Source organism: Amphiprion ocellaris, chromosome 10 (genome assembly GCF_022539595.1).
Source record: "Amphiprion ocellaris isolate individual 3 ecotype Okinawa chromosome 10, ASM2253959v1, whole genome shotgun sequence".
NCBI lineage: Eukaryota > Metazoa > Chordata > Actinopteri > Pomacentridae > Amphiprion > Amphiprion ocellaris.
This window is the reverse complement of record NC_072775.1, coordinates 19,644,645-19,708,427: the sequence shown is the minus strand read 5'-3', so window position 1 is coordinate 19,708,427 and position 63,783 is coordinate 19,644,645. Positions and strand designations below refer to the sequence as shown.

The following is a 63,783-nucleotide window of genomic DNA, read 5'->3' as shown; positions in this document are numbered from 1 at the left end:
AAGTAAGGATTTCCTACTTCCATTCAAATGAGATTCTCAAAAAAAGTGTAGTCATCACGAGAAAAGGTTCAGAGAAGTCTACTCTGGAAATACATGTGGTGAATAAAGGTATAAGCCTGTGTAACCTGAGGATGTCTTCTGTATACGGGGATGAGTGAGCTGCTGAGTGAACTGGCTGAAGCACAAGCCACTTCTGATTTCATATTCGTGACTTCCAAAGGGAGTGGAGAAAAACAAACAAAACAACAGGCAAGGAGAGTATAGCTGATGGAAGCCAGGCCCATATAGCAACTGTCACATCCAGAAAGTCAAATCTCATCTTGCAGACTGAAGAAGAGCGAGGTCATCCTCCGCAGCAAACACTGACTCATCTCACACCCACGTGCACACACGCAAATCAAAATTAGAAATTTTGCTTGCATTCAGAGACATAATGGCTTTATAGTAAAAATGCCAGTTATCTACCAACGTGCTCAACCTCAATAGTCCTATGAGGACACAGAGACACCAGCTAAGAGTGTCTGCACAGCAGCCTACAAACAGCTGGGCTGTAGCTCCCTACAGCAAGCTGCAAAACACATCACTTTTCTAAAGAATAATGACAGCATGCACAAATGGAGCCTGGAAGCGCCACAGTGGCGCTGCCTTTTCAGACCAGTCATGTCCTCTAAACAGAAGCCCCTTCACAAGGCCCTGCCAAGCACATACACGAGTGTGGAGCGCCCTCTAGGGGACACAGCTCTGAGTTGATGGGAAGCAGACAAGTGACAACAGTGTTACCAAATACACATCAAAGCTCACTTTATGCAAAATATATCTAGAAAACAGAAACAATGACAATATAGAATGAAAAACTGCTGCTTCTGATAGGCAAATGCTGCTGATAAATAGCATATGTGACATGTTCTCATGCAAATGTATAGGCTATTTATGTAGACAATAAAGAATACCGAGATAAAATGCCTTTGTGATTCAATCTTAATGCAAGTCACCTGTCTTGGGACTGTGTGACCCAAGTAAAAAGGTTGTTTTTCAAGGAACATTTCTGAATCCTCCTCAGCTGCCAAGCATTTCTCAAGCTGCAGAGCGTGTTACAGGGCAGGTCAACGTGGCCGACATCCGTGTGCTCACCCCAGGCTCAAGACAAGCTGCCCCGAGTCAGGATGCAGCAGAGGAGATACACGGCCAGGAGGTCATGCAGGTCGAGCAAGTAAGCCTCGACTCTTCTTCATTTTTAGATGTCAGGCACACTGTCTTAGACCCTGATTTATCAAGATCTGTACTTGATTTAAAAAAGGGCATTGTCATTTTCAAAATGTGACATCCATTACTAAGATATTTATAGCATTAGGTCTATGTCTCCAGCTCTGCACATAAATAGTTATGCCAAAATGAAATATCAATTGAATGATTTCACTGATGGATTATTTTGTTGAATGGACCATCAAATTATAATCCCTTCAAAATAAACTGAGCCTTGTGCTTGTGGATTATGCCAATGTAAATCAGCAGAAATCCTCCAAATCTTACTATTAACCCACTCACTGCTACTAAATACTCATAGGCCAGCATTGGAACATTGACTGTAGTGTTCCCCAATTTTCCAGGTAAATAGAATTTTAAAAAATTGAATTACAAAGTTAGAATTTAAAAAAAATATGCATCATCTCTACACGATTAATTAACAAATAAACAAGAGACTACTAAATGTAGAAGGTTACATTATATGAAGTGAACTCCCCTTAAATGCCCATTTGGTTAATTAAACTTTATGAATAATCAAACAGCTGAAAGGCAACAAAAGGTCACATTCTCACAGGGAACAGTACTCTGGCTTCTCACTGCCACACTGGATATCTGCCACCAGACACTGCAAAGGTTTCACAGACTAAAACAAGAATTATTCTATATATAACTGTGACTAAGTAAGAGATGCTATATATATACATATATGAGAAATGGTATTTTTAATACATTCATATATACAGATATCAAGTATCTGCTGTGTCTCCCAGCAGATTCATTAACCTGGCTTCCATTACATGGCCCAATATGGACAGTGAGAGCTTACAACATAATGCATGAACTGTGTGTAAAGTTGCCAAGAGGAGTCAACTAGTCAGCTAAGGGCCTCTTGTGAGTAATCTGGCAACTGTAGGTGAAAACTGGGGAGTCAGACAAACTTCAACCTTGACATTTTTTGCTTTTTTCGCAGTGATTTTAATTTCAGAAAATCACAAGTTCATACACCTGCCATTTTCACTAGAAGTTAAATGCAAGGGTTTCAGAACAGGCTTCAACGTCTGTTACATGTCAAAGAGCTGCAGAACAGAAACATATTGGTATCGTGTCAAATACATATATATATATATATATATATATTTATTTAAAAAATCTTTCTTACCTTGTGACACTACTTTTAGACTACAGCCACAGTTCAAAATTCAGCAATCTGCATGATATTTCAATGAACCTGCTACGTTTTACTAACAACTCAAAAATGTGGCTTCTCTTTGACTAGGTATTAGTTACAGAACATGCCTTCATACACCCATCTTGCCATTTACTTCAGTGATCAGTCATTTGAACACAAAACTATTGGGACTCTGGTACAGCCTCTGTGTGGCATCATGCTTCCCTCTTCAAGCCTACTCAAGCTGGAACAGGTCGAACACAAAAGTCATTGTCAAAGTAAAGGCAGATAACTGTGGTCTTGTAGTCTTATGCTATCTATTCAGTGCTTAACCGCAGGGACATTATTTTTTTTTTTTGAATGAGCTATGTAGTAAGAAAGTCCAATCTTGCTCTTGCAGACGATATTGTTGATGTGCGAAGTGAGCCTCTTGATGATTTTACACAATATTTCTAAGAGAGTAAGGTTTAAGACAGAGGGTCAAAACAATCCATTACGATTAAGTGCTGTAGGTTTGTCCTTCTGGTGGTTGTGGAAGCTTCATATTTTCTTTGGACATCATTAGACGCCTTAACTCTTGAAGAACAATTTTAATGCTATAAGAATTCTGCCATTTTGCTAATATTGGTATGCTACGTGAATCCACCTGCGAGACAAAATAGCAAACAAAAAAAACACTGCATCAGTCATTGTGACAAGATTGCTGACGGTGAGTTACTGCATTCAAGCATCGCAAATGGCAAAACTAATTCTGAACCCCACAAATGATAGAACACTGAGCAAGACTCATACATAACCCTGTCAGATTTGTGATGACACTTACCGTCCCGTTGGAATTATTTATTCCATTCATGCTAATTTTTGTTACAAATCTAACAGTCGGTGCTGTCTCTGGGTATCTAGGTCCACATTCCACTTTCAGACTGTATATCCTGTTCTCGTAATTGGTCTGAAAGACAAGAAACAAACTCATATCAGCTGTACTTTCTACATTCGTGTTGGAACAACAGTGCGCATACTGGGTGTGCACTGCCTACTCTTGCTGGTCCAATGATCATGCCTGTCCACCGTGTGAGACTCATGTCTTCGTCATCCTCGAGGCCCCAGCTGACTGTGCCATCACCTTCGCCTTTCTGTCCCTCTTCAAGCTCTTCCAACAAGCGAAAATTGCGTGGAACTTTAACTCCTGGAGCAGTACAAAGTAAAAGAATGCAAATTTAAAGGACCTGTTTGACACTCTACATTTTTCCTACTGCTGACAAGTTCCATAGCAAGACAACAATGCACTGAGTCAGTTAAAAAGTATTTTCTATGTATCCTAAGCCTGATATAGCTTGTTTCTCTGCACCAGAGTTCCATTGCTGTCCAAAATCTATTAAAAATTGGGAGGCATGTTATTTCTGTATGAAAATTGACAGTGTAATATATTTTGAGTCACTCACACACACACCATCCTGCTGTGGTAAAATCTTAGGAGGACACGAAATGCGTTTTAATCTCCGGCTGCAAATAGCACCCAGCAAATGCACAATTTCCTCCTCTTTGTGGAACTTTCGCGAAAATCAACAGCTCCTGGCATTTTTATAAAAGAGATGAGACTTCAATAAAAGGGAAAGCACTTATTTGTGAATTGTTTTTTAAAGATTTATATCCTCAGTTGGAGTCAGTGGCTTTGAGGTTGAGTAGTAAAAACAGTGGAGGGAAGTCTGTGAGAACTGAGACACAAACACTTTGTTTTCGGTTGTTTTGGTTTTCTTGAGGTTTGTAACAATGAAAAATAGAACATTTAGAAGCATGAACAAAGGAGGTCATAATAAACCCACTTTAAAAAAATAAACTGGATTAGAGCTGATATGATCCTTCAATTATTGATAAGTTGATCAAAAAAAATAAATAACACAGGAAACATTTTTGTAACTGACTCATTCATTTCTCAAGTAAAAATGTTGAACATTTGACAGTTCCAGTTCAAATTGTCTGTGGGTTTTTGCAACTTCTTGACATAAACTGTAATTAGGTGTACAATTTCAAAATGTCACTGTAGAAAAAATGAAGGGCACTTTTTGGCTTTTTTGAGGCATTCTAGAGATCACTGACTGATAAAATACAGTTTCTACTCACAGACTATTCCACTTAACATAAAAGGACAACTCCTTATTCAGGTGTTGTGTCATTATTCTAACAGGGCATGATCTCATGATGCAGACACACATTCATTTTTTTAATCACAGAAATTCAATGCGAGTAACAGCATGAAATGTGTGCAAGACAAGACTGGTTGATACAAGAAATGACTTAATAGATTGATGCGCTATATACACAAAACCACAGCATACAGCACATTTTATCTACCTACTGTGGAAGGAACTGCATCTAATTTGATACCTTGTTCACGAGACATTGACTAAAGATATCTGATGCTGGCTAACAGTGAAGCTCGACAAAAATCTGCACTCTCGACAGCTGTTTGGAAACAGTCATGAGATTTGAAGCACATGGGTCTATACTGCTGATTTTTAACAAATGATTCAGAGTAACATCCAGTCATCTTATGACCAGTGTCATAACAGCCAAGCTGATAACATCATTCTAAGCTATTCAATCAAGTGTTCAGCTACTGGGAAAAGGTTCTCAGAGGACGCTTGATAAGTCAGCATTAAACACACAGCCTGACAGGCACTCACAGCAGTGTAAATGACGAACCATTTACAGCTTATGACTGAATAAGTGGTGGAGGTTGATGGGACAGCACTTCAGTAAAACTACCACTATTCATAAGTAAGATCCTGAAGTCAAATTCACAGACAGGGAAGTGAAAAGGCCGTTTTAAAAAAGGTCCACGTGACTGAGGTAGAAGGCACAGAAAAAAACATTCAAATTTGTCCCTGTCACCTCGTCCGATCTAAGATGTCATTTGTCACAGTCAGAACATAACAAATCACTTTTTCAAAATCACTATTTCACATCTGCTTAACACAGGCCATAATGAAGTACGGACCCATAATTTATACCATTTTCTTAAAAGTTACTTACTCACAAGAAACTGTTTAAGATTTCAGTTTTCTGTTAACACCAGTATTAACAGCTAATTTAGTCAGAATACACCAGCTGCAAAGTAACAAGACAACTGCAGTAAAGAAAAGCATAAGATAGCAGGGCTGCAACCAACAATGATTAAAGCTGTCAAGGAATGTGCCAGTTATTTTTTCCATTTACTGGTTTATCATTTGGCCTAGTAAAAGCTCAGACAACAGCAAAGGATTTCCTTGAGCCCAAGCAAACAGCTTTCTTGTCAGTCAACGGTCTGAAATCAAAGGTAAACAGGTTAATATAATGTAGAGCAAAATCTTACATTTGAGAAACTGAATACAATTTGTAAATAACAAGCTAATTAATATTTGTGTTTTAAATCTAAAATATATTATAATTAAAGTTCCAGTAAAATCCTTACATTTACCATTAGTGCTATGTTTTTAAACTGTAAAGCCACTAAGTGCACTGCCTTGGTATTCACGATTCAATAGCTAAATTTAAGTGGAATGAACCTGCTAGAAATAAGTTACTGATCTGGTGTGTATCAGATAATAATAGTGCAAAGACCACTACTATTCCTCATGATCACAAACAGAATAAAGCAGTATAGGGAGGATTGGTCTCAGTTTGTTTCTCTCATTTCTGGAAGAGATATGTCTGTTGAGTTCCATTTTTATTTTTCCCTTTGGATTGTGGTTATTCCAACCTCGCCTGTTGTGTTTGGGTTCTCAGTGTTGCCACTGATAGGAAAGCAATGCTGTCGGCAGAACAAAAATTTGAAGTATGTGTTGAATTAGATTACTGCTGTATAAAGCATTATCATTACACTCAAGTTTGTGATGAACTTTACTCTAAAATCTAAACAGCGTTCCTTTCATCATATTTTCAGGGTTTTAACTGTAGTAGAACTCCTGCCAGGTTAAAAACCAATCAGCAAGCCGCGCCAACTTACCCCATGGTAGTTTTCCTAGTTCCTCAACTCTGCATGTCGTTAAAACACCCTTGTGGTGTGTGCTTAAACTTACGCATAAGAAAATAACTTAAACGTCGTGAGAGAAACATATTCACGGTAATTTATTCAGTAATTTATACAGTTTATTTTGCAAGTTTGAGAACCGCAACCACGCTTCCTGCTAAACGCTAAAGCAGACTCGGGCTCCGACTATTTGCTGAAACAAAGCGTGCCACCAACAGCAGCTTTCAGCATGTAATCAATCTGCTGCAATTCCACACACCACGCCCTACAATTAAAAACATCCACCTCACGGAAAGACGCTGATGTTTTTAAAAAATATTTCCCGAGAGTAAAAAACTTAAAATCCTATAAAAACAAACAATGGCGCTAGTAAGCGGAGTGCTAATGAAAGCAGTGGCGGGTATGGTCCCTACAATAAAATATTTCCGTCAATGCTATTTTTGTTGCTCTGCGTAATGTGTTGCAGAGAAGCTACTGGGACTCTTGCAATATATCCGTCACTGCTCAACTTGCACAGTTTAATGGCTACAAAAAATACGAAATACTCATGTCTTGGCCGTCAGAACTGACTACATTATTGGGATCAAGTGACCAGCTAGCCGGACACAACGGGATCGACCCTAACTGCCTCGCGGTGCTGGAATATTCTAGTCGCTAAGTTAGCTTCGCTAGCTAGTACCATCAGCAGTTGTTTACAATCCACATTAACGACAACTTATACACTCGATTGAAAATTTACAGCGCCTTGTACTGGTTTTGAAATTTTCTTCCAGACACACAAACCCGGTATTAGCAATAAAGACGCTATTTTCTAACACCTTGAGGTGTTTTAGCTAACTCACGGGGCAAGCTATTCACTCGCCTCGCTTTAGCTAGGTTAGCCAACACGGTGGCTCCACGACATAGATGGCTCCCGAAAAGATCATTGCTTTGCCGTGGGGGGATATTTACGAGAAAAATTACAAGTCAATACAATTTTGTAAACGTTTCAAGTGAGTAAGTAGCCACGTTTGCTGACGGACGTAACAGCACGGCCGCGGTTTGCCCCACACTTTGTGTCGCTGTAGATGTTAGTTTGAAGGCACACAAACCTGAGGAGGCCGCCATCTTCTTCAGCCGAGTCCAGAAGCACACACAAGTGTGACGTCACAGCGGTTCAACCCGACCGAGCAGCATCACACCGGCAGATCACCGCACTGCAAGCCGTGGATTTCACACACGTTACTGCTCACTGACACTCACAGTCACGCTGAACATTTATGCTAACCTTCAACTTTAGACTAGCTTTAAATTTATTCAATTCAGCTATCACTGGGGTTTTAACGCATGATTATTTTCATTACTGATAGTTCTGTTAATTATTTTCTCATTTTATCAATTGTTGTTGGACCTGTAAAATATCAGATAATGGTGAAAAATGTTGATCAGTGTTTTCCAAAGCCCAAAATGACATCCTAAAAGTTTTTTTTTTTTTTTTTTTTTTTTTTTTGGGGGGGGGGGGGGGGGGGGGACCCTAAGATATTCAGTTTGCTGTCATGGGAGAGTAAATAAAGCACAAAATATTCACATTTTGGACTTTGGAAACCAAGGATTTTGACCGATAAATGACTCAGACCAATATATTGATCATCAAAATAGTTGACATTTAAATAAATGATATCATTGTTAATTGTTACAGCTTTATTGTTATCACAACTTTATTAATATCAATAAGAATCTTCATCATAGCCTACACTTCTCAGAATTACTAAAAATGCGATTTGGGCCATTTCATCCCACTAGTTTTCCATCATACTTTAAACTGTACGACTGTAATACATTACAACCACAAAACAGCTCTACTTATTTAAAGATAATGTCCAACAGGAGCATTTGGAAAGGAGATAAAAGGTTATTTTTAATATTTTCTTGGTCACAGATTAGACAAGATGGCACATGAAGTGGTTGTAACTGCTATGGACCTGTGGCAGCACAGGTTACTATAGCAACAGGACTTCCTGACATCAGCTGATGGAGAGCAGAAACACTGGAGTGTCCACTGTAAACTGAGATAAAGTCAAACTAGAAAACCACTTAGAGAGCAGTATTCCACTAAGGCTGTTCATTCCCACATATAGCATTATCAGAAATACAGCATTTTTATTTTTTATAAATGCAGCATTTATTAGTTAACATAGAATGTGGCCATGTAATATAGATATACCCACAAACAAAATGACCTTGCGCTGAGCACAGATGTGTTATGCATGTGTACATTGTGTATGGATACCGAATCCCGTGACCGAAGTATGTCGTGGGCGGCAGGAAATGCTGGGACTCTGAAACACCCCCACAATTTAATCTATTGGTCCTTGTATCATTTCCGATGGATAAGTCCAGATAAGTCTGCAGCAATTGATTTGTAGCAGGATCGCAATCGTGATAGTCAGCAGGCAGCTGATGTAGTGTTCACTTGTTAGTGACGCCATGCCACTATCTCACAGTGATACAGAAATCTTTGCCAAATCTGTGGATCCAGACTATAAGCCGCATCACTGCTAAAATCTAATCACTCGGCCTTTGTGTCATTTCTGACCTTCCCTGAAAATTTCATCCAAATCTGTTAGTCTGTTTTTGAGTAATGTTGCGAACAGATGGACAAACCAACGCCGATCATCACATAACTCCGCTGCGTTCCTTGGCGGAGTAATAAAAGATGCACTCTTTGTTCATTAAACATGACGTGGTAACTCATCAGGCTCTAAGGATGCAAACAAACATGAGCCTCTTACTTTTATCATTAACCATAGCAACCTCACTGACCAACAGCTGTTTTTTTTTTTTTTGTTCCTTTACCCTGAACCCTGCTACAGGGCATCATAAACTGACTGCTGGAGCGAAACAACTTAAGATACGCACAGGAAAATATGAAAGTGGAATTCGTTAACTTAGAAATAGTGGAAAAATATACTTTGCAAGCCTTTTCAGTGAGCAACATTTTATTTATTTTTTCTATTAAACAGTCTATGCAAGCTACTCTTTAAGACAAATAATCTTGAGATTAGCAAGTACTCCAAAATATTCCAAAAAAGAAACTTTTTAACCACGAAAAGCACAAAACAGCCAAAATAGTACTGGAAAACAAGTAACAAATGAAACATATGTACTCTTAAATATCAACTGCCACCGTATGAGTTTGTTTTCATGTTTTTTTAACTTTCTTCTTTCATTTGCAACACGACACCAACAGCTGAATGAGTCATGTGGCAACTCTGAATCATGTTTCTAAATATGAGGATATTTAAACATCTAATACGCCAGAAAACATATGTTTGTTTAATTATACAGACATTTTTTTTTTTTTTTTTTACAGCATGAGAAAATAGGTCGACACAGGATAGGATTTAAAATTAAGGACTGTACATAATTGCAGGGTGTGCCTTAAGCAAGGAGACGAACAGTTTTTCCAGTGACCGTCAAGTAATCCTCGTCAGCCAGGGCTCGGAGCGCCTCGTCAAACAGCTCCTTAGTGATCGCCTGCAAACAGGATGTGCAACAAGGTCATTAATACACAAGATAGAAACAGACAACGCATAGTTAAGTGCTAAATCCTACACATGAATCCACAATGGTTGACTTGAATATGCTCTATCAATCACTGAATCGCAGTATCTTGAAATCTGAGTAGATTTTTTTGGCACTGGTTTCACTCTAGCTTTAAAATAAGGTAATGACAACGTACGGTTTCAGACTGTCCTCTGAGGTCATCAAGCAGCTGCTGGTATTTCATGGCAGGTGTTTTTCCCTTGGCCTGGATCAGCTTCTTCAGGGCCTGGGCGACCTCCTCCTTACGCTTGCGGGCTGTGGCACTCATACCTATAAGAAAAACAGGAAAAACACACTGAAATGCGCTGTGGGGGCTACAACAAATGACCGTTTCCATAGTTGGTTCTGTCACAACTCTAATAAATGCATTGTTTAAGCTCTGACATGCTGGTTCTATTTGTAGCTTGCTTGGTCAGCAGCTTCTGGTGGTCACTTTATGACATAAGCAATATATGGAAGGATGAAACTACCAACACGGCAGTTTTTAGTATTCCATAAAAGCAGAACTGTGGAAGGAGCGTCACTCAGTTTATACCTGTTGTCAGGATGGAAATGTCAACAAATCCAGTCCTGGGGTCAGTGGCCGACTGTTTGAGGGCCTCTCTGTGCAGCCGCTTGGCCTCCTCCACGTCGATGGACTCCACCTTCTCAGAGAAGCGGACTTTGGCGTGAGCTTCTGCCAGGCGGATCAGGGACTCCAGCTGTCTGGGATACGCAGACACCATCCCACGACCGCTGCCTATCTTCCTCATGTCAACATAGGCCTGGGGACAAACGTAGACAACATCAGCTGTGTTCAGATAGGTGATACCTTATTAATCCACTGAAGTGTTTAACACATAAAAGGACGAAAAGGTCTGGTTGGAAATTTTCACGAATGAATCCGAGGAGCAAACAAACCTCGATGAGGGCCTGGCTGGCCTCCTCACTCAGCCTCGGACTGATGTATGTTCGTGCGTACGCGATGTAGTCCTTCAGCACAGCCATGTCAAGGAACTCTTCCTCCATCTGCTCCTCGCTCTGGTAGTACAGCGACACCAAGTGGTGGGCCAGCCGACGGTCGTAAGCCTCGTCCTGGGGATCCAGCATCAGGAAGATGAGGTCGAATCTGCAGGAAGGAGCAATAATCACAGCGTTAAAAGTGGCACTAACAGGACAGCTTGGAAACACAGATGGGGACTAAGTCTTAAAGATCTCATGAAAAAGGACAAAGTTTGGATATTTGTTGGAGACACTATCCCTGTTGTGTCACTGGGTTTGATAAATCTCCAAAATGGTTTTATTGAGCAGCTTGCTGTACACGTGAGCAGATGACAATGATGTAGTTGTTGGCAAGTTTATCATTATGAAGCTAAGAGAGGCCTTCTACAAAACCCCCTTTGACATTTAATGAGCATGCCAATAAAAGCACGCCAATAAAAAAGAAAACCGAAGAGGCAAAAGGGTAACAATTTCATTAAATTTAGCATTTTTTTGTAAACCAAATTTAATTATCTCTCAATGTAGAGATATTTTAATCATTCTGCCACATATAGTTTGAACTGTAGTTGTAATCCAATATGTTAGAAGGAAACAAAGAGAGCTCACTGCTGCCTCAGCCTGCATCTGGTTAAAAACTACAGAATTAAGATGCAGACTTTTCAAAAATGTTTTCTGAATAAATTAGAAAAGAGGAACAGTCTCAAATTTGTCACGTTGCTTTTTTCTGTGTGACTGCTGCTCTTCACCTGGACAGCAGTGTGTGAGGCAGCTGGATGTTCTCAATCGTAGTCTTCTTGGGGTTCCACTGAGATTCAACAGGGTTTGCTGCTGCCAACACGGCGGTGCGGGCGTTCAGCTGGCAAATGATTCCAGCCTGCAGACGGAAAAAAGAAACTCAGTGAGCGACAGCAGCTCGTTTCATTCTGAAAGACATCGAGTTGTGTTTTTGATGCTCCTAAATGTACCTACACGTGACAGAAATCTGTCACACATACCTTGGCAATGGAGAGGGTCTGCTGCTCCATGACCTCGTGCAGCACAGAGCGCGTGTTGTCGCTCATCTTGTCAAACTCGTCAATGCAGCAGATGCCGTTGTCACTGAGAACCAGAGCTCCAGTCTGCAGGACCAGCTGCCTGGTCTCTGGGTCCTTCATGACGTAGGCGGTGAGACCCACAGCGCTGGAGCCCTTTCCTGATGTGTACTGGCCACGGGGCACCAGGTTGTAGACGTACTGCAGCAGCTGGGACTTGCTGGTGCCGGGATCTCCACAGAGCAGGATGTTCACCTCTGCACGGAAGTTACCCCGACCGGTCTGACTGAAGTCCTTACGAGTGCCTCCAAAGAGCTGCAGCAAGATGCCCTGCAACAAAGACAGAGGGATAGAGAAAGTTCAGAAAAAGTTTTGTCCAGGCTACAGAACAGTTACTGAACTTATTTACTCATTACATCCAAATAAGATGAACTTTTTCAGACATTTTGACCTGACAAATATCCAAGTGATGCCAAGTGACACTAGAACACAGTCAATAGAAGTTAAACTAATAATAATACATACAATGCTGAGATTAAAACGTGTTTTCTGTGACTATAACAATCATTACATTTGATTTTGTCAAGACCTCAGCTCTGATTCAACCAGTACATAATTGGACTTGCATTCCCAACTCAAGCTCCATTTTAAAACATTTTGATTTGCACCCCCATTATAAAGATTTCAACTCAACCCAAACTCATAGGTGGACTAAAAATATTAAAGATGGCTGTAGTGATTTTAAATTAACCCAACAAGCTGATCTGCACAAAACAAGGGCAATAAAACCAGCACAGCTACAGAAATATAGTCATTAATATACACTACCGCTCAAAAATTTGGGGTCACCAGACAATTTCATGTTTTCCATGAAAACTCACACTTTTATTCATGTGCTAACATAACTGCACAAGGGTTTTCTAATCATCAATTAGCCTTTCAACACCATTAGCTAACACAATGTAGCATTAGAACACAGGAGTGATGGTTGCTGGAAATGTTCCTCTGTACCTCTATGTAGATATTCCTTTAAAAATCAGCTGTTTCCAGCTAGAATAGTCATTTGTCACAATAATAATGTCTAGACTGTATTTATGATTCATTTAATTTTTATCTTCATTAGAAAAAAAAACAGTTTTTCCTTTCAAAAATAAGGACATTTCTAAGTGACCCCAAAATTTGAACGGTAGTGCATGTAATTGCACTGTGTTTTTAATCCTAAAATATATCCCAATATCTGCTTTTCTAACTGCAGCACATAACTGCTAGAATTCCGCTCAGTACTCCTTAAATCCAAGCCCTAACCAGACTGTTATTCATCATGTAAATCAGCATGACTGAGGGTTCATGTGCTTACTCCTGCTATCGAGTGCGTGTGCAGGTTAACACTCTTGGCCTTGGCTCGCATCCACTCGCACGCTCACCTTTTTGATGTCCTCATGTTCGTAGATGCTCGGTGCGAGGGCAGAGGAGAGGCGTTCGTACACGTCTGGTTTGGCTGCCAGCTCCTTCAGGGTCTGCACACGGTCCTCAGTGAAGAGCTTCTGTTCAGCCTCCTCGTCCAAACCGTGCAGGCGTTTCTCATCCGTCTTACGGAAGTGGATGGCATCTATGTGAGTTTTGTACACCGACTTCACGTTGTTCTGCCGTGGGTTAACACGCATGGGGACTGCTCTGTAGATACCTACACAGACGGTGGAGAGGCTGTTAGGATGTGTTCCAAGAACCAATTTAACTATCTGATGGAAGTTCCCTCGAAAAGAGGGCGATGCTGAAATGATTAGTCTGTTCACAAAAAAAAGGACTGCAAACAACTTTAATAATCAAATATTGCTCAACTAGAAAAAAAGGAACATTTGTGTGTTCATGCCGTTCAAATGTCAAGAATTGCCACATTTTTTTGTGTTTAATATTAATGCTGTAAAATGTTGGATATACACCAGAAATATAAAGATTTCAACTTGGGCTCTTGAAAACTCTGATGGATGGTTTTATACTATATTTATATAGAGACTGTGTTAAAGCTAAGACCAGTAGTCAATCAACACGGAAGTATTCAGCACTTACTACTGATCCATCATATAAATCCCTTGTCAAGCAAAAATGTAAAATATTCCACAATTCTAGCTTCTGAACTAGAAGGAATTCTACTTTTATTTTCACATTCACTGCATATTGAATATCTTTGAGCTCCTGAGATTCTGAAGATGTAACCTCAATTCCAGGAAACTGTGATGGTCAACTTTTATCATTTTTAAAACATGAACACTTTGATGAAACAGCTCAATCAATAATGAAATCATAATCAGGTCGCCTGAAGAGCAGCAGAGATTCAGGATTTCTTACCGGTGATGTTCACTCTGTCTCCTGGCTGCACTTTATCGACCAGATCATTGTGAGCGTACACAACAGTTGTGTGAGGTGTCTGACCGGCCGGCATGTCCTCAGGAGACTCTTGAACTTTAATCTGTTGCACAGGAAGATCGATAAATGAACGGATGTCGTGACCTCGACGGCAACACCTCACTAATTACCACCTAACATATTCTGAGATTTGGTGTTGACTGTAAGCAATCTGCCCCATTCCCAACCCCTTCAAACTCTCACCATCTGCTTGTCTGAAAAGACTGAGCGATTGTGAACGAGCGCCAGACTGTGAGTGTTGTTGCAGTTGCGACACACGGCCGGCTCAGCGATGCGCCCGCGATCCACCTCCACGCGGGTGCTGTAGGCGCACACCTGGCACTGGAAGAAACCCTCCTGCATCTCGGGGATGAGCTGCGAGGTGCGGATCACCATGCCGCTGATAGTGATCAGCTGGTCGATGTCTGTGGACATAAGGCATGCAGAAGCATTAACCTCCAGCTGATACCTCAATGTTCGCAATAAATCCCACACTAAATATGAGACGGAACATCTTGACAATATTAGCCCCAATTAGTGTGATTTCACTCGGTAGGCATTGGGTGATATAGTCTGTATTAATGAGAACACACACCTTCTGGGTTGAGGCTCCTCATGTTTCTGGTTTTCAGGGCGTTGTAGGGGCGGACTTGGATCTGGTACTCAAGGATTGAGTCAGGGAACCGTTCAAAGAAAAGCTCATTGACTGCCATGTCGAAAGTTGGGATGACTTCCTGTGAAGAAAGCCAAACTCTTAGGATTTCAAAATTTAACAAAAAGCAGAAGCAAAGCAAATGCTAACATATACACTGCAGGAGAAGTGTGACTTATTCTAACAGCCTCCTGTATTCAGGACTGAGCAGTTTGTTTAGGAACTCTCTGATTTATCTAACAGGAGGCTAATAAGCTTTAGCTTCACTCTATGTGTTTTTAGCCAAGACTACACCAGTCAAAAGTTTGGACACTCTTTCTCATTCAATGGTTTTTATTTAATTACTTTCTACATTGTAGATTAATACTGAAGACGTCAAAATTATACATATGAAGAATACATATGAAATTATGTTGTAAAGAAAAAAGTGTCATTTTTCACTATTAACCTACAATGTAGAAAATAATACAAATAAATAGAAAGCATTAAATGAGAAGGTGTGTCCAAACTTTTGACTGGTAGTGTATATCGTTTATATAATAGATTTATTAGCTTGGGGTTTTTATATTATTATCAAGGTTGATCAATTAAAGAAGGCCTTAAAAATGTACAACAAAAATCTTGCACCAAAAATATCCAAATGTACTGGATACGGTACATTTAATGAGAAGATGAAAAGTTAGAGACCGAGGGGCTTTACCTGTGGGTAGCAGATGAGCTGCCTGTAAAGTTCTGCATCAAAGGACTGCACATGCCGACAATTCACATTCAGCACGGGGTCACCGACAACACTGATCTGTTAGACAGACAACGATGGTCAAGATTAAATCAAACACCCTGCAATATTAAGACTTCAAATACCATGTACAGCATCTCTTTTTCAAAAATACAGAGAAATAAAACAAACATCCTGTAGTGCGAGTCTGACTTAATGCTGTGTTCAGGTTCAGAGCAACAAAACACAATGAAATATATCTAATAATATATATAAATAAGTCACCTCCTCCAGCTTCTGCATGTATAAAGGCTCGTTCAGGTCCAGACCGGCGTTTTCATCCTCAGTGGAGTTCGGGTCAGTGAACCTCTGCAGAAACCTCTGGAAGGAAAGGAATGTAAAGCACAGCAACATTAGGCCCCGGACTAATAATAAAAGCAATTCTAAGAAACTTGACCTTTGTTACTAGTTTCATACCTGAAATTTCTCCTTGCAGGTCCCTACATTGACATCAGTTCCCCAGATCACCAGTCTCTGGCCTGCGTTTGGCTCACTGGCTACTGCTCCATCTGTGCTTGGCTGAGAGGTTACAGTGAACAGTTAACATCTGCAGTGTTAGGTTTCATACCGGTACAGTAAACAAACAGGATTTGTACTCTTCTACCAACCGGCTCAGAGTGAAGGTCAACTTGGGGAGCCTTCCTGACTGATCCCAGGTCAGGACGCTGTCTGGCTGGTGTCCCTCTCACTCCGCTGCGTGGAGTCCCCTCAACCCTGGAGCTGGGGGTCCCGTACATCAGAGGGGAGCTCATGTCCACCTCATTTGGTTGGACTGTTAAAGGAGACGCGTTTACACATCAACAAGACTAATAGATCAGACAAGTTGGGTCATTCTAACCTGAAAAAGTTCCTATCTGATTCCCAGATTCAGCCGACACTAATTTTAGTATATTTATTGAAACCGTGCAAAATCTTCCATTCCTACTATAAGTATTTTCTTAGTTAGAGGCCCTTGAAGCACATATGGATGGGTCAAGAATGTGTGCTTTTTATTTCAGGCCGTTTTCTTGCGTTTTAGAGCCGTCATATCTTTTCAAGTACAAGAGACAGACGTGAAATTTTCAGGGTTGAAATTTCACGTTGAAAATTGGAACCACATTAATTTTACATTCACTCACACCGTCAACAAAAGAGGGCCAAAATACTGCATATGTTGATTTTTCCTACAACTAATTTCAAAGATTAAACTTGAAAAAGTTCATTTTAGGTGAAATTTCTCATATCACCATGCAGGATAGGTGGTTGATCAAAACAACTCATTGCAAATCCAGAGTCTCATTATTACCCACAATCTGATACCAGACTCATCTCCTATCCATGAGTACTACCGTGTTCTTACAGTCATATTTTAAACACATATATGGCTACATATAGTTCTGAAACAGAGAAACAACATTGATGTTCATGAGTTTTATGTAATACCTTAGACAAACCACACTGTTGAAACAAGTTTGGAACATGCAGTGGTTGCTTCAAAGTCTTTCCATTTCTACTCTGACAGTGTTCAATTCTAGTTCTGTCAATTTGTAACGTCTGCCTGTTTCAGTAAACTATATTGGCATTGATGGAATTAAGCTACAAGATGAGCCTGGTATCAAAATGTAGATAGAAATGAGACCTTTCATTTGATAGAACTTGTTCTGACCAACCACCTATCCCAAATGGTAATATAACCCTTGAAAAGTTCACCCAAAGTGCACTTTTTCAAGTTTTCTCCAGTTAATTATCAGAAAGCAGATCACATATTCAGGAAACCAGCATTCGTTTCAGTTTTGTTATGTCACAGACATTACGCTTGTGCAGTGTCTTTCTGTGAAACTATAATAAAGGCCATGATATTGATGCTCAAAGTTTGTTATAGTCACAATTGTGCTGAACAAAAACAAAATCTGGGGATTAGATTATGACACCTGGAGTTGGTCACAGTTTTTCCACAGAGTTTAAATGTGTTTTTCAGCCAGAGAAATGTTGTATGTCTATTGCTTTTACATACGAAATATGACTCAAAAATGTTGGAAAAATTCATGTGAATTTGAAAAGTTTCACCCCATTGCTTTGTATGTCAAGTGCCTGTAACCAAGTAAGTGTTTATAGTATGAAGGCAAATTTTTCAGTTTTTAAAAAAAAAAAAAAACAAAAACAAAAAACAACCTGCATATTCTGAAGAGTTTGATGAGGGGCAGTGACTCTCACACTTCAGTACCTGATGGCCGGGGGCTGGAGAACAGAGAAGTGTCCTGTGGTGCTGCAGGACTGAGCATGTCAGTAGCTGGGGAGGTGGGCATCGGCATCAGGTCCCCGGTGGAGGAGTCCTGACCTCTGCGCCGCTGAGAGGGAGGTGAGGTAGGGTCCTCACTACTGGCTGAGGGTACCCAAGACAAGCAGAAAAGTTAATCCCCACGTAATTCATAGGCAATCAAAAGACAGTAAAGTGCAGTGAACTGACGTGTGGGTGGGTTGGTGTTCCTCCCACGCTTGCGGCCACCAGGAGTCGAGGTTGGGGAAGACATTGTTGCTGGGATATCTAAAAATAAAACGGATTTAGGCGACTTAATTGCTTCCTAAAAGAAAATGCACAGATGAGAGAAGCAAAACTTTATTTACGTACTACCCTTAAGGATGTTAAACCCTCACAAATGACCCTCTGCCTTGTCTGAGAGGGCATGCAGGGTGACAGACCCAGAACTGGAGCTTGATGTGTTTGCAGTCACAACATGGCAGAAGGGGCTCACAGCTGGAACTGTTCTGGGTTCAGGATGCCCAGTTTACTTTGTTTATAAGGCGTTTGTTTGGTCAGTCTCATGCCAAGCCTTGTAGTACACAAAAGGAGCTGGATGGGCCTGCTTTGTTTCCCCTCATCACTTCCCCACCTTGCTAAATTTATGTGTATGTCAAATATATACTTATCATTGATTACTACCCTTTATATTATCAACAGTGTAAAAAGAACATTTCTAATATGGCTTGGCCAACCGTAAACGTTGAAATAACGGTTACCAACATACGTTCACACGACAATAAAATCAACCCAACTTAATCTGAATAGAATTAACTTAAACATTTCATACTTCACACACATACCGCACAGACATATTTAAATTGTTTATATGTATTTCGCAACGTCTTTCATGTAGCCTTTCAGCATATTAGTCAAACTTCTGCCACCATTTGACATGTGGCTGCAGAGGAGACAATAAGCTGACACTCAGTGTCCGTATTAGACCCGATTTAACACATAAAGCGAGACCAAAGACAATAAAATTATTTCGTGCACATTCGGGTTAACTTGCTTAATAACCCTCGCTGTGACAAAACCATGACAACTAATATTTTAACATCGAACATCTGCATTAAATAAGTTTGTTCTTACCTCTTCTTGTATGTCCGTCCGAATGCTGCTGAACTGGCGCGAAACTGCGGGTGACGTGATTTTCGCGGGGAACTTTGGGCCAATGAGACGCCAGGATCGCGTTTCTGTGTCCGGCTGAGTCTTTCACTGAATAGGGGGACGTTTATTGAGTTTCTGCTGATGCGATTTAAATTAACATGAAAAGTTGCCTTAAAGAAGAAGAAAAATGATCTGAATATGATATAAAATACTCTTATTTTCATATTTGCATCTAAAATACGATCTGCGTTTCCTGAGTGTGGTCCTGTTGCTAAAAGATCCCCTGAGCTGATTTGGTTTCGTCCGACAAAAATTGATTTTTTTTTCTGCCTCTATCTTTATTGTAACAGCTAACGACACCAAAATACAAAACACAGCAGAGGCAAAACACGCACTAAATAGAGAAATAGATTCAAAATGACAACAGATCATAGATATAACAGAGTAGATATAAACAGAATGAAACAGAATTTAATAAAAAAGAGAAACGATTCACTCTGTAGCCACCTAGCTGTCACTGAGGTGGTATTTAAAAAAAAAAAATTTTAGCATTATTTAGTCGGGTGTTTCTAATAATCTGCCACCTTCATGTTCGTCAATATAGGAAGCATTGAATTAACTCTCGCTCGTATCTAAGTCTAATATCCCACGTTTCATGTGGTCACAGGTTTTACTTTAACATTCATGCAGCACATTATAAAGGGAATCTGATATTTTGAGCCACTAACACTTCATGTTCTGCTTTCTAATGGTTTCTAACACACTAGTGTGTGCTTCGTCTGCATCAGTTTATGCTGGAAATGTCTTTATTTATATAAAAGGCAAACTAGGTGGCAATTTAAAATATACCCTAACATAATAAAGTAAAACTCTCACACATTCTGCGAAGCTTTCAAAAGTTGAATCGCCTGTAGATTAACTTTTACTGTTTAATATTATGCTCCTGATGATATTTAATATATAGATATGATTTTGTCTTCTTTTGTTTTGGGAAGTGACCTCTTTAAATGTGCGTGTGCCTTCTATTTACATTATGATCAAAAAATTCATTTGAATGAATTTATAAATACCTGAATTTTACTAAGGCTGCGCAGTGGTTCAGTGGTTAGTACTGTCACCTTGCAGCTAGAAGATCTCTAGTTCATGTCCTGGCCTGCCTGGGATCTTTCTGCATAGAGTTTGCATGTTCTACCCTGTGCATACGTGGGTTTTCTCTGCTACTCCGGCTTCCTCCCACAGTCCAAACACATGATGAGGTTAATTTGGTAACTCTAAATTGTCCATAGGTGTGAATGTGAGAGTGATTGTTTGTCTCCCTGTGATAGACTGGTGACCTGTCCAGGGTGTCCCCTGCCTTCACCCTAAGTCACCTGGGATAGACTCCAGCCCCCCTGTGACCCTAATGAGGATTAAGTGGTGTGTAGATGATGGATGTCTCTTGCACTCCAAAAAGTATTGCAGAGTATATATATTCTCATTACTTAATATAATGCATGGATATAAGAACAATAATCAGATTTTTTTTACTTAGGTAAACCTTTAAGTTGCTGACATTATTTTTAAATGAATTTTAATGTTTCTAATTGTATTAACTTAATATTGTGTGTAATTTAAACTACATAATCTATATTAATGGGTTAAAACGACATTCAAATTGGTCCTAGAGTTGATAAATTTAAAACGTTTGGACCAATTCAGGCTGGGCTAGGCTCCAGCCCCTCCACGACCCTAATGAGGATTAAGAAGTGTATAGATAATAGATGGATTAATTTTACCAGCTCATGTCCAAAACTTTGTAGTCATTCACAACATATCACACATATCTGCATTTTAAGAATCATGTCTATCTCGTCCATCTTACTGAAGTTGACTGAAAAAAAAAATCCAACTTGTTTTTGCCATAACCAATTAAAACATTAATCAAATATTTTTGGGACCGTCCCTGGTGGTGGCATTGAGTCTAAAAGCAATGTTACTGTAGTTTTTCAAAAAGAAAGTCCTCTTCTTCCATGTTCTAATAATAGAGGGGGATGTATCCCTTGCACCCCCCCACAAAATCTATGCCTAAGCATCCAGCATACAATAGAATTTAAACCTTTGCCAACAAAAGTTAAACGTTATAAGCTTTGAAATGTTAAAAAAAAGAATGGTTGAGCTGCTCTAAACAGCTTTGTATGGTCTATTGGCACGATCTGCTACTGTATCACTTTTGCAATGTTCTTTTGTTTTATGCTGCCACTTGCACATTTTTTGTCCATTTTTTGTAAAGATTACTATTTACATCTTTAACTCCACTATTAAGTTATTTTTTATTCTTATTTTATTTTCCTCACTTATTTGTCTTGTATGTTTAAAAGCGAGAAAGTCATCTGAAATTTCATTGGACACTGTGTATAATGACAATAATGCTTTCTCATCTTATCTCATTATAGAGTTATTAAGGCTTTATCAAATGCTGTCCCACAGTTGGTCTTAGGATTAATTGTTTATCATGTATTGATTTCTCAATGTGGTACATTTCATTAAGGCACGTAATATCTAAAAGAGTCAATAGTAATCTATTCTGAACAAAAATAAAAATGCTGCATGTATTATTGTACTGACGTCTATCAATTCTTATTAACGTATAAGTGTATGTTGTTCCAGCACACAGCATCTCTACAACAAAAACAACAGAATGGACGTCTTGAAACAACAAAGCACACATCGTATTGGTAGTGATAATGTGAAGATGGAGACTGGGATCACACATCTGTGACTTCATGACGTTGTGTAGAATGTTGTCCCGCTGTTCCTGAAGGGTTTGGTGAAGTTAGCAGACATTTTGAGCGACAGGATCATGTATTGTTACAATAATACACACGTCCATCCAGAGCATAATGTGGCAGATTGTGAAGTGATTTCATCCAGCAGCTTGCTCTCCTCTTTCTCTTCTTGTCTGTTTAAGGTGCATTTTCATGTGACGTTTAATTACCACCAGTCAGAGGAGTGTCTGCATAAAAGTCACAATCTCTGATCCTTGTCTTTAAAAGCCACACCTGTCTGGGTTGTGGATCAACTCAAAGTTCAGTCATTTGTCACCAGTTGAACGACTCATAAACTTTTGGTGCACAACTGGCTAAGTTTAACCCTTTACTAACCGCAAAAAAGAGAGATGAGATGTTGAACCTGTTCTCTTTGTCAGAAAGGGAGACTATTCGCTTGCTGTGTTTATATTTTCGAAAGCAGTCAACATCCGTCCAGGGAGAACATGCAAACTCCATGCAAAAAGATCCCAGGAAGGCCGGGACGCAAGCTGGGGATCTTCTAGCTGCAAGGTGAAAGTTCTAACCACCAAGCCACTGTACATCCCAGCAGTGAACATATATCACTCAAAAAGAATGAGTAAGCTGACCAAACTATTATCATTATTATTAGAAATAATAATTATTACTATGTTCTGGATTCTTTATTATTACTGTTATGGTTACTACTAATAATAACAACAATAATAATAATTTGTGCAAATGTCAGTTTTATACAGATTTTATTGTGGGTTGCAAGAATGATGGATGTGTATGACATTGACAAATATTTAATACTGACACTTCCGTGCAGGTACGCACACTAGCCACTATGTGGCGCAGTTTTCATTTCAGAAAAGACCGTGACAGAGGAAAAGTACTGCAAACTTCCTAAACGGAAACATGGGAACATTTCCGAGAAGTGGCAGCACATGTGCTATTTAAGAGGGGGTCATATAGACACTGTTTGAAAGAAAATATGATCAGGTGCGTTTTATTTGTTTCTTTTAAAAGTGTCAACCACCTCTCAAAGTCTATTAATGTACTATAACTAGAACTAAATAAAACGTAAGATATTTACTCAAAATGATTAATCATGTCTCTGTTTAAGTGTTTGTTATTCAGCACATTTACTGCAAGAGGGGTTATTCAACTGCTATTTTGAGGTACATATTATTTCTGGCAGTTATATTATTATACTTTTACTCTGCTACATTTACTAACAGGTTAAGTGTTTTGATAGTGAAAAAACAAATGTTGAGTTTGTAAAATATGGTGAATCGTAAAAAAAAAAAAAAAAAAAAAAAAACAACCCACAAAAAATGAGTCAGACGTTTCTACTCCTTGTGACAAATAAAACTTAATCCCAAACAGCCAGAGCACAGGCTGCACTATGTAAACAACTCGGAACCATTCATACGGTGATAGTAGGAGGGGGGCGGCAGCAGCAACACGCCCCTCGGTCCTCAAATGGGAAGTTAACCGACACCACGTGACCCCCGTTACGACTTGACTGGCTCGTGAGAGGGCGGCATGTGTGACGTCAGCGGGGCGACGATACAAAATACTCCGCGAAAGTAGCGTCTCCTCAGAGAAGTGACAGGAGGTGTCCGAGAGTCGAAGTGACAGGACCCTGACAGACAATACGCAGGGATCAAAGACAGACAAGTTTGCATAAAGGACAGAACAGCGCCTGCGCAGACAGAGGAGCCAGCAGAGCTGTCACACCTGAGGGTTACTTTTAAGAAAAAGTTTATTTCCTTCCTAAACCACGTGGACAAGTCACCCGGGTTCATGTGCGACATATACAGCCTGGACTCTCACTGCGTGTCTCCACAATGCAACATGAGTTGGGCTATGGAGCCTGCTAACTTCTACGAGAGCACCAAGCTGGGCGGTCCGCAGCAGGGGGTCTGCAAGCCGGGCAGCAGGGGCGACGGTGCGGCGGAGGACAGCACCATGGTGGAGCTGAGCACCACTCCTGCCATGTACGACGACGAGAGTGCCATCGACTTCAGCCAGTACATCGAGTCCATGACAGCAGTGCCCAACCTGGAGCTGTGCAACGACGAGCTCTTCCTCGACCTGTTCAACACTGTGAAGCAGGAGAAGGCGGATTTCTACAACCTGCAGAGCTCCTTGCTGCCCGGCGGCATGCAGCAGCAGCTGCTGTCCGCCTACACCGCAGAGAGGAGGGCGGACAGCGGGCTGAACAAGGGGCCGTTCAACGCTCCCATCAAGCAGGAGTCCGACTGGAGTGACAGCGACGTGTCTTCATCCCTGCCGTCCCAGATCGAGACCTGCGCCCAGACCTCCGTCAGCCTCCCCACGGGGCAGCCCACCCCTCCGACCACCCCGGAGCCCGTCTCCGCGGTGTGCACAGCCAAGTCCTCACCGAGGAAGATCGGCAGGGAGAAGGGCAAGAAGGCGGTGGACCGGCTGAGCGTGGAGTACCGACAGAGGCGAGAGAGGAATAACATTGCAGTGAGGAAAAGCAGGGACAAAGCCAAGAGGCGCAACTTGGACATGCAGCAGAAGCTGATTGAACTGAGCGCAGAAAACGACAGACTTCACAAAACCATCGAGCAGCTAACCAGAGAGCTCACCGGGCTCAGAGAGTTCTTCAAGCAGATGCCCAGCTCCTCTTTCCCGGGCTCCACGAGTGTAGAGAGCCGGTGACAAATTAATTCTTCTATGGACTGAGCTTTTAGAAGACATACCTCAAACAGACACTTTACCATCTGTACCAGATGTATTTTAAGCTTACCATAATGGCACTGGAAAATATGATGTTGCTGCCATATTTTTGTGGGATTCTCTCTGTATTAAATTATTTTACCACTGCATTTACATGATGTTATACCTGATATGGTACATGTTTTATAATTCCAAACTTTGTATAAGAGCCAGAGCATGATCTTTTATATAGTTTGTATGAAACCTTGAAAACATTTGTTTATGGAATCTATAATAAAATTGCTGAAAAGTTGCAGAACTGTCTGTGAGTAGTCATTGCATGGTTTAAGTTGAGGAAACAGGCTCTCTAAAGAAGTGCAACAGGAAGTTGAAAGCATAAAGTCAGCAAAAAAAAAATAAACCTTTTATTGACACAGTCAGTAATCTTTTAATACAGAGGTAGATGAGTTGGAAAAAAGGGGTTTTGAAAATGCCAAAAGTCCTGTTCTCAAAGTCACATCCCAGGTAATGAACCACGTGGGCTGCTTTGACAGACTGCATGCCACTGGTCTACCCTTGGGCTGTCAACTGCTGGTCCACAGGATCGTATATCATTAACACAAACAGGACCTTGTCTTCTTGCAGCCCGTTCTCTTCAGCGCAGCCTCAAGCTGTCAGGGAGGCCTTCAGAGGGGGGAGATGAGGATAAACTGGCTCAGACCAAGGCCCACTGTGCAGATCCTTGGAGCCAGCTGAAGCCTGAGGATTGATATCATTAGCTACTTGACGGAGTCAGAGGCAGATTTCTTCCAGGCCGATCCAGAGGGCAGGCTTCCTGGTGACCACTCGGACGTAAACGGGGATGGGGCCCACCTCTTTTCCCAGGACATTCTCCACATCGTAACCTGGGAACTGAAGCAGGCGGTTCAACAAAAAATTCACCTGGGACACTGAGGATATGCACAACTTCACACCTTATTTACTACATGTTAATATCACATTAGGTTGACAAGTTGTCCTTTTACAAACCACCTCAATTTAAAATCATTTGCTTCTCTACATGAAAAAACTCTTTAAAGTACTTCAATTCGATGACGCTGCAGCACTATTTGAATGCACATAAGACTCTGACCTTTGCACTCGTCACATTGGTCAGAAGTAATTCTAGAGATCTAAGATTTATAAGTGCTAACGCCTGCACCAAAGCTACAGTATATCTACTTGATTAACAACAGCTCCAGCACCTGTGTGTTAAAAAGAAAATTAATATCAATATCTCAGTGCAAAATCTGCATGCAAACTAATGAAAAACACAATCAGTGAATACAGGAGGGGCTGTAAGATTACGTCAGTATTCTGGCAGCAGATTCCTTCAACTGTATCAATGACCGACATGAGTTTTTGTTCCGACACAGAGCAGACTTTATCACACAGACACGAACAGATGACTGTGCTTTAAGGACATATTGACAAAAGATCAATGCACTGTGCAGCTGAGCCCACTGTTATGCAACAGTTTGTACAGTAAACCTACCTCGTTGCTCTCCAGCGCTGTGGTGTTCAGGACGGACATGATGGTCTTCTGCTGCAGCTGTCGGGGAGATAAAAAGACGTGGAGCCAGTAATGTCTTTCTAATTATCGCCTTAGAGTTGTAAATTGAACCCAAATGCTGCATTAACACACTGTGCTCTCTGGAGGATAAAGGCTCGAAGGGGTTAAATCATCAGCTGGCTGATAAGAAGAACTCTGATAAGTTTATCAGTTTGGCTCACTTCGATTTCTGATTACAAAGTCACACCAGGTTCTCTGTAATAAAATACTCTCATGCAGATGTTCAAGCGGTATTTTTTAACTTTTTAATGTGCACTACTTAAACTTTATCTTTACGAGTCCCATTATAGGTTTAACATCTCACTCACTGAGCCTTTATCAGGACAAATGTCGATAAGTTTGAGGTCATTAACTCAGAAATAACACACACTATTCTCACTACCTTGCTTTTTTTGACTGAAAGCATTATTTTAGGATAGACAAGTGTGAGCTTCTGGCCCAGGAGACGGTTAGCTTAGCACAGCAGCAGAAAATGGATGGAGACAGCAATCCAGCTCTGTTCAAAGTAACAGAATTTGCAGTCAGAGTCTTTTAAATTCACAAATTAACACTCTATATATCTGCTTGTTTAATCAAATGACAACTTGATATACTTGTGTCATGCATCAGTCTGTTTCTTTGCTGGAAAGGTTCCACATTAAAGTTCACTTTAAATTTTAGAAACCTACAATTTAACACCTGCTTATGCTGTTGAAAACAGTTGAAACTACTCAAAGTAAAACTGCTGAAAAAAAATTTACATCAACATTTATGTGTTTTCCTTATGCTTCCTGGCTAACAGTGTTTAATAAAAAAATATTAGAAATTAATTGACAGGGGCGCTCGTATAGCTCAATGCGTTGAGCGGGCGACCCATGTACAGGGGCTGGTCCCCGACGCAGCTGGCCCGGGTTCGATCCCCGCTCGCGGCCCTTTACTGCATGTCTTCCCCTGACTCTTCTCCCATTTCCTCTCTCTCTCTCACTGCACCTATCCAATAAAGCCGATAAAAGGCCAAAAAAAATAACTTTAAAAAAAAAAAAAGAAATTAATTGACATGAAATGGACTCAAATAAATGGCAGCAAACTGACGGAAGGAATACCCAATTTAAAAAATGGCTTTTGAAATCAATGCTGCAAGAAATGCACACAAATATCTCAGATTTAATGTGTGACATTATAGTCTGAAAGTGCAGCACTATCAGTGTCTTCAAGTAACCGTATACAAAAAGTTAACAGTTACTTTCCTACAAATATTCAAGAGATTTCATCCCTTTTTTCAGGAGGAATTGAACTGGAAGACTGTAGATACAGATACAATGGGTTCAGATCATTTGGCAGACAGCCAGCAAAGAGTCCAGGAAGTTACTGGTCCTGGCCGAGAAACAGTCTGACACATAAACCAGGTATAACACTGAGTCATTTTCACATTTCAGGTTTGTATGGACTAAGCAGACTAGATATAATGTGTTAATTATTGAGCTGGTAGGTGGATTCAGTTACAGTCAGGCTACCTCTAACCTGACTTTGGCTGATGGCTCTGGCTTCATATCTCCTAAACAGACATGAGTGCTATTCATCTTCTCATCTAAAACAAGAATATTCCCAAAATGTTAAACTATTCCTGTAGTGTTAAACTTAATGAACCCAAAACCTTTTGATTTTTGAAGCTTGTAGCTTCCATCACCTGTAATGTTGTTCTCACCTTAACCTTTATGGTGCAGCTAGTTAATGAAGAAGAACTGAGGAACACCTCCAGCTGGATCTTTGTGTCTGGCTTGTCCACCGCCGTCTTACAAGAAGCACAGTGGAAGTTTTGACTGTGGAAAGATAGTAACATTATGATTCAGACAGATGAGAAACATAAAGCTTATTTCATAATTAGAAAAACTTACAGTCCTTCAGTCAACATCTCTAGGTTGTCACTTCCACAGTGATTGCAGGCAGGCCAAGAAAACGCTGTGTTCTCATCCACGCCAACTATGACCCCTGCACACACAAACGAAACGATTAAAACCAGTATTAACATTTAAAATCCCCTTTCAGAAACATTCATGCACACTCCACTCTTCTACAAGAGTGGGCTCTGCTTTAGTTAATACACAGCTTATTTCTACTCTTCATTTTATTCACAACTCTTGTTATTTTCAACCTCTTAACAAGAAAGAACACTGATAAATGCTCTACGCATAAGTTTCAAAGTGTGTGTGTGTGTTAGTGACGGGGTGTAAGAGATAAACACATCCCTTTCATTTTTATCTGAGATTGCAGAGATTAATGCAGCAAAGACGCACTCCCAGCTTAACACCATCTCACTTGACAACCAGAGTTGCTGCCCCACAAACACGGGTCTCTCAAAAAAGACACTGAATTTAAACCTGATAATGACTTCTTGTACTTTCCATTTTCCGCCTGTTTCCACTGGTAATTTCCAGAAGGTACGACTCGTGCTCGAGTGCAAAAGACAATAATTTTGTTTTATTATTATTCAGCCACCTGACCAAACATGTACAGCCACAGAGGCCAGAACCAAGAGGGCTCACAGTTTGATCTTTGCCCTCAACTGTGACATCAAGGCAGCAGATGCAGATTATTATCTGCTTTATGGTGTTCTTTTCTACACCACATTTGCATAATTCAAAAGACTTGAAAAAAGATTCTCTGAAAGGACTTTTAACTGATACATGAGCAAATGAGTTTATTTGTATTTTAATCAAGACTGAAAGCAGTAAAGTTCAGTCATCTTTGAGTTGTGACAGCTGTTGGAAAACATAGCTGATGTCAGCAAACATTAAAAGGCCTTAAAATGTCAAGAAACAACATTGCTTGTAAGCAAGAAAAAATGATTGAGGGTAATATAATAATGTGCCCACTAACTGCAACTCATTGTCACAATGTTATTCCACCCTCCACTGAAATTTAAAGCCTCATGGGGAGCAGGCATGTTAATTTGACTGAAAAATGACGTGGGAATTCACATGAATCCAACAATATTTCAAGTGTTTTTATTTCATAAAGTCCCTAACAATGGCAGCCCGAGGACACTGAATAACAAACAGCAGAATGCATTGCCTTAAAGCCACATCAAAGCCTCTGCTTTGCTTGAAACTTATTTTTTTTATATATATATATATATATATATATATATATATATATATATATATATATATATATATATATATATATATATATATATATATATATATATATAAAAACAAGTGGTTTTCTTTCCCCGAGGAGAGGACACATTGGTCATGTTCTGCAGAAATGGCTTCAGATGAGGCGAGCTACAAGGAAAACCACAGCATTGAGTGAAAGGCAGAAACCGACCTGTGAGAGTGCACAGGGAGTTGGGTGTGGTCTCTGCACTCAGGGGATCCAGTCTCACAAGCTGGGGCAGGGGCTTCGCCTGGGGCTCCGTCAGCAACTCTGGCTTGGTTGGGTACTCGAGACCGGCCTCAGGCTCATCAGGGAAAACCTTCACAACGGACTGCTCCACACAGAGGAGGACACCTATGTAGGTAAATGTTGAAATTGAAATGTTATCATGAAGGAAAATACACGAGTGCTCATCCCCAAACAGCAGCCTTGATAAGATGCAGTCATGGAACAAACAGTCATATCCTTTATAGTACAACAATGACATCACTTGTAAAAGACTTAAAGAAAAATAGTAGTTCTCTCCAAAACCTGTAAACACATATTATTGTGTTTATAACTGGTAACAACTCAGAGACATCTGAAACACATTTTTTGTAAAAGCCCACAAGATGAAAATATTATAAAATCACTAGTTTATACCTCACTATATTAGCTGTCTTTAATGCAACTGTGAACCTACCAAGTAACCAGTGATGGAAAGTAACTAAACCATTTCCTTATTGTATAGTGCTTAGAAGACAATTTTGGTTTGTTTCACTTTGGTGTCTTTTCTATTGTTGTGGTTATTGTGGCTCTATGGGCCATGCTAACTTTGCACTCTCCACCTTTGTACAAATTTAGGGAAACAAGAAAAACCTATTGTATATCTGAGAACTAGCACAAGCTCACTGAAGCTTTGCTCAACAAAAAATTGCTGTGTGGAAAAGGTATTTTGATAACGTCTTTATGGATTTCCATCCAGGTCAACTTACCAGTGGAGCTAATCACAGCATATTCATTTTTGCACTGGTTTGTTCACGTGGGAGGCTGTGGACAGCTTTTCATTTAGCACATTAACGGCTGAGTTTGCAGAATGTCAACCTCACATGATACAAAAAAAAAAACAAACTGCAGGGAAGTTTGAATGACTGATGGAGCCACAATAATGGGGAATTTAACTTTAAGTTGCAACTTTAAGTACAATTTGGGGGCATTTACACTTTATTTTTCTAGTTGAAGCTTGAGATACCTAGGAGCTTTTTATCGGTTTTATCAAAGAGACACCTTCCCTCTGAACCTTCACATACTTAAAATGCAACAACTGTTCAAATATAGAGTATTTTAAGCAAAAAATTCAAGGAATAAAGAAAACTTTTAAATATTAAACAAATCTTGCACACTGTCCTTTACTTGAGCTCACTTAAATAACCATGTTTCAGTTGTCACACCTTCATCAGTCAAAGTTCACACAGACGAGACAGATTTGTTTGAGGAGCTAAACATTGTGTTAGTGAAGTGACCTCAGTTGACCAACAGTGTGGGACTGACTTTGCTTTTATTCTAGCTGGGAATTTTTGATCGTGTGCATCTGTCAACATGAAACATGGTGTACAAGAATTTTTCTTGATATTTAGAAAAAAGATCATCATTGTGTATGAAAATTAAGATTTACCCCTCAGTTGTGATGTTATTTACGTTAAAATAATAGCAACAGGGTACATGTTAATGTGCAACCACTACTTCTACTGCTGATACTTAAAGTATATCAGGCTGATAATACTAGAATTTTCTTCCCTCACTTGTCGGGGTGACTTCTGCACACAGTCCTGTAAAATAATCACGTGGTAACGCTTGAATGGGCACTATGAAGCTTCACCGTGTTCTTTGATGGCATCTCTGAATGACATGCGACAGACAGCGGGGGAATTCAGTGCTTTGAGAACGGAGGAAGTGAGCACACAGGAAGCGTTGACACACAGAGCCACTGTTCGCCTGCATGGCCTCTCGGGCTGCTCCTCCTGAAGACTGGGGTCTGTCAGCACCAACCAAACCTCACCCTGGCCTACATCAGTGCTCTGACGTTCAAACATAGCGGCAGACAAAGACAGAGAAGAGCACAGACTGAGAGTTACTTAGAAACAGAATGACCTAGAAAGACACCATTTTAAGGAAACAAAGCTTACAAAGCAGCAATCGAAAGGAAATAATCATCTCTGTCTAAAAATAATTTGAAAATAGCCTTGACGAGATTATTCACTTAACAAGCTACACACAATGCTGGATCTCTAGAGCTTCAATATTAAAAAGTATATCTGTGTTTTAGTGGTGTGAGTGCGTGGCAAAGTCTACTACTTTGATCTGAGCTGCTATCTCATCTTGGTCAAAGTTTAAAGGTCTCACCAATCAATGGTAAAGAACGCCAGGGCCTCACACAGATTGTCATACTCAGAGCGATATGAACGCTGCTCTCTACGTCAGAGCTCAGTCTTATCAGTTTGTTAGTTTAAATGATCTCAACAGGACGAGTGAGGCGCTCCAGAAGGCACAATGTTTGCTCTGTACTTTAAGTAAAAGAAATCAGTCATTTTGAGAACGAACACTGAAATTACCTGCATTCTCCTGTATAAAACAGTGGCAATGAAACTGCAGCGGCAGGTTTTCGTCTCACTCTGAAAAAGAAGAGAGTTGAAAATCCACTTGCTGAAGATAAGTTATCTCGGTCTGCAGCAAATTCCTGTGTGAGAAGCTGCTCACCTGCAGTATGTCTTGTAAGGTTCGTGTTGAGGGGTGACGGTAGAGCAGGGAGTCAGTCTGGCCCTCGGTGGGCTCAACTGAGCTCTGCTGACTCGACAGCAGGTAGCAGAAACTGGGAGCTGGGCCTGCTGGTCTGCTTTCCTGTAGACACAAGATACTTCTGAGTTCTGTATGTTAAGCTCAGTATGTGTCATCAAATAACTGAATGTGCTCGTGTTTTGCAGCGTATTTGTTCCAAATTCTGCACATGCATTGTCAAATTACAGATGTTTTCTGCATTTGCTTGTGTTTTTTCTGTTTGCACATGCTTTGTTAAGTTGCACTGTGTGGACTTCTGAGGGTCAGCTAATTATTCAGCCTTGTATAAGAAGTAGCTTATGCTTCAGCAAAGGTCCAGTCATGTTTTGTATTGCAAAAAGGCAATACACAGGAAATTACACAGCAAACTTGCTCAGCAACTTTGAGTTATTTTTAACTAAACACAAGGAACATGTCAATCTACAGGCTTCTTTTGTATTAACTAGGATGAACTATTTTGCTTTTTGAGCTTATTTCAAGATTTTATGTGCTACAGCAACAGCCTGACTATTTCTAATATTATAATGCAATATTCTATGAGTGCACTGGCAACCACATTTGCTGCCTTTAAGGTCAAGCACCTAGAAAGTTTGGCCCTAAATTTTAAGGGGGCATCATAGCAGTGTAGGGCAACTGCAGACTAAGACAATGTTGGCCTGGTTCTAACCTTCTGAATCACAAACAACATTTCTGATTTGATTAGTGATTCAAGCAGGTCTGGTGTTGGGCTCCTAAATGGCTATTTCTGCCAAGTGGAGAAATACTCCAAACAGAGTTTAGTAGAGTGATTAAAAGAGGAGATTTCATCTTCTTAGATTTTTCTACAAACAGCTAAAAGTGTGGATGAGACAAACAGTGAAACATGTTGAGGTTGATTTATGGAAATAAACAACTCAGACTCTGAGATGTCTTTGATTTTTCTGAAAAACATTAACTTCTCCTAGCAACAACTATCACAGCTGCCATGTTAGCTGAAAATAACATCAGCAGCATGAATATGTCAGTTGTTGTGACTGTTAATTAAACAACCCCTTAAATCTAGGAATCCGCTAGTAGGAAGACCGCTGAATGGAGTGAAACAAAATGGCATTCCAGTTAGTCTATCAGGATAAAACAATATTCCGCTTTCAAATTAATGCTCCTCCACTGCCGTTGACTGGATTTGTCTTTAATCAGCCCTGACTTTGAGGACGGATTAACTGTTAAAATGATTTTGGGGGAAAGAATGCTGAACAATCTCTAGCCTCTGTTTCTCTGGTGTGATGGTTTTCTGCTTTTCTGTGTTTTACAACACTATAAAATGATAAAATTCATGTTTTTATTAAGGCTGTAAGAGTGGATTAGCTCCTCGATTTATTGTTTGATCGACAAATAATCTGAAAATAGCAATAGAAATATCTGGCAGAATTTCCGAAAGTCAAAGTGAACACCTTCAGAATACTGGCTTTGTTTGGCCACCAGCATAAACCTAATCAGTTTGCAATTACATCAAACACAAAAAGGCATAAAACCTCACAATTTAGACACTAGAACCAATACATGTATGCATTTATTACATTTTGCTGTGTGAAATTCTGATTAATGCTGGAAATTCTGACTCCATTTTGCACAAAAACATACTAGTAGTCACAAGACTGATCAATCAGTCAAGAAAGTTGGTTAGCTGCTAATGAAAACCATAGGTAGCTGCGGATCCATGTCCTGCTACATAGCTTCAGCTAAGGAAGAAGCCTTTTGTCTTCTACTATTGTGAGAACTTACATTCGGCATACTAAGTGTGTTTCCATGATCTTTAAGAGGCATCGCTGGGGGCCACAGACTGTCTATCAAGCTGAAAAGCCTGGAGCTCCTGAGAGTAAGACACAAAAAAGGGAAAAAAAACCAGAGAGAGTTAGGATGGGGCCACTGAAGAGGGGGAAAGGAGGAGAAACTACTGAAGAAGGGACTTTAGTGAGGAGATTGAAAGCTTTCACAGCCAGTTTCACTTCCACTGAAACGTGAATCTGTTAGGACAGAGCTTGTTTTTTACGTCACCTAGAATTAACAGTGAGCGTGCTTGGGCTGGCAGAGCAGAGACACACACCAACAGTTTTTACAAGAACAGATTAAAGGGTGGGAAAGCAGTTCGCACCCTATGCAAATGACATTATTATTGTGGTGCAAAAATAACAAGGTTTAGAGAACCAATTACAGGTGATTTTAAATGTCTGCAGCTTTAATGCCTGATCAGCAGCGTTTGTCTTCTCTCACCATGTTCTTAATCGCAGTAATGACAGTTGATGAGCTTTGATGATCTTTCATTGACGTCAAACTGATTTTGGAAGTACAGGCTAAAAATCAAAAGGGGAATTACATTAAGCATAGGACTCCAACAGGACATGTCAATCTCTTGATTCTTTGTCTCATTGTCTAAGGTGTTTTGCTCAGGTCCAGTGTTACTTATTCATACATGCGGGTGCTGTCGTATCAGCTAGTGGGTGACAACCTGTTAGTCAGCCTCTAATCACAGAGTTTCTTTGTGTGGAACTGGTTCTGCAGCCCGGTCAAGTCCAGCGAGGGCTGCTCAAGGATGAGTAACGACAAGCTAACAGGGCTCATTCAACAAGTTGAGATTCTGATACAGAGTTTGAATACTTGTTTACCAAACGAAGTATTTCTCTCTTACTGCTCTGTGGTAGTTTCTGCCTGGCAATCTTCAAATCTTAATGTTTTTGTTAAGCGGTGTGAAGTGTGGTTTAATCCTTAAAACTGTCATTTTGAATTTTATATTTAGTTGGCACACATCCAAAAATATGCAACGTATTTCCTGTGAACATCAGTCCTTCCCATCGAGCTAATCCAAGGCACATTACTCGCACAGGTGGCAGGCTGATCATTTCACAAAGCCCACATTGTAACGGAGTATTTCAACATTTGGGGAATTGCTCCTATTTACTGTCATGCTGGGAAAGAGATCTAAAGATTGACAGAAGCACCTGCCTGTTAAATATGCAGGCAGTTTAGGGAATTGACTGGCTGTGTGAAGGTAAAAATAAAAAAACAAACAAAACAAAAACAGCTCTGAAGCTCATTTATATACCAAGTATACATTGATTGTCGTAAAAAAAACAAACAAACCACAGCATACGTTGGGGTTTGGATGCTGTTAGACGGACTTCTGACAAAACCCGACTGTTTACACACCCGGTTTCCTTTATTTTAAGCTAACTAGCTGTAGCTTGATATTTTACCCTCTGAAATCCAAGCCGTTTATTCTCACATTCTGACTCACTGTGGGCTCATTTTTCACTGCAATATGAAGTTCTGCAGCACAACCATAGCTAGAAGGAGGGAACTAGAAAAGGCTCCTGTGCAGTGTAAAAAAAAAAAAAAAAAAAAAAGTGATGAATCACAAATCATAAAAAGAATAACAATCTAAAGTTTAATTTCTTTAAATATATATTTTACAAAAATGTAAGAAAAAAATTGAATAAATACATACATAATTTTCCAAGTGACAGAAAAAAAAGACTTACATACTTTAAATATTTTACTAATTAATTTTTTGTTGTCGTTTCCATCCTGCAGTTCAGCATAAGAGTCCCTGAAGATGTGTCTCATAACTGTTGGTCACAGCTGAGTCACTAATGGCTTCACGGTTGCCCTGAAGCAGAATTTTAGTTTTTCATAAAATCTGGTCAGAGCAAACAATATATTTTTGGCAAATCTTTAAATCAGGACAAAAAGAATAAAGTGATTTTGACAAAATATCTGAATTTATTGCTAAGACTTGGTCAAGAATGTTAAAAATCTGGTTATTCTCCCAGTTTTTACAGTTTCTGTTTATGATGAATTCTGTCATTTTGGCCATTTTCCTACAAGAGAACATTCAGAGGCTTCATGTAGAGACATGAGAGAGATAATCAGTCCATAAGAGCTGGATCAAACTATTTAACTAGTTGAATATTCATTACACAAGTATTTGTAATTTTTGTTTTCAGATATTTGTTTTTTATAGGTTTTTTTTTGGCTAAATATAGGCTTACAAAAAAGGCATTTTTCTGCACATTCTTGTCCTTTATTTATACTTTTTTTGCACAGCTGCTGAACTCACACTTCAGTTCATCTGAGCAGTTAATGGGAAGATAAAATGCCACAGACCTCAGTCATGTGGGAACACTTAAGCTAAATGATGACAAGACAAAGGCAGAGTGCCAAATATTCAATATGAAACTGGAATACAGTGCCCCAACATGTATGAAAATTCACTTGAAAGCTGCAAGTAGGAGCCTATTGATCGCTGGTGTAAAAACTATACAAGCTTACAAACTTCACGTCGCTAAATGCCTGGTGTACAGCTGCTATGATGAAGCTGCTTTTCTCCACCGTTCAGACAGTAACATCACACATTCTAAAAACCTGCACTGATTTTGCTTGGAAAATAGTTAGCAACTGATCTGAATATATAACTTAAATCATATATTTGGGGCAACAGCAGTTACTGACAAAAAACCCCAAAGAGGCCCAGTATAACAATAACTCTTTTTCAACAGACTATCGGCACATTGTTACTCCGCCAAGGAACGCGGCGTAGTTATGTGACAATCGGCGTTTGGTTTGTTTGTCTCTTAGCAACATTCCTCAAAAACGGACAAACGGATTTGGATGAAATTTTCAGGGAAGTTCAGAAATGACACAAGGACCAACTGATTAGATTTTGGCAGTGATGTGGATTATAGTCTGGATCCATGGATTTGTTGAAGATTTCTGTATCATTGCGAGATAGCGTCACTGTAACTATGACAACAAGTGAACGCTACGTCAGCTGCCTGCTGACGATCACATGATTGCGATCCTACTACAAATCCACCACTGCGGACTTATCGGGACTTCGCCGTCCGAAATGGTACAAGGAATTGATTCAATTATGGGATGTTTCCAAGTCCCATCAATTCCTGCCGACCGCTACATATTTAGGTGATGTGATTCGGTATCCGCACATAACGTACACATGCATAAAACATGACTGTGCTCAGCTCAAGGTCATTTTGTTTGTGGGTTCATCTATATTAAATGGCCACATTCTACGGTGCCGTGATTTTTGATCATCATTAACTAATAAACAAATGCTGCATTTCTGACAATGCCATATGGGGGAATGAACAGCCTTGGCGGAGTACTGTACTCTCCAAGTGCTTTTCTTGTTTGATTATTTGCTGCTCAGCCCTACAATCTTCTCATCCAACTCGCTGCATTAAAGAAAATGCATATTTTCCAAAATATCGAAAACTATACCTTTATACTAACTAAAATGCAATATGATATTGAATCAATTTGTAGTCAGTACAGTTTTGTTTTTTTGTTAAGGGACTGCTGCAAATTAATAAAATACTGGAGTCCAAATTTGAAAAATAAACTAAAGCCCGACTCTTTGGCTACCATATTTGGGATCTCAGAAACAGCCATATAACTGGAATAAATAAATTATAAACCTATAGTCAATGTCCTGTTTGCTGAGCTTAGAGAAAAGATGGTAAAAAAAATAGCTTGCCTCGGTCAAAAGGTGAGACAATCTGAAAGCACCTCCAAAGCTTACTGTTTAGCAGGTTATAGCTTGTTTGTTCAATCCATACAAAAGGTGAACTGTAAAATGACACACTGCAGCATTACAGGGTGCTTATGCTGGACTAGTTCTTGGCTGGTAAAGTGTTGTTGTTGTCATAGTGAGGTTAGTCAGTGTGGTTAAGGTTGGATTTATGGTCCGTCTGAAGTGAATGTCGAACTGATTTGTCTGAACTGCATCTATTCAGTTTACATTTCAGACAGAGACTGTAAACCAGCCTTTAGAGGTACTCGAAGCTGTGTTTCGTTCTTAACTTTGGATAGCCAGGCTTTCGTCTTTGCTTGTAGTCTTTATGCTAACAAGCTGCTGGCTAGAGCTATCTAACAGACAGATATTGAGCAGTATCAATCTTCTCATCTAACTCTCAAAAAGAGAGCAAACAAGCAAGTTTTCCAAAGCGTCAAACTATTCCTTTAAGATATGCACAGTGTCTGTGAAAGGTGGAGAATTTCAAGGAACCTGGGAAAAAAAAGAATGCCTGATTTAACTCAACCAACCCCACATGTTTTTCTGCTCAAGCTAATAAGATAGCCCATGTGCAAACACGAAAGATAGCCCATCCATCACAGTCTGACCACAGACAACCTCTAGAGAAATTATAGGCTGCGGTGGCATTGAAAATACCAGGGATGTAAACATACCCCCAGCCAGTCTCTAAATGTTCCCATGTCAGTTCTTCTAACTGCTTCTAATCTGGGCTCTTGACTATGGAAACTCACAAGGGACACAGAGCATCCACCTCAGTATCACTTTACATGTAAACACGGTTGCACTGCTGGCAGAACAGCATAATCAGGTTCATAGGAGGTGCAAACATTAAGTTCTCATTGTATTGTAAACGCGTGTGCCAAGTTTAAAAAGGGCATTTGAGGTTACATGTTGTGGAGGAACACAGGAGATTTAAAAGCCAAAATATGTGTCCTGATTTAGCATGAGGCTCAGAGGATCTATAGCACAAGGCCCCGAGGCTACTCAATTGGCACTTCATATCAAGACCTGTCAATCACAGGCATTTATCCTGGGCTATTGTCTCAGACGGTTATGGAGTGAGAGAGGATAACTTTACATGCAGCAGAAATCCCCATCACACACTGATATTTCACACAGGTTGAACTCTACTCAGTGGCTATGAAGTGATGTTCAGGTGAAAAGCCAACCTGGCTGTGTGTGATGGGTACAGAGGAGAAAGTGGGTTTCACCTTTCTCGAGTGACCCGCTGCACCACTTTAATGCCTCTCAGCACGCAATTCTTCCCCTGCCACATCTGGCAGTACTGGCTGAGGTCGTCCTTGCAGGGCAGGAGGTGGAGCTGGACCACGCTGAACATCCCGTAGCTGTCCTGGACAAGCACACACAACCTGAGCAAACACAAAAACAAAACACCAAAGAGACAGCATATTACTATGCATTCATCTTGTTCGACGAGGTGCATGTTGGCATAAAATGTTCCTCTGCAAAACACACGATGTGCATCCTCAAGGCCGTGAATTTAACAAATATGTTGAATGCATTTCCTTAAAAGCATTTTTTTTTTTGACTACTTTGATGTATGATGTCAAAACGTCAAAACAAAACTAGTGGCCAGAAATTCCACACAATACCTTTAAGTTTAGGCTGAGAATTGCCATTAAATTTACTCCCACCATACATACATACCTATATTTTTCAGTAGAAGAAAAATTGAAAGAATTTTCATCCAAATATGTTGCCAAAGTTAAAAGTTGTAATAGATTACATTGGTGCAAAGAAAGAAAAGTGGTATTTTGTACACAGCAATGTTGTGAAAAATCAAGACCTTCAATGCCAAAAAGCTGTCCCTTTAAACTTAAGCACAAACATGGATAAAAGTCCTGCAAGCTTTCAGAATAATGGAAAGTTTAAACACGGCAACTGTGCAAACTTAACAGCAACTACTGGCTTGTTACAGTTACAGTCTAAATGTGCACAAAAGACAACTATGAAATAGGCACTTGAACAAGTAAATTAATTTACCAATATGTAACTAACATAGATGTGGTTTAACTACATGTACTTGTGTTTAGAATGTTATTATGACAATTAGATTTTCATTTACACAGTTTTATTACTGGTTTACAGAATCAGAAAAGGTGATCCTGTAGTATTTTTATTTGGAGGAAAGTAACAGTACGCAGTTAAGGCTTCGTTCTGACATTTGTAAGTGTTAATGCCGGTGGCTGGTTTGACAGGCTGCTGTTGACAGAACAGACCTTTGGCCTACAAAGTTGTGAGTCAGTATTCCTGCACAAGAGCCTGAACAGCTATAGGCTCCAGTATCTCAGTAAGTCAAGCCCAGACACAGCCCTGAGAGTAAACAGTGGAGTTCATATCCCCTGGTTAGACGAGCAACGGCCAGGGAAGAAGAGGAGGAAGAAAAATCAGGAAAGAGGGAGGAGGACTGTCAGCATGTCCATCATGCATGTGCATGCATGTGCACATCCCAGACATTGGGAAAATTTTGAGACTGCTTTAAACCACCTGATTGGGTCTATGAATGTTTTCTGTTGCTAAACGTGGGGTCTGTCTCTGTTTGTTTTGAGAGACCTGGAAATAGTTCTCTAAATAACATTCCTGACATGACTTTTGGTGGCGTAAGCCAAAGTTTTAACCAAGATTATTCTCAGTTGTTTAATTCACAATCCAAAATCAGACATATACAGCATTTTGTTCAAGCCACAAGTTGTGCTTGACATAAAAAACTGAGACAAATAATGCTCTCTGAATGTTTCTTTTTTCTGCTTATCAAGCTGTAAACATGAGCGCAGAAGTTCAAAGTTTAAAGCAAAGTAAATGAACCCTTCATGTGGTTGCTATTCATCACTGGAGGGACCAGTCGCTCCGTAACATGTTGGGCACTTTGTCAAATCAAACAAGAAAATGCCTCCAGAAAACTGTAATTCTTGAAAGACAATTATTTTCCCATTCTTTCAAAACACAAAAACAATACTTACTGCAGCTGGAGTATTAGGCTACTGTTCCATCATGAACCCTGTCATAAACAACTGGAAGTAGCAGGTCACTGACAAACAGGGACATCATTGATAAATCTGTCAGTTTGGCTTTCTAGTTTATTGCTTAGACTACAAAACCTTTACAGATTTGTTGTTTTGATTCACAACAGCTGAAATCCAAAGACACTCAATTTAGAGTGATAAGAAATACAATGGAGTAACAGAAACCAGTTCAGTATTTTAGCTTGATGGATAACTTCTAATTGTTTTTTAAATCATGAATGCAAATGTTTACCTAAAAGCTAATCATTTCTGCAGGAGTCGGTTAGGAATTTTTACACTAATAATAGATGGGTTTTTTTATTGCCCTTGACATTATATCTACATATACTGTTTCATAGCCAGGCTCCTTGAAAGCAGGTTGGCTCGTTGGTCTAGAGATATGATTCTCACTTAGGGTGCTAGAGGTACTGGGTTCAAATTCCAGAGGAGTCCCCACTTACAGGAAGGTATTAAGGGTGTCTACTGATCATAAGGTCGGCAGTTTGATCTCAAGCTCCTATAGTGTCCTGAAGGCAAAGTTGTAGGGGATTTTGCTTTGGATATGGAAAAAAAAAAAAATGAAATATCACTAAGGCAAAGAAAGAGCTGCACAGTGGCGTGGTGGTTAGCACTTTGACCTTGCAGCTAGAAGATCCCTGGTTCACGTCCCGGCTTTCCCGGGATCTTTCTGCATGGAGTTTGCATGTTCTCCCTGTGCATGTGTGGGTTTTCTCCGGGTCCTCCGGCTTCCTCCCACAGTCCAAAAACATGATGAGGTTAACTGATTACTCTAAATTATCCGTAGGTGTGAATGTGAGTGTGATTGTTTGTTTGTATATGTGGCCCAGTGATAGACTGGTGACCTGTCCAGGGTGTCTCCTGCCTTCACCCTGAGTCAGCTGGGATAGACTTCAGCCCCTCCGCGACACTATTGAGGTTAAACGGTGTATAGATAATGGTTGTATGGATGGACTAAGGCAAAACGGCAATATCCAAGTGCAGAACATTTACTATTCACAGAATGGTCTGGCTGCACCTCATTATCATGATATTGGGGAAAACAAATGCTGCGGCTTATTTGTATTAGGTACAGCAAAGCGACGGATGCAGCTGTGGTGTTTCCTTAAAATAGTGAAGGTGTGATGGTTTTGCACGCATGGAGGCCCGTACTTTTATAAAAATGAATAATTCACAGAAAAAAAAAGCAAATAGGACTACCTTCCTGCATGAACCAAATCTTGTGCAAAACTTAAAACTTTAGGTGTGGTATATTGCTGTATGGAAGTTGTTGTTTCTTGTAATGAAGTGGATTTTTAAAACAGGAACACACAGATAGGAGAAAGCTGTGCGAAAAGCGTGGCCAGTGGCAGACTTATTATTGCAATCAACATCTGGTGAATGAGATGAATACTACATCATTAGTAGTGAAACTGTTCACACTATAAACAACCAAAAAATTAGACTGGTGACATTGTTTGTCATTTCGCAACTAGTCCCATGGAAGACCAACTAACAATGTATTTCCGTCTTTCAATACTTTCCAACATTTCCAGCTGCTGAATAATGCTCATTTCTTGCTGTAATGAGTATTTATTGCTTCATATGTGTCAGCGTCCCAAAATAAACTACAGAGCCCATGCTTATCGTAAGGGAGGAACCTGTCACCCAGTGCAATGTTGTGATTCACAGATGTTTTTAATAGTTTTTGGGTGACAGTGGAGGTCTCTGGTACAAAGGGATGACCCGTATCAGGCACTGAATATAGACAAGACTTGTACATGTTTGTTTTGGTCTCTTACTGACAATAAGAAAAACAGAGAAAGGTCAAGATGTATCTTTCAGTAAATACGCAATAAATATTTTATTATATTTACACTACCAGTCAAAAGTTTGGACACATCTTCTCATTCGATGGCTTTTATTTAATTATTTTATACATTGTAGATTAATGCTGAACACATCAAAACTATAAAAGAACACAAATGGAATTATGTTGAAAACAAAAAAGTGTTAATTTTGAGTATTAATCTACAATGTAGAAAATAATAAAAATAAATAAAAAACATTGAATGAGAAGGTGTGTCCAAACTTTTGACTGGTAGTGTATATAATATTATATATTATAAAAAAGAAACTAAAACTAGAGTCATCTAAAGGGAACCAAGAGTTTACAAAAAACAAAAAGATATCTGACTAAATCCATAAATCAATATCTGACCTTTCCTCAAATATGAATACAGCTGTGGAGTCTTACTTGTCTGTGATATAGATACACTTTCACTTTTAGTGCAGCAGGTTTAAACGTGAAAAAACTAAAAACGTTGTATGAAATCTGATAGGACAACTGACAGCTAGAAAAGACGAGAGCGATGAGACTTGTCGAGGAACCAGCTTGACATAAACAACCACCTCCACATTCAGTCCCTCCTTTTAACAGCCCCACTTCCTCAAACAGCAACCCCTCACTCCCAAAAAAATCCTCTGCTATTGGCCGGTTTCAGTCACAGGCCATTTTCAGGAATTTGTTATTGTGAGCGATCACAGAATTCTCGGCATCTCAGGTTTTCTTCCTGGAAGTACGATCCATTGAGCCTGTGCAAACACTCACTCCTTCACATGCACAGTGTGACTGTGCATGCATGCAAGCACACACGCACATTACTTGGCAACACGCTAAGTAAGCGACCCACACATTAAGAATACAGCAGAGAGGCCTCATTGGTGGGGGGCGGACAGGCGGGATTCCTTCCTATGTGTTGTCCACCAATCGGTGCCGGCACAGTGATAAACACGGTTGTAACAGGATCCCTGCAGCACATTGTGTTCCTTCTCCACCAAGAAAAAAAAAAAAAAAAAAAACAGCAACTAGCCTCTCCTCACTTCCTGCAAACAGTTAATCTTCTTGTTTATTCTATTCCAAACTTACGGGAAACTTAACATCTTCTTCAAGAATAAATATCATCCTGGCCTGTCTCCCTTGTGTGTTAACACAGAGGCTAAACAACAAAAGGATCAAATAAGTGTGCTGACCAGGAGAGTGAGTCATAGAGGCTGGGGACACAACATAAGAGGCACAAACTGTCCCCGTCTTTATACAGAATGAGGCCAGTGGGCTGCGAAGTAAACTACTCTTCTCTCCACAGAGCAGGCATGCATCCTGGAAAAGTACTATAAGCAACACAATGTACCACATGTTGTCTTTCTGTACAGCGAACTTCTCACAATCAGGCAGACAAGTGACGGAAGCTTTATCTTCTTCTTGTATTAAAAAAAAAAACTGATGTTAAAAAAAAAAATTACAACAAAATGTATCAAAGGTCGACAACTAATAACAACCTAAAAATAAAACGTTGTAGAGAGTGTTCCAAATTTGTCACAATAAACAGACCAGGTCACGCAGATATTTGGAACCATCATCAGACTCGTGATCACCTCCTAACCTCTGCCCCACCTCCACGCTTTCACTACAAACTGGGCCTGTTGAATCTGGTTGAGTAGGAGAGGATCGGAGGGAAGGGTAGGGGTGCTTCCGGTCAGAGGGCGGCGTTTGTTTACCAGCCACAGAAGCAGCATGGCAAGAGCAAGTGTCATATTACAACCACTGCTCATTTAGTCAGTTAGCTTGTCAGCTGACTGGGGCTCTCCCTCCTTTACCACAGAGTGTCCCTCTGGCCCCTTCACTGAAAGAAACCAATACTTTTTTTATTACTCAGCAAAGGACAAAAACAACAAGCCTGAGGAGGGCCAGGCAACTGAAGGTCATTGGATTTACTTCAAGTAGCACATTTACACATTCATTAACTACAACAAGACCACTCAATAATCTTCAAAATAATTTCTGTAACATGGGAAGCTTTGATTTATTCTTGTCCTTTATTAATCTAACACTGATAATTCAACTTATTCAAAGCTGAACTAATTAATATTTTTCTATCAGAAAGGGAAAATGACTGGGTCTTACGTGATTTGACTCATGGTGACGAATCCACAGAGAATTTTAACTTGCCTTTGCGGTTATCCACATCTCAGTGGAGCGTTTTTGCTTCTTTCAGCTCCTTGTTTTGGCATTTACTATATTAGTTCATTATCCCACTCCTGTCATTTGCTGAAGCAGCAGTAAGCTGGTGAACCAAGAGGAGCATTTAGCAACTAAAATGAGTACATTTTTTTAACCTCAGGTGTTGCTGGAGACAAAAAACGCTGAAATGAAAGTGAATGTTTGTTCGTCGGGTGGATAAAACCATGACAGCAAATAAATGCTAATGGCCTTGAGCAGTACCACAGTATCGCAGTAGTATTGCAGCAAATCTGAGAAATTCCTAGTTTGATCTTCAATAGGATTAAAAACATATGCTTCTGTTTGTGTTAACCTGAAAACTGAAATATAGCAGCTGGCAGCCAAGCGGAATAAGATGGCAGCATTTCTGGATTTCAGGGCTGAAAAGTGGGGTTGTTTTATATTTGACAAGTAGGAAATTACATGTTCGGAACATCAGATATGGTTTTTGTAAAAAGAGATTACTGGTGGAAACCCCAGGTTTGCCAGGGGTTACTCACAGTTACAAAAATAGATTTAGCCAGTGTTTCGTTAACCAAGTTTAACAAGAAGGAACATAACCTCTTTACTGCAGAAATGAAAAAGGATGAAAGAAAAATCTGCCAAACAGCCAAGAATTACAACCATCACACATAAGCTCAGACAGAAACATGAAAAATGCTACCTGTCAGAGAAAATGATTGAGTACTCCAAGAGCCTGACAGGAGAGTGTGACTCTGATACACAATGTAGGATAAATCTGCTTCCAGATTTTAAGTTTCACTTCAATAACAAGGACTCACTTCTCCTTGGATTAATGATATCTGAAGGAAACTTTCAAAAAAGAAGAATTGTCTTATATGTATGTCAAGCTTATCTACTTGTTTAAAGAACAAAAACAACGGTAGATTATGTTCGCTAAACAAAGAATGATCGATTAGTTTTAAGCTGGTTAGTCTTTGTCTACATATAAGATAGAGAACTAGTGACACAGGAGCAAAGCAGCAGTAGCTTGGGTGTTCCATGTGTGTCTACAAAGGATGTATTCAGTACTGAGCTGCAGGTCATCTTCATTTATGGAAGCGCTTACAACACAACACGGAGTCATTGTAGTTGTGGGCGTAAAATATAGAAAAATAGCCTTGAAGTGTAAAAATAAATTACATGAATAAAGCATGAAAAAACCACAAGCCCCGATATTGTCTGTATACAGCTTTGGAAATAATTAATAGACCACTGACTTCTCCCTCTTCCTTTGTGGTTCTTGTTAGACCAGTACTGGGTTTTCTTCTTTAGAATATTTAGATGTGTAAGATTTACCGTCTCTCTCACTCCCACTGTACATGAGCACAAACATGAACAACAGAACATGCTCAAATAGTGTTGAATAGATCGTTCTTAGCTACGTTCCCATTTACAGAGTTAGGGTTGTGTATGTATGTTGGAATATTTTTTCATCACATACAAAGAGCAGACGGTCAGTGAACTAGATTACAATGTTCACCTATTAATAAATCAAAGAGAGATTCGAGTGACAGAGTTCAACCATCCCCAGGACTTGTTCACAAGTAAGAAGACGGTAGCTGGAGACCGACAGGCGGACGAGAACTGTACTGGTCTGTCCTGATGACAGAGGTGGTGAGCCACAAAGCAAAGCTCTCAGTTTCCCACTCAATCAAATACAAGTTCCTATCGTCACCATTGGACATGAAGTGTGGGTAGTGCCCAAAACAACAAGATCGTGGAAACAAGTGGGTGAAATCAGTTTCTTCCATTGGTCTGTGAACTCACATTCAAGGACTGCGTGAGAAAGTCAAATAGCAGGAAGGATCAGAGTAGAACTGCTGTGCCTTCACGTTAAAAAAAAATGCCAGCTGAGGTGGTTTGGATACCTCCCGACAGAGGCTTTCCCAACTGGGTGAAGACTACAGGACAGAACATGGGGACTATCTATCCCTTCTGGCCTGGGAATGACTTGGGATCCCCCAAGAGGATGAAGAAAGTGGCTAGAAATTGGGACACCTGGGCTACTTTGTTTAGACCGATGCTTCTGCGGCCCAATACTGAATAAGTGCTTGTGGATAATGAAAATGATATAATGAAATATAAAATGTAGAGAGCTAGTTTAAAAAAGCCCATTACAACAGATGCTGTTGTTTTGCCTGATCGTCAGTACCAAAACCTCATGATATTTAGTCTATAATCCTGTATGATAAACAAATATTTTGCATTTTATTATTGTTTTCCTTCAAAACTTACTAAAATTTGCTATTCAAATAGTTTCTAGTGAAATCAAAGCTAAAACAAATCTGATCCTGTGTCACATAGATTCTTACAGACACTAAGAGGAATTAGATTTTTTTTTACATCCGAATAAAATATTTTTTTCTGTGATTTTTCTTTGGAGTGTTACGGTAAATAAAAAAAGTAAAGCTGCTGCAAACCTGTTCCACCCAGTGCAGTATGAGTGGGCACCATTTCAACTCTGGCTTGCTGGTGCACGAGATTCTGAAAACATCATGCTGTCTTCCCGAGAATTGGCCAGAATCACTCACAGAGGGGCTGGATTCAATTAGAAATGTTTGTGTCCTTTGTCAAGCAATGCCATATGGCTGGAGACAGTGTGAGCACTTTGTGGGGGCTGCTGCGCTGTGAACAATAGATCGACCACTGAGACACATTGTGCCACCAAGGAGAAACATGCAAGGCCTGAGACCAAGGAAACCAGCATGCAATTTAAACAAAAAGAATCATTTATATTGTGGCAGAGCATACACAGCAGATAAAACATGATTTATTTTTTACAGTCTCTTTTGGCATCGAGTGGCAAACCAAAGGCCTCAATGGGCCACCAATTATCAGCTTGTCCAACAATACCTGGTTTTGCCTCTCTCTGCAGGATCAGGAGGAGCTGCGGAGGACCTGAGGGGGACTCTTGGTTTGAGGACGGATACAGGGAAGCAGTCAGCCACAGGGATGGAGTAAACTCTCTGGACCACCACCTCCACATCCTGCTCCACAGAGCCAGCCTGGCCAAGTCCTTCAATAGCTTCTAAGAGCGAGACGCACTGTCTTGTCAGCACTCCTGAACACCCAAGATTGCAGAGAGCATCTGAGGGAGCAACCTGGGAGACAAAAACAGCAAACAATGACGCAATATTCAACATGACGTACAGTTTTCACTTTCACGAGATTCATCGTCTCAGATGTGAATGGTTGGATATCTTACTGAGGTTAACATAATAGAAGACAATCTTTGAGTTACTGACTGCTGATTGGAAACAACCTATTAACAGAGAAAATAATCAACAGATCGACACATAGAAAGTCACAGTTGCAGCTCTAAGCTCCACTGAAACCAGAGACAAACGATGAGTTCTGTACGACCTATTCTTGACTGAACAGTACGGTTCAGTGTCTATAGTATGGAAACATCATGATAGGGGTGCGATTGACATTTGCAGTTATTTTGGCTGTAATTTTTTTGACTAAATGTGTAATTTACTAATATATGAAGAAGGGAAAAATTGCCAGTCGCAATTTTCCACGGCACAAAATACACAGAGAAATAAATAACAATAGAGAAATACAGCAATTCTTTATAGGTGTGAAGCTGGAATTATAATGCTTGTCTTTCATGGCACCCAGAAGATCATCAAAAATACTTGATTATTCACTTTCTGTGCAACAAGTTTTCAATAAAATTTCTAATACTGAAACTGGTTCAGCTCTTATCATAATGTCAGTTGAATATTAAAACATAATCTTAAGTTCTCCTACAGTTTAAGCGATTCTACAGTAAAACAGCTGCAACATTAAAACCGCAAACAGGTGAAGTGAGTAATGTTGGTCATCACATTACAATACAATTTTCTGCTGGACAAACCTGGAGTCCTGGCATTAGTGTGGATATTACTTTGACATATAACACCCACTTAAATATTGTTGCAGGATAACAATTCAGTAATATTTTCATGTGAAATGATTGCATAGAGAGAACTATAGAAGCAGTAAATTGTCCACCTCTCACGCATTCATTCACTTCTGTGTTAGCTAACGTACGGTCAACCTGTCAACAACAGATGCAGAGAGAGTCTTCTTCCTAAAGATGGTGGCGACAACGGCTGCTCAACTGCATTAAAAGCTACAGATCCTAAAACGGCCATGTTTTCTGCAAGAAATTTTGTTAAAAGCTGCCAAAATCTTTTGGTAATTAACATATTTTGGTAAAATGCATATGTGAATCCATCACTTATTGTATTTCTACAGCAGAAGTTTAAAGACAGAATTTCAAGTGACTGATGCAGGTTACGCGCTCAAGAGACCGTTTATTATTCTTTGTTTTAAATCTTCTTCTAAAGTGAACCTAATTAAATCTGTGGTAAAAACTGCTGCCTGCAAAGCTGCACCTGTGATTTAATAAATCACAAACACTGACACAAGCCATCCAAAGTTTTGTTTCTATGAATGTGAGCTGAGACTTATGGCAAGTAGCCCAACCACTGTGCACACAACATGCTGGCGCTGTCATTACTTGCTTATCTGCTGCTTTCTTTACCTGATGGCATTTTTCTGTCTCACGGTAACAGAAAGATAGTTTAAGAGACATAATGAGGTTTCTTTAATGTTCTGTAAGTCAAATAATTTCTAGCATCAAATACTAGGAATTAAATCACTTGATTTGAATGATACTGAAGCATACACACCTGCTTAGCACTGCTCTCGTCTGTGGTTCTGCATACCTCCAGCAGTTCAAATATTTTACCCAAATAGTATGGCATGTGTCTCTCTGCAGAGAGCTGGCCTCTGGGAATGGACGTGTCGGCTGATTTGGAAGCAGAGTAGACTTTCTGGCTGAAGTGTGTGTTCAGAATAATATGGCAGCTGAAGTCCTCTATGGAGAGACTTTGCCTGCAAAGAGATGAAGTTGATCAGTGTTAGATTCACCATATATTCCCATACAGTTACGGTTTCAGTGTTTTTTTTTTTTTTTTTTTTTTTGCACTCTCCACCTCAACTCTGCTTGTTCTTATTGCATGGGGAGAACCGGGTTTTGGAAGTGAATTCATCGTGAAATTAAACATCTATAAAGGTGTTAGGCAATGATAAACAGCTTCTGTTGAGATTATGCTGGTAACAGATGCAAAAAGTCAGATTTCAAAATAAATGGAATAGACTGTTGCATAAACATAGGGGGGCTGACAGCTCAAGACTGCTTGAATGTCAGACTCAGATAAGGTACCAGACACCTCCGCAGGTCTGTTCAGTGTGTACCACCCAGCACAAAGTACAAGTTCAAAACTCCTCCACAGCAAGTGAGAAACACAACGGATGCATGCGTCCTCTTTAACTTGGGGGAAAGATAAAATTTCCATGTAATTGAGGTTTTTAAGAGGCTACACTTCGCAGCGCTACAGCACTTGATTGAAAACACTTTCCAAATGTGATGTCATCTGTGGAAAAATACTTCAGCGTTCGTCACAATAAAACAGGCCAAGAGTTTTCTGATGAAAAATACCAAACCAAAGCGAGCATATGTGTGACCTGAAATGCTCTGGTGCTAATCTTTAAAGGTTTACCGTTACCCACTTAGATTTCACTCATCTGGTTGGTGTGGCAAGTAGGAAATGTTGAACTTCTCTTTAAAACATTAGGAAAGCATTTCTGGTCAAGTATTTTAGGTCTTTGAGGTAAATAGTACACACCTGAGTGGCACTGAGCCTGAGAATTAAAAGATGTTGTGTAACAGCCAGATAATTACAGAGCCCACTGTCTGTGGTAAGTTTGAATTACGACTTAATTTCTTCCAAATGTATCAAGGATAATAGTGTGATGATGGCTTATCAATGAGTCAGAGCCAAGTGCACTCTGTGACTGGAATTGCCGTACTTGTCACAGCTTGTCTCAGTCTTGCGGTGATAGTTGAAACTGAGAAAATAAACACACTGGTAAACCGGGAAAAACTATCTATTTGGACGTATCATAAAAACTGGGTGAGAAATATTTGGAGACCAAATTATTATGTACATACAATCGCCAGTGTTTGGTTATACCTAACTAGAACAAAATGCAGTCTAATGTGACAGAGATGTAGATAATGTTCAGTCATAGTTCAAACTGGTTTAGAGAGGCGATGAGAAAATTTTACGATCATTTCAGAGACTGTAGTTAATGCAGTTATTACAATAAGGGGTGCTTCTAGTATTTTCTCCTCCCTCAGTGATATAAAAGGACGCAAGTAGCGTGTTCTTTTTCCTGCACAGATTTCAAAGATGTTTTAGCCGCAGCATAGAAAAATCACCAGGCCTAAAATGACAAGAATTAAGAAATATTAATATAGGTGATATGTACACTACCTTTCAAAAAATTTGGGGTCATCCAGACAATTTCATGTTTTCCATGAAAACTCACACTTTTATTCATGTGCTAAAATATTCGCACAAATGTTTTCTGATCATCAATTAGCCTTTCAACACTATTAGCTAACACAATGTAGCATTAGAACACAGGAGTGATGGTTGCTGGAAATGTTCCTCTGTACTCCTATGTATATATTCCATTAAAAATCAGCTGTTTCCAGCTAGAATAGTCAGTTACCACATTAACAATGTCTAGACTGTATTTGTGATTAATTTAATGTTATCTTCATTAAAAATGCTTTTCTTTCAAAAATAAGGACATTTCTAAGTGACCTCAAACTTTTGAACGGCAGTGCATGTACTTTTTCCAACAACTTTTCTATTATAAGATAATTTTTTTTATCACATGGTCAAAATAAAAGGAAAATTGATAGATTTCTGTAAACTAATCTAACACAAAGTCATTGTCTCTACTGTATGCAAATCAATGGTGCTCACTGTTGTGTGTAGCCACACCCCAAAGGCCCATCCTGAACAAGGATTATAATTAACAATATTTACCTTCTGTAAGGTTATTGTCTTATAATTAGAGCTATATCGACTACTTTTTGTCACCATCTCTAGGAAATAAATGTAAATATTCTTCATGCCAAGTTCCTCCCTGATTGCATGCGACTGTATACACAGTTCCTGGTTTTCTTTCCATCTCTCGCACTTTATGGAGTCAAGCAAAACGAATACCAAGAGCATTATGCATTTGTAGACACGCGCAGGTGCAGACACTCTGATGACTCATCATCCATCAATCAATCAAAATATATCTGCTGTTATTTTGACAGTCATTTACCAAATCAGCATATAATAACATTTACTGGTTGCACTTGAAAAAACGCTAAAATGTTCTCACTTTTGAATCATATAATGATATGGATGCTTGTGTACACTTTTTGAGATATTATTTTCTTGTTTTGATTTACTTGTTTTAAAAAAGGTAATAAATAATGACATTTTTTGTTATTATTAGATGCATAAACTACCACTAAACAGAGAGATTTATGTTGCTCTTACTGCATTTTTACAGTTGAAATTTGTGAAAATTGGTTGTGGAAAGCAGCATTACTTTACATTTTATGCGTCATGCAGTAACATTAAGTTACCCAACAAGTACTAAAGTAGTTAAAATATGATCCACTTCAACTAGTTATAAAAAACAGCACCACTTACATGTTTATTATTAACCAACTCTTATTCATTCAACTAAGTAATCTTGGAGCAAAGCAAATTCATACACGGTTTGTCAGGGTCAAATATTTATATTCAAATACCTTACACTGTGTGTTGCTATTGCTAATATTCTATGCAAGTAAAAACCTTGAAGGCAGTATTATAACTTTAAACTTTAAATGATGTATCTTCATAGCATGATATTGCCTGTTTTACATGATGTGAGTACCTCTTCCACTACTGCTGAATTTTTGTCAAACGTGACTTCTCTCACCTAGGAAGAAAAAAAAAAATCCCAAAACAAGCACTCGCGCTATGATTAAGCCTGATAGCGATGTTTATCAGACCATCATCTGTGCAGAGATGGTTAATCAGTGAGCGCTATACTCTAATCTTAGCAGAGCGGAACGTACTGTTCATGAGAATGAGAACAACACCCATACAGGAAGTGTGACCCATTTGTGAACAGGTGAGTGGGCAACTGTCATCATCAGACAGGTAGCCGCCGTTAAGGAGTGGCCCTGCTGCTGGCGTCACAGTTAGCAAGTGAATAACCCCTGCAGGTATTTCCGCTCGCGCCTCGGCCCACTCACAACAAGGCGTGGGAGGTGGGAGGAGCCAACCCACTCTCTGCAGGAATTATGGGGGTGGTTAACCCCTCGAGTGTCACACCGGAAACTGATAAGAGAAATTTTACCAGACGGGCTGATTCTCTAAATTCTGTGTTTTTCCACATTTGCCTGCCCCTTAGCGGTAAAGGCTGCATTGAACTGAATATCTCTCAAGGGTATATTAAGCTTGTCATCAGCTTTACGACTGTTAAAAGAGCAAGGGAGTTTTATTAAATTAGAAAAAAAAATACTGGTTTAAAATGAAAACCAAATGCTCTGCAAAATTTTCAAAGTCATTTACACAAACAAAGAAGCTTTTACGATGCATGTTCACTAGAAAAATATTCTTTGAAAGAGTAAACGAAGTTGCATGGTGGGTCAGCTCTATCTTGTGATTTCAGGAATAGAATGTAACAGGGAAGGAGAGGTGCTAAAGCCAGAGATACTCTCAAACCACCATATGTTTTCAATCTCAGCCCTCTGGCTCCCTCCACTCTCTACTCCCAAATGCTCCAGAAAATAATCCTACTGTGTTTTTTCCCCGGCTTGCTGGAAATGACCTAACTACTGCCAGGAAGAGGAATGTGAAGCATTCCCTGGAGCTGTTCGTGACGTCAGAGCGCTGAGGAGGCCCCTACGCTTCCGCCAGCCTGGATATTCCAGAGCACACTCAACCCAAACTCCCAACAGCTGGAGTCAACTGCTGCCTCGCTCCAACTCCAAAACAATCCCGAAAACACCCCCACCCCCCGACCCCACCATGCGAGGAACTGTTCCTCACATCTGGGCCTTCAGAGCTTACTACTGGGAGCTGAGAGCAGCAACTTTTTACACTCAAAACACACAATTCAAGTTTTTAAAAGTGTAACATACTGTATATATTAATGTGTGGTAATTTATCTTTCAGATTGCCTCCTCAGCATGATATTAAGAGCTCCTGTTACTCTCTGTCCTGTACATAGTGTGTCAGCCTTGTGTTGTGTAACTGCCTGTAACAGTGTCTTTTTTTGTGGAATTTCTAATCCCTGGCCAAGTGATGATCTAGAAAGAAAAATGAAAGAAAAGGAAATTCAAGAAATGGTTTTACCGACAAATGTAACTCATGAAATTTATCACCCCGCTTATTTCCAGTCCTATTTTAGATTTATAAAAGATAAAATGTTCTAACTCAAATTGTATTTATTCCTATTATATCAGAAACAATTAATCCTATTGTCAATCAACAGAAAGCATCTAATTTTGAGTTTTTGTGATTTTTCTGTCATTTGCACGAACTTCTCCAGTGTGCAGATTCTCTACTTTTCTATTTTATATCATTGTAAACTGAACACCTTTGAACTTTTGACTGTTTGTTGGACACTGAAAACCAATTTGAGGATGTTATATTGGACTCCAAGGAACTGTGACGTGCATTTTTCTCTAACAGGCCCAGATAATAATCAAATTAATTCAGAGTTGGTGGCCTAATTCTTACAACAGCCTGTGGGCCATCTTGGATTGCAACAGATACCTCCAATACTGACAAATGATCCTTATTACTTTTCATTACTACTATTTGAAAAGTAATTGATTCCTGCAGTTGGTGCTTACTTGCTGTATCGGTTTCAGACCCTTGTCATTGCCCTGCTGCACCTAATATCCAACTCAGACTGTTTGTGCATCGATACAAAAGCAGTGAAAAAGGTGATTTTCATTGAAAAGTTCCCTCTAGATACATTTAAAACATGTCAAAATAGACAATTTGTATCTGATGTGTCTACCATGGGTGCCAATTACAAATCTCAAAATTCAAAAAGTACACCTGCTCATTTTTTTTTTTTAACTGAAATGAACAAACAAGACTGGAACACGACGCCTCCTGTTTCTCTGAATAGTCAATTCTGAGTTTGCTGGAGTTTCCAAGTTTCCATATCACACTTCTTTGAGTTGCCCGCTAACTGCTACTGGATGCAAAGTAGATGTGATCATCCTGTATGTACATGTTTTATAGGTTGTTTCTCAGTAACTCGGGTTGGCCTGCTTTGACTGTGCTGAGCTACACTGCTGTGTTCTTGCTGAAGATCAGAGGTGACTGTAGCCAACTGTGTCGGTCTCCTCTGCTGTCCTCAGCACCTAAACTGTGCTACAGACTAGAGAGACATCTCTGTAAGTCTCTGTGTTAAGCCATTAATACTTTTCTGCTCCTGTCAATCTAATTTTACACCTTACTGATTGCTTTCAGTCATATCACAGCTGTGTCACCGCTGAAGTAAACTGAACACTTCCCACTTAGCAAGCTTTCCAAAGGCAAATCAACTGGGTGTTTTTTGTCCACTTGAGGTTATAGGATATTCAACATTACAGTTAAAATTTCAGATAAACAACTTTACCTTTCTATATGGCAAAGTGAAGAACCTTCCCAGTGACCCAGCGTGGCTCCACTGCTCATGGTGGTTCATAGCAAGGCACGGCACAATTACCTCCCCTCCCCACAGTGGAAAAACACTGAAAAACTCTGATTTTAAGTAAGTACAGAGATGTTTTCCCTTGCAGCAGATGACAGTCTTTATACTAGACTCTGCACATACGTCATTTTGCGCACTTCAGGCCAAACAAACCCCATATCTGAGTGGAGAGGGACTTTAAAGTGTGACATGCATCCTCTCACCATGGTGGGTATATGTGGATGATATCTCTGGCTGCAGGAATCAGCTGGGCTGCTGTCTCTCTGTTGAATAACACCAACACACGAGCTCTCTCCTCAGAGACAGGGTTACCGTGTTGGTGGCCGTCTCCAGGGGGCTGGTGTTGCTCACAGTGCGCTAGTTGCATGCTGCACTCCTCATGAACCTCCAGCACCTCCAGCACCAGCACGCCAGGCCTGTCCACTGGAGAGCAGAGCAACAACAACACAGATGTTGAGTGTGTGTGTCTTTTTGGACGTGCGTGTCTTTGTGTGTCTGCGTACAGAGTGTACTCCAGCTCTCACGGACTCTTGCTCTCACTGGGACTCATTATGCATTATGAGGGTAATTCACTTTTAGCATCAGAACAATTCGCACTGCATAACTGTAAAGCTCTCAGTGACTCAGGCTGTGCTGAATATGAAACGCACCAAATCCCACTGGGTGACTTTGTGAATGTTTGGAATTTTACCACGATGCTGACTGTGCTTTTGGCCTGGCCAATAAAGTGCACAGAGATAATTAAGAAGAGCAAATCACAAACAATGCCTTGCAGGTATAAATCAAGCTGAGATAAGACAGCAACTTGGCTACATGTAAACTCTGTGTGTAAACGTGATTGCCCTGAAATGTGAAAATTGCAGCATGAGTGGAAAGAGTCAATGCACTTCATTGTGTACATAAGTTGGCCAGAGGGGGGTTTTGATAAGAGTAAATCACATCAAGGAGATGGCTAGAGAGCTATTAAGTTTTAACATGCACTTCTCCAAACATGAATGTGAAGTGCTTCACTTGTGCTCTGCGCATTTAGGTCCCAAACTGCTAAATAATCAAAATAACCACAGGCAGCAGGGCTGTGACAGTACCATATAATGATAAGTTGTAGGCATAGCAGTGTGTTAGGAAATAATTCAAGGTCTCCTGCATATGTGAGCATGTTTACATCACACAGCAAAATTATTACAACAAAGATAAACAGCCGTCTCATTGTAGCATGATTGTTGTTATTACTGAGTGTGTGTAAGCTGGGCGAACACGAAGAAACTTTTAATGAAAAGTTTATTAATGAGGTATATTAAATGTTTTTATGTTTTAAAAATATTGCTGTGAGTCATCTGGTTGACAACTCTACATAAACATAATTCTTTCGATGCCAAAAACAAAAAGAAACATCCAATATTGATTAGAGTTTGAAATGAGGTAAAGTCAGAAAACACATCCGCACTTTAACCCTTCATTCAGCTCTTTACGCTAATCAAAACATCGACTGACCCCGAACTTTAAACTGGATCCGGTGGGTGTTTTGTTTTTTTCCATAATCAACTGTCACTTTTAAGCCACTGCTTGTGTCCTCTTATAAGGAGATACTTATCATAGAGAACACAAGTGGTTTTGTACACCACGGAAAGGAAAAAAGAAAAAAACAACTAGGCAAGCAATTTCCTGTCACCTACATTTTAAGTTCACAGTTCAGAGCCACAGTGATCAACCTACAGCCAGCACTTCCTTAGCGTGGCCCCTCCATACAATTGTGTAAAATCACGCCTGCTCAGAGATGGGCCTCTTCCCACTCACAAATCAAAGTTCATCGTTAAACTTAAACAGTGATTCAAGGAAGCATGTGGGCAAGATCCTGATGTAATCAGATGCAGAGGATATGTGTGACACAGATCACCTGTTGTGGTTGTTGTCGCCGAGGAGTCAGAGCTGGCCTGGTGCTTCCAGAAGCTGATAGCTGACCTCTGTCTGCACTGAAGCCGATACAGTCTCTCTGCCAGACCTCCACTTGGAAACAAACACACGCATAGAGGTAGATGATGTAATGTGATAAACTTAAACAGAACACACGATGTAACCAAGGCATGTGCAGAATTGTTTATTTCAAAGAGCAATAAAAGAGTTTCTGATGAGAACAACAAGCTGTCGAAGACGACAGATAGCCCATCTGTGAGATTTGGTGGGCTTGAAGATGGCAAACGACATTTAGCACCCACGTTATCATACCAGGTGTCCCTTTCATCATGAGTTCTGCTGTGGAAACACTGCAACTCAAGTTGAACTATCACCTGGCTGAAAGCAATGTCTTGTTACTTGTTTGCTCTTGTTCTGATGCAATATATTATAAACGCATAATATACACCGAGTTGGAATTCTAATTATAATAACATATATTAATCAGTTTTTGTTTTATTGGAGTGGTTGATTCAGCTTTATGATCATTTTGGAGGATCTATTTTTTGAAGGAAGTGTTATATTTTCTACATTTACCAGTACCCTCATTTAAAACCTCTCTAAAATGAAGAAAAGAAACACCAGTGATAGAAACTAGTATCAGTAATATCCTGAGTTGTGGTATCCTAAATATTGGAAAAATAAAAAAAACAACACAAGATCTACGTATCTGCCGTGGAAAGTCTAAGAGCAGAAATCAAACCTTTGAAATTTTCTTCTCTTTTTGGCAGAGTCTTCGGGAGTCTTGGACTGTCTGTCCATCGGTTTTTGAGGCGTCTGCAGCATTGCCTGAGCAGATCTCACCCAGTCACTCACTGACCTTTTGCTGCCCTCACCAGTTTGGAGAGGAAAGATTTCTGAGTCCAGTCTGCTCGAGGTCAATGTGCTGCCAACATTCTCTCCATCAGACACATAACCTGAGATCTCTAGCTCCTTTACCTTGAAATAGAGTAAAAATGATTGATTAATTCACCGTGAAAAACTGGCACTATATTGAAATATATCACTCTTGAATTAACATGTTAAAGAGCTAAACTGCAGTTAACATACAATTGTATATGAGGAGAATATAAAATGCTTCAAATCAGCCATCAATAATTAATGAAGAGATTTTAAATTAAATAAAATGAATAATCTCAATTGTGCAGTGGGTGGATATGGTACACTGTCAGGTTGATAAATTCCAAGATGCGGTAACAAAACAATCTTTTTTGCTGTATCATTGCTAACTACACCTGAGGGAATCAGTTCTCATGGAAAAATCCACAAGAAACCTGAGTTCCTGTCATGTGCAGACAAGACCAGCATACCAGGATCTGTCAGCCAATGTGCTCTCTTATTTGAATCAACTTGACCCTGCTCGGCAGAGTGCCAGCAGACGTCACACTCTAACCAGCTACAGAGTAAAAAGGAACACTATGTTCCTGGCTCCGGTTCAAAAATGTTTTCACTCAGCACTGAAAGCATTGTAAGTACACAGCTCTACGCAGCCTCATCCACTAGCAAGTTTTCCTGAACAAACAGTAGTAAAACCATGTTTATAGCCCTGCTGCAACTCTGATGTGGTGGAGGCTGTTGACCCTTTAAGTGCTGATGTTAGGGGAGTCGCACTGAGCAACATGCTTCATCTGGGAAGCGGTCATCCTCTTTGGCCTTGAAATGCAAAGTCGCCTTCACAGCTCCGCCTGTCCAATTTCAGCAGCTAGTACAATAACATAGAAATCTGGCAGACGAGCATCAAGTGAGTCAGCCATGCATTATTTGGAGTAATAAACTTTGCCTTGGATTTGGATCTTCCTCCCTCTTTATCCTGTTAGATCCGGTTTAATTTTCAATATGCAGCGTGGAAGCGAGCTTTCTGGACAGCAAATAAAAAGTCCACTTTGGTGTGCACATTCCGCTGTTTTAATTAAATCAATATTTACTGTACATGTAGCAAAATGAAACAAGGAAATAAAATTTGATAAATGCAAGTGATGAAGAGCAAAATGCTATTCCAAATATGCACTAATCAGCCCGTCGACACTACCACATGCATAACTGTTCGTGATTCTATGTAGTTAACTAGGACCCTCTAGAGTTTGTCTTTCCAGCAGGCCTCTGACCACAAGGCTCCTGTTCGGTGATCTTAAATCTTGTTTGACCCCAGAGAGCTGATAGCAGCAAATTAAACTGTGACAAGAGGAAGTAGCTTGGTCTGCGGGAGTGATGTTCATCTGTTGACAGGCTTCCTCTCGACACACAGCCTCCAAACTCATGAGCTTCATCACAAGTTACTGGTTACTTAAGTTCATCTAGTGTTGTACAGTTGGACCTACTAAGTTTAATTAGTAGGTAGGTACAGTAATATATTATACCGTGGTGACTCAGATGATGACTGGCTTCAATCAAGAGTCATTGTGTTCAAGGACACTTCAATAAACCACAATCTATATCACCACATTACCTCAGTAATTTGGCAACATCTACCTGATCAATAATGTGCTGTAATATGTGCTCAAACAACTAAACACTGTGTGTGTGTGTGTGTGTGTGGTCTTGAACCAGAGCACAACACCTTCACCACTCCTTGTACATTCTCTCCATGCCAGCCCTGCCTTTTACAAACACTGCTTCTGAATGACTTCTGAGAAGGAACAATCAATACAAATCTCCACAGCATACAGGAGGGTCCACAAAAAGGCTGACTTTAGTGATAACGCGACAAATGAAACTGAATTTGTGTTCAGACAACCACAGCGCAAGCATTTTATTACATCATCATTACTGATTAGTCTGCTAATTATTTTCACATCAAAATTTTCAACAAACCAAGCTGCCATAAATGAGCAGCTTTCATCTTGAAAACACTCCAAACTTCCAAAATATTGTATTTACTTCAACGGAAGACAAAAAGGGAGCAAAACCAAACTGTCAAAAGATACTCAATATTAGCCAATTCTTTAGTTAGTCTTGCAGCTCAACAGTCTTCTGATTTTCTGCATAAATACAGTAGACGATTTAATTCTTTGTACATATGCATTTCAGAGTGTTAAATGTAACTACTGACATATTTAAAGTAGAAAAAGTTTCAAATTATTGCATGCATTTGTCATGGCAGTGCTATCTGCTTTAGAAAACTAAAGTATCAGTCAAGCCAGTATTTTATTGCTAGCTCAGCTTGTGAACTTTGACAGAACATAACCTAACCAGAAAGTGCTAGTTTGAGCCCATCAGGCCTTTTCAGGACATCAGACTAGACTGCAATACTCCACCTAGTGGCATGATGACAAAACATACAATCACAACAACTTAAATCCAAATCATTGAAAGAACACCAATAATATAGTTTGACACAATACTATAAATATGATCTTACACTCAAACAAAGGCTTTCATGCAGCGTAAGCTATAGGGGCAGGCAAGCTTCATCAGGTTTGACTGGCACAGTGAACAGCAGACTGTCTCAGTGGATTTCAACAAAAAGCACAGACACGTATTTATGAATGCTGTTTAGATAGCTGCAAGCACCCGCAGTCATCAGCTTAAGTGGGCAATGCACTGGAATTAATTAGTTAAATGGAGTGTAAGAAGGCATAGAGCCCCACCTAGTGTCCCATAACAGAAATTACAAGCTTTAGAATATTGCCTTGTATACAGCACACCTTTTCAGAGCAGACATTTTGACATGTCACTGCAGGAATAGCACAGGTGGAGTTATTAACGGTAATGATGGCTCAGTTCCAAGTGCCCCAGTGAGTCTTAACTGGAACCAGCATGCACAACAGCAGGAGCTGCCCTAAGTGGAAGTAATACACCTGTGCTTTTCCTGCTACCGGTGTGTGCCACTGTACCAGTATGATACACCTGTTTTTTCTGAACATGCGGTGATAATTTTTTCACTGCTGTTAATTTTAATGAGGGTTATCAGTTTAAAAATGATTCACTCACGTTCGCAGATCGAAGAGACAAGTCTTTCTGCTTTTCATCACAGGACTCTGACTCGCAGTCAGAGATTTGCTGCCCACTGTCCTTTTCAGCATCTTCTTCAGACTCATCCAGATCGCTGTCTGTGTCTATATCAGGAAGGTCATCTGAAGCAAGAAAGAAAGAAACTAGGAGCTTTTCTAAGGCTTTAAAGTGCAGCTTAAAGTCTTGATTAGTGAATGGACATACCTCAGCTCTTGTTACATAACAAAAACAAGTCACAACAGATGTGATTTTTTTTTTTTTTTTTTTTTTTTTAACCTTTATTGGTGCCGAGCATACGTAGCGCTCTGGTGTAAGACTGAGTGGGAGCCGTGGATCTCCCTGATCTCTGAGATCGCTGTTGCTGCTGCACAACAACCCTGGATAGATGTTGCTCCCGAGTCTCATTGTCATACTGTTCACTGTCACTGGAGCTCCACGCAATATGCACTGGATCCTCATTACGAGCACCGGTCTGCACTGGGAAACACAGAGAGATGAGAGCTTAATTTAAAACTCTTTGATACTTGGGGTTTTTTCAATTCTTTATTTTAAAGACCCCTCCGATAACAATTAAGTTTTCTACTTTTTCCTTATAGTGACTTTTATATGCTGGAGGACACATTACCCATGAAATAAGTATGACTGAGCATTTCTATCCTGAGACTTCTGAGGTTTCCCATGTAACACACCTAAAGAATCAGTCTTTTCTGAATCTTTGTTTTCTGGTTTGAACATGTATGACTCAATTACCCCAATACACCATGTAGTGTAGAGCAGTTTTACAGTGTGTGTGAGCAAACTTATCAGTAAGCTGGTGTGCTCCATTTGCAGCATGTGGGGAAAGGTGGTTGGAGCCCCACAGTATTAACTCCTGTCTAAACAAGAGACACTGTGCAACAACATTTCTTTCATATAGAAGTAAATATGTGGAATATTTGGATGTAAATAAGGAAATATCTATAGAGAGAATATTTAAATGTGCTTTTGGACCCAACAAGACCTTTGATGCCAGCTTTTGGTGCTTGACACATACATTCTGACAAGGAAAAAATATCTAGAAAGCACTGAGGTTTAATATGGAGAAATAGATAAATGAAAAGTTAAAGAAAGTGGGTGAGTTCAAGTTCATTTATGCCAGAATAATGACTACACTAACAGACTAAACTGAAGAATTATATCTATATCTATAAGCACTGTGTGGGGCAGTATAATTATTCAGCAAATTACCTGCAGCTGGCGACTGCGCCAGTTTCCTTATGGCAGACAGTTTCCTCCCTGATGACTGGAGGTTCTGCAGCAAAAACCAATTATCAACACCATGAACAGAGCTGGAGCAACATAGGAATATAACAGCAACGTGTTATATAAATATCCTATTATACATCACGTCAGGATGCTCTTTATCGACCTTTATCACTGGAGTTTCCAAAAAACTGTCTCCACATTTCTCCCAGCTCTTGGCAGACGACACGGTTGAAAGTGATGATGTCACCTTTCCAACTTTTTGGAGACCATTTTCAGCGTCATCCGGGAAGAAAACGCACTCTATGTCCTTGAAGTACCTTTTACGCTGCCAAAAATCAACAATAAAAGTGAGAGGGGTCAGGTTTAAAGCAATTAGGATTCACTTTAAGCGGTGTATTAAAAACAGTACCGCGTATCTGTTCCGCCGTGTTACTCATAGATTAAAATAGAACTAAAATACAACATAAAATAGAACAGTTAACATGACTGGCAGGTAAACTCCACTCAGCTGTGGGCGGGCAGAGCCGGTGCTAAAGCTAACTAGCTAGTAAGGTTAACGTTCACTGAATAGCAAGTTAGCTAGCTAGCTCGCTAGCTGGGTTCTTACCTTTCTGGAAGACATTGAGAAAAACCCGTTATAGTTTAGGTGCTTTGGTTGTTAATGTGCCCTGTTCACGCCGCTTCATACAAAGAAAACTACTTCTTTAACCCATCTTTGTGAAGTTACCGGTGTTTGCTGCCTCACCAGTCTGCAGATGAAGCTAACAGGATGAACCAACTTGTAGCGCTTGTGCAATCTGAAGAGGGGTGTGTTTCTTTATGGACCAGCGTGGTCCGGAGGCGGGGTAGCTGATGAATGCGTGCTGAGTGTGTGCGTGTACATGTGTGGCCTGCTTGGAGTGATGGAGAGTGTGTACTTCCGGGCTTGTTTACTTGAACTTGTCAATCCTCTCCTTTCTTATGTGTCAGCGTCATTGACTGTACAGTTTATGATCTACATTACAGCTGCAGTGGAGGAAGAGCTCAGCTGGTTTACTTCAGTTAAACTACTGCATTATTCCAAAACTAAACTTAGCAAGATATCTGAGCA

The 63,783-nt window shown here is 39.9% G+C and overlaps 4 protein-coding genes across 5 annotated transcripts; 1 reads left to right on the top strand and 3 right to left on the bottom strand.

Moving 5' to 3' along the window:
- Positions 1–2,190: 2,190 nt before the first annotated feature.
- On the bottom strand, positions 2,191–7,654 carry ube2v2 (ubiquitin-conjugating enzyme E2 variant 2). Its single transcript, XM_023283676.2, has 4 exons — positions 7,514–7,654; positions 3,451–3,599; positions 3,237–3,362; positions 2,191–3,059 (listed from the first exon to the last, which is right to left on the bottom strand). Exons 1-4 carry the CDS (start codon positions 7,527–7,529, stop codon positions 2,913–2,915), a joined length of 438 nt encoding a protein of 145 aa, XP_023139444.1. The 5' UTR covers positions 7,530–7,654; the 3' UTR covers positions 2,191–2,912.
- A 1,728-nt stretch (positions 7,655–9,382) lies between these two features.
- mcm4 (minichromosome maintenance complex component 4) lies at positions 9,383–19,301 on the bottom strand. The gene is made up of 17 exons (XM_023283679.3): positions 19,220–19,301; positions 18,296–18,373; positions 18,053–18,211; positions 16,458–16,621; positions 16,267–16,368; positions 16,075–16,170; positions 15,775–15,870; positions 15,018–15,156; positions 14,627–14,847; positions 14,366–14,486; positions 13,444–13,703; positions 11,984–12,349; positions 11,735–11,862; positions 10,908–11,115; positions 10,543–10,771; positions 10,144–10,277; positions 9,383–9,938 (listed from the first exon to the last, which is right to left on the bottom strand). Exons 2-17 carry the CDS (start codon positions 18,357–18,359, stop codon positions 9,843–9,845), a joined length of 2,583 nt encoding a protein of 860 aa, XP_023139447.1. The 5' UTR covers positions 18,360–18,373; positions 19,220–19,301; the 3' UTR covers positions 9,383–9,842.
- Positions 19,302–23,612: 4,311 nt separating this feature from the next.
- cebpd (CCAAT enhancer binding protein delta) lies at positions 23,613–25,009 on the top strand. Its single transcript, XM_023283686.3, has one exon. The coding sequence runs from the start codon at positions 23,815–23,817 to the stop codon at positions 24,697–24,699; it is 885 nt and encodes a 294-aa protein (XP_023139454.1). The 5' UTR covers positions 23,613–23,814; the 3' UTR covers positions 24,700–25,009.
- Positions 25,010–25,098: 89 nt separating this feature from the next.
- spidr (scaffold protein involved in DNA repair) lies at positions 25,099–63,499 on the bottom strand. 2 transcript variants are annotated; one of them, XM_023283678.3, is made up of 20 exons: positions 63,301–63,499; positions 62,857–63,018; positions 62,676–62,739; positions 61,725–61,925; positions 61,428–61,570; positions 58,201–58,436; positions 57,442–57,551; positions 55,751–55,970; positions 49,616–49,820; positions 47,787–48,034; positions 39,062–39,220; positions 34,022–34,109; positions 32,183–32,323; positions 32,038–32,097; positions 31,305–31,503; positions 29,618–29,800; positions 28,183–28,276; positions 27,993–28,107; positions 26,231–26,287; positions 25,099–25,608 (listed from the first exon to the last, which is right to left on the bottom strand). In XM_023283678.3, exons 1-20 carry the CDS (start codon positions 63,313–63,315, stop codon positions 25,489–25,491), a joined length of 2,820 nt encoding a protein of 939 aa, XP_023139446.2. In that variant the 5' UTR covers positions 63,316–63,499; the 3' UTR covers positions 25,099–25,488. The 2 variants fall into 2 exon arrangements, with proteins under 2 accessions (XP_023139446.2, XP_054870372.1); XM_055014397.1 differs by lacking the exon at positions 63,301–63,499 and having other exon boundaries at positions 62,831–62,924.
- Between the last annotated feature and the right edge of the window lie 284 nt (positions 63,500–63,783).

Bases quoted from the DNA above. Each gene is read 5' to 3' on its own strand.
- cebpd (XM_023283686.3), top strand. From the start codon at position 23,815: ATGTGCGACATATACAGCCTGGACTCTCACTGCGTGTCTCCACAATGC.
- ube2v2 (XM_023283676.2), bottom strand. The intron at 3,363-3,450 runs GTAGGCAGTGCA...CTTGTCTTTCAG, and splicing joins TGATCATTGGACCAGCAAGA to ACCAATTACGAGAACAGGAT. The intron at 3,060-3,236 runs GTAAGTGTCATC...TTTGTCTCGCAG, and splicing joins TAAATAATTCCAACGGGACG to GTGGATTCACGTAGCATACC.
- mcm4 (XM_023283679.3), bottom strand. From the start codon at position 18,359: ATGTCTTCCCCAACCTCGACTCCTGGTGGCCGCAAGCGTGGGAGGAAC. The intron at 16,171-16,266 runs GTATGAAACTAG...CTTTCCTTCCAG, and splicing joins CCTGCAAGGAGAAATTTCAG to AGGTTTCTGCAGAGGTTCAC. The intron at 9,939-10,143 runs GTACGTTGTCAT...TCCTGTTTGCAG, and splicing joins TCAGAGGACAGTCTGAAACC to GCGATCACTAAGGAGCTGTT.
- spidr (XM_023283678.3), bottom strand. The intron at 61,926-62,675 runs GTAATTTGCTGA...TGTGTTTCCCAG, and splicing joins GGCGCAGTCGCCAGCTGCAG to TGCAGACCGGTGCTCGTAAT. The intron at 34,110-39,061 runs GTGAAACCCACT...TCTTACTCTCAG, and splicing joins CAGCGGGTCACTCGAGAAAG to GAGCTCCAGGCTTTTCAGCT.